Source organism: Podarcis cretensis (assembly GCF_951804945.1).
Source record: "Podarcis cretensis genome assembly, chromosome: 3".
NCBI classification, from domain to species: Eukaryota; Metazoa; Chordata; class Lepidosauria; order Squamata; family Lacertidae; genus Podarcis; species Podarcis cretensis.
The window spans coordinates 56594278-56666366 of NC_137172.1; the positions used below are offsets into that span (position 1 = coordinate 56594278).

Here is a 72089-nt window from a genome sequence, read left to right on the forward strand (position 1 = left end):
TTGTTTTCGAGAGCAGTGACGGCTTGGTGGTGAACTTGCAAAATATTTCAGAGTGCGTCTGGGTTGTTGTTGATATAATACGTGCAAGACGTTTGTGTGCCGCAGATGTTAGTGACTGGAGTGGATCCATTTGGTAAACCATAGATAGGTTGTGTGGCATCTTGCAGCTTCAGGATACCAACAGACAGGAAAACGGCATAAATTCAGACTTCCTGAACCATCATTATTCCTAATGAAAATTACCATTTGGAAACACTTGCTGTTCACTTGGCAGGACACCAAACCAGCAGCCTGCTGCAAAATTTACACCAGTTGTAATTAAACCCCATGTGACTTCAGCCTTAGAAAACAATTTGGTTTCATGAAATAACCTGCACGCATAAGCAATTACACTGTTTGTCCCACTAGCATTATTTGACTCATAGGTTTCCAGTGCTACAGCTTTGATTTAGAATGTGATCACATTTTGGTCATTCACATATGTCTGTTAATTGGTTGCGCACGAATAATCCCACAGATCAATCCTCCACAAAGGGTTGTTGTGATATACTGGTGTGGGTGCAAACATATGGATAGGCAAAAGGGCCTTCCCTGGCAGTTCCCTCACTGCGAGAAGTGAAGCTACAGGGAACCAGGCAGAGGGCCTTCTCGGTAGTGGCGCCCGCCCTGTGGAACGCCCTCCCATCAGATGTCAAGGAAATAAACAACTATCTGACTTTTAGAAGACATCTGAAGGCAGCCCTGTTTAGGGAAGTTTTTAATGTTTGATGTTTTATCATGGTTTTAATATTCTGTTGGGAGTCGCCCAGTGTGGCTGGAGAAACCCAGCCAGATGGGCGGGGTATAAATAATAATAATAATAATACCAGATGCCTGGTCTGATAAGTGGGGAGAGTGCTGTTGCTTGCGGGCTTACAATAGAAACCTGGTTGACAACTGTGAGAACAAGAAGCTGGACTACATGAGCCTTTAATGTGACCCAACATGGCTCACCTTACGTTCTTATATGCAAGTGTGCTCCTCAGCAATCACCCAACGAGAATCCTCTGATCTGTGCAAAAGCATAGATCCACAGATCCTTCCTTTTGATAAGAAGGGAAAGTTCCATGGACATAGGGATAGGTAATCTTTGATGAACCAGTGACTTGATCTAGCTATTATCTTGGGCATAGATTCCCACACTATGGTCCACAAGGTTCATTCAGGTGGTCCATGGTGTGTCTGTGGGTACGTAATGGAAGATGGGAGATAGCACATTCATTCATGAAATATTTACATTGATCGTTAATTGTATTTTATTATTTCTTTTATTTCTTCTGTTGCTTTTTGTGTTACAATAGCATAAAATATATAAGAATTTTTTTAAAAAATCAATAGAAATACAATTAAAGATCACACAGCGACCTGATCACTTTTTGGGTTGTGGCAGAATGCCAAACAGTACAACTACGGCAAATAACCTTACTATGGAACAATGCATGCAAATGATTTGGTGTATGGCTTTAATGGAAAAATTCACTCTGAGACTAAAATCGCATAAAAAATACAAGCAGACTCTGACAAATTTACTCAATATGTAAGTAACTGGGACCATCCAAGGGCTCCACCTGCCACGACTGTTATGGATTGACCTTCTGAGATAACACATGATTAAAAAAACAAACAAACCCAGTGCAACACAGAAAATATATAAAAAATACAAACAAATAAACAAACTGCTTAACTTTGTTTACCCAACACTTTCTAGGGGGAGGGGAGAGAAGAGTTAATGGACTCTTTTTGTTGTCAAAAATGTAATGTATAAGTACTTTGGAAACCAGTGTGTGCAACAAATGTTTGTATATTGGAAAATCATAAATTAAACTTTTATAAAACCAGACAGTGTCTTGCATAGCGCAGTGCAATTGCTACAATAGCAAGAAAAATCATTAAGTGGTCTGCCAAGACCCACCCCTCAGAATTTTCCAAGTAGTCCATGGGGGTGGGAGTTTGGAAACCACTAATCTAGGGGCTACAAATATTTATTGATTAACTAGCGATTAGGGAAGTTTTCAATCTTTGATGTTTTATCGTGTTTTTAATACCGCTAAGAGTGGCTGGGGAAACCCAGCCAGTTGGGTGGGGTATTAATAATAATAATAATAATAATAATAATGGGGGATCTCACACCTGGAAAATGCTTAACTTGTGCAAATATCTACCATCCTGTTAGGTGATATAGGTTATTGCTTCTTCATTGATATTCCATCTGCTGGAATGGTTCTTTAGCACTATTTCAGAACCACCCAGCTTCTTTTTCTTCCTCCTGTTTCAGTCAGTCACATGGGCAATTCCTCTCTCTCATTTACTCTATAGTGATCAAGATGATGTCACCATGACACTACATCTGTCATACCATGACTCATCAGACGCTAGAAATCACAGCCAATCAGACGTTGCTATCTCATGGAGGGCAAGTTAAATAAATATCTGAACACTTTTGCAAGGAGTGTGTCAAATCACCTAAAAGAAAATGATTTAAACTGTGTGTGTGTGTGTGTGAGAGAGAGAGAGAGAGAGAGAGAGAATTAGTGTCAGCTCAGTCCTGGCTGTAATAAATACCTGCTTTCCCTCAGAAGGTTCTGAAGAAAAATGGCTGAAGCTAATGGTTTAGTTCTTTATCCCTCTGAATCCTGCATGCATCAGGACTTCTTTTCTATGATACAAGAATATACCCAGGCATATCACATGTTTGTCGCTATCAATCAGTGGGCATAGAAAGTCTTGATGGGAGTTGACATACCTATGTTACTGTAATCACTCACACATTGGTGAGAGGAGCAATTTGCAACAGGCTAAAGAATATGTCTGATTATGTAGGGCTTTTTTTAGTTGCAAAGTGGGGAGCTGAGACTGGAAGTCAGGCTGCATAATGAGTAAGGATGCTGGGGGAATTCCCTGTATGTGAACTGACCAGGTCTGCACCTCCCAAATTAATGTGTGGGTCTGAGTGTAGTCATCCTTTGGATTTTGAATTTCTCCGTATTTTCATAATGCATTTTAAAAATACAAGTTTTACAATAAGGTATTTAGAATGGCTTATTCTGAGAAAGAATTGATTTAGAAAGGTATGTTTTGTTTAAAAATTTGTTCAAAATAGTATTTAATTGTGTTTAAATACAAATTGTTTGAATACTTTTTAAAAAATAATAATAATCTCAGATTAAACCAGATACAGGAGCAATGGCTATATAAATGAACATATGCAAAATTGATATGGACCAAACTAGACTAGTCCATCCATTCAAATGGACTGTCAAAATGGTTAGGGGCTGGAAAGAGAGAAATATGCATGGGCTGAAATGATCAAAATAGGTATAGCTAGTAATCTAATAGGCTTCATTGGGGCACACAAAAAAAGAATTTAATAGGGAGTAAATGGCTAAGCTTTAAAAATTACTTAGCTACATTAATTTCCTTTCAGTGGAATATCATTGTTTTCACAATGGACTACAAAGGACCCATTGGTCTCTCTGAATGATACATCCAATACAGTATTATTATTATTTTAAATCCTAAATGTACAGCTTGATGTTATTCATTACAAGAGTGCCAGTTAATTTTCTTAGCTTTTAAAAAAGTTCTTTTCAAAGCGGTAGGAACAATATGCTTTTTAGAAACTACTGTTCAAAATAGAAATCTAAGCTATTTCAGCAAGTTTATATATAAAAGAGCACCCACCCACATACAATGTGTATTCACTTAAATGGCTTCTTAATAGGAGTCAAGTGTGTTTATCAAATGAACGGGCATTTCAGTCTTTCTCCCGCACATTCTGTTCGTTATACTACAGTGATTTTGAAGTAAGCATTCCGTTTTATTATCTTCCAAAGCAACTACTCTATCCCAAACTTAAAAATGGAAAGTGTAATGCTGGTGGTCAACAAAAGAGGGGTAAAGACTCTCTCAAGACAAATCTTTAAAAAATGTAGTATAAACACTGGCAACCGGGAAACACTGGCCTGCGAGCGCTCCAATTGGAGAACAGCCTTTACCAAAGGGTGTCATGGGCTTTGAAGACACTCGAACTCAGGATGAAAGGGAGAAATGTGCTAAGAGGAAGGCACATTTGGCCAACCCTCACCTTGATCAACTCACGCCTGGAAACCGATGTCCCCACTGTGGAAGGACGTGTGGATCCAGAATTGGTCTCCACAGTCACTTACGGCCTCACTGTTAAGATTGTGTTCATGGAAGACAATGCTATGAGTGATCTCCAAAGAAGAAGAAGAATCTGAAGTAGGCATTCAGTTTTATTATAGTGAGGGTGGCGGATACTGTCAGGAACATTGGCATTATCTGTATCTATCTATCATCTATCTATCTATCTATCTATCTATCTAATCTATCTATATCTATCTATCTATCATCTATCTATCTATTTAATAGCCCACATTTCAGGGCAAAACCCTCCCAAGGTGACTTACAAAGAAGAATGAAACTTCTTATACATAGCAGGATAAGAACAGGATAAGAATCTGCCTGACATGAGACCACATGAGACCACCCGGATTGCAGTTCAGACACTAGCTGGCAGCAGATATAAAGGGTTTCTGACAGGGTCTCTCCTAGTCTCTACCTGGAGATGCTGTGGATTGGATTTGGGACCTTCTGAATGCAAAGCAGATTCTTGTCCACTCTGCTACACCCCTTCTATATAATTTAGCTTCAGGGATCCTATGCTTCCAAATCAATTTCTAAAATGAATTTGTCTGCATTGCTTCCAGCCCAAGCCCCTAGCAATCTTATTTTTAACCACACACCTTTGATCTGTTCTGCCATGCTAAACCACCAAAGTTGTTCCCAGGAACGGATTTAGGTTTGATGAGGCCCCAAGCTACTGAAGGTAATGGGGCCCTTTATATGTCCACCTGTCCTTTGTCAACAACAAATTGTCACTGTTTTTTGTGTTGAATATATACTATATGGTAATGTATGGACCTAATAGGTATCTAAAGCGATTTGCACACAACAAATTATGTATTTTATCAAAGTAATTGATACAGAAATGAGCAATCCAATGATATTTTCAGGAGCAGGCTAGCAAGCGGGGCCCATTACTTACATCATAGGAGCCCACACAACACAAAACACTGTTGCTGAATGTTAGCTTTATTTTATTTGTTTTTTATCTTATATTTTGGAAATGTACATCGGTTTTTTCCCTTTAATTTTTTTGGGGCCCCCCAAGAGAGTGGGGCCCTAAGCTATAGCTTGTTTAGCTTATACGTAAATCCGGCACTGGTTGTTCCCAGTCCTTTCAGCAGGGGTCAGATACATTTTCAGCCCCAGGGCCACATCCTCTCATAAACAACCTTTTGGGGCCTGCATGCTGACGTTGGGCATGGCTAGAGGCAAATGTGGGCATAGCCAGAGACAGAAGTGGGCAGAGCAATGGCTAAAGCTCTTACAGCTGCCTGCACTCCAGCTATGCAAATGTCAGGTACGTTGGTGTTTAGAGTTAGCATTCTCACAGAAGACGAATCCCATTTTGGAGGAACACACTTTTCCCTGAATATAATCACATGGAGACTCTGAGTTTAGGAAAATAAGAAAGCCATCATTTTGCAGGAAGTAGGTGTTTGACAGAAAAGATCCTTGTTCTAATTAACTAAGGAGGAGAGGCAAAGATGCTCTTTAATCTAAGAAGGAGATGCTCTGTAATCCCAGCAGTAGACACACACAAAGACATTGCCTCTCCTTAGGTAAGAATGAGGAAGAAGGAAGTACGAAATGAGGTCAGCAACTCTATTGGTCAACACAAGAAGGGAAGGCTAGAGTTTCCTTTCTATCAACCCTTCCCATGCAGGTATGTCACACTTACACAGCAAGCTGAGTTACATCTCAACACTGCCAACAAGAAATTTCTACTCTCTCACACACCTCCATTCAGGCAAAGGAGGACACATTCTACCTGGACAAAATCTCTCAGGGGAGGTACAGGATAGAGATGGCTAGGAGGGGGGCTTGGGGAGGGGGGGTGTAGCCTCGAGGCAATCTGGGGGGCTAGACAGAGAGACCTTGAAAGTGGCATTTGGTCTCCAGGCCGTACCCCTGCCTTATGCCTTTGAGGTGTCTACAGCCACCAAGCCGTGCCATCTCTTCATCACATATGCGAGGTGCACTGTCGGAGACAAATTCAAGCCGGTTGAAAGCACTTGAGAAAGGAGTGGAGCAGGGGCAGTGAGGGGGTGTGGCTTCAGGAATCCCCAGAGCCCCTGAGCCTGAGGTTACTCACCCCTATCTTACATCATGGGAGATGAGTGCTCCGAAGGAGGGTCACAGCAAGGTTATACTCTGCTACGTAAACGGCTGTCTCCTGTCATGAGATGCTCTCTCCAAGGCACTGTTATGGGCAGAGGTGGATCCACTCTAAAGGCTCAGCACATGTATTAATGACAGAATCCATGTCTCACAGTCAGAACATCAACCGATATTTCTTTATCTCTCCCCCCACCCCCAATTCAATGCTTGGGAAAGAATTATTGAAATGAGACTGGGAGCAGATGAATACCCTGAACGTGCTTCAGCCCATTACTTTCTGTTAGACCATTTGCCTTTAACTCTCACTTGAGCGACTGTTCGGCAAAGTTAATAGCCGCGAGCTCTTCAGGGAAGGTTTATAAAACCATGTCCAAGAAAATAAATAGAATGAATGAGCAATCTCTGGAGAAAGCCTTGACATTTAAGGAGAGAGGAAAAAAATGTAAATGTGTTCCAAAAGTATCTGCTATGAAAGAACATGGGGGAGGTGGGGTGTGATAGTGTATTTTTATTTTATTTTATTTATGTTTTTGCAGCAATTAAAAGAGAGGATCAGTTACCCTCCAGGGAACCACACCCAAACCAAGATGCGTACAATATACAGGAACCAAAACACGTCTGATCCAAAGTTGCTCTGCTCACAAGTTTCTTATCACACCCTGCCTGCATTTCAATGCACTTCTGCCGCTGTAGAATCAATGGGCTTTGATATGTGGAAAGCTGGAGAACAGCTTTGAACTCCACTGAACCCAATTATATCTGGCCATTTAAAAGTGCCACCGCTTGGTGATGGTAGGATTCTGCTCTTTGAACTAAGAAACAGAGTTCAAGGCCTACTTTGAGTGCAGCAGCAAATTCATACTCCATCGGGGTATTGCTTTCTCAACTGAACTGGAGTCAGGAAAGGGAATGAGAATGGGGAATTGCATGTATTAACATAAAGGTGTTGGGGCAACCAAAGTGAGGGAAATGGAAAACTCTTTCAGAGTTATTTCTAAAGAAACTTTCGGCTGCTTAAACCCTGAAACCTTAGAAAGCTGTGCCTCTCTGAGTGCTTGAAATATTGGAATTAGGCGGTCATCCTGTGACAGGCCTCCTAGGGCCAAATTGAACATCCTGGGTGGTTCAAGTGGCAGGCTCAAATCTGATGTATCGTGAACACAATACCCACAGTATTACCCACAGTAATCACATGTCCCCCCAGCATGCCGTGGTAAAGATATGGGGGGCTGTTTACAAGCAATGAGTGGGCAAGTGAGTCAGCCTCTGGAAGACTCATTTGGGACAGATGACAAGCGCAGGCCGTTTGTACGGGAGGAGGGCAGTAGATATCTTCACGTTTTAGAATCAGCCAATTTGTAGTTACAGTACTTAAAGTATCCATTCTGCTTTTCTTTACAAAATAGATTTAAAGCAGCTTACTGAGACATTTTAAAAACACAAAATACAAGGAGAGTAAATACGAAGTAGCAAACAAGAGGATGTTCTGCAACAATGTTGAACATTTCATTTACATTGATTTGACTTTGGAGTTGTTTAAAGTGAAGAACCTAAGCATTCTTGGAGAAGAAATGCCAAATATCTAGGATGGTAAGTTTCTTGGGAAAATTCAAATAGGTGCAGAGGTCTGGTTCTTTGGGCTGATTGGCTTCTCTGCTCTCTAGACCAAGCTTATTTAAAAGGTTTCTTATCTCTATTTGGTAGAGATCAAAGAGAGAGCTGGAAGTGACTTGAGAGAGGTTATCACTTTCCATGGTGTACACCAGAGTAGACAATGTGGTGACCTCTAATTAGGGATGGACTAAAGTGTCCATGTTGGCTTCCCTCAATTTCCAGTCTTAAGTTTAGTATTCTACATTTCCACATCAGTTTGCAATTTTTTATTTTTTTCAAAAATATTAAAATTCACCAGCATTTTGTATATATTTTCATAAAGCAATTTTCCCTAATATGATGAATTGTTGTATGCTATTTTCACTAATATATGCAATGTACCCAATTATATGCATTTTTGTCGCCATTACTGGGCTGGAGAACTGCAAGATTTGGAGAAGTGCAAATTTCAAAGGCTGGCTGTGTTTTGGGTTGCCTATTGTTTCAGGAAGGCTCACCTTCACATGTGAACTGAATTTCTCCATCACTGCCTACAACTCTTACCTTTCCTGATCATTAACCATGCCTGCAAGTTGGAACCGAACAACTTCTAGAAGGCACCACACTGGCTCCCCCTGCTGTATATACACATTTCATTTATCTGTCTGTTGCCTCTGGTCAAACAGGTTTTTCAGATAATACAGAAACCTGAAAAACCTGCTTATCTGAGGTTTCAGCAAAATGAGCACACAGTCTGAACTTCCCTACAATCCTTCTCTCAAACTGCCTTCAAGTCTCAGGGGTAAAGTGACTGCCTGCCTCCAGCTACTGGTTGGGTAAACATGACTGGGGAATGTTTACTTCCCCAGCTGCATTTCCTGCTTTTGCAGCCCTGGACCATTTCACAACCAATTTCAGGTGTGACATTTGAGTTCCACTTTTCATTCTCCTCCCTGGCCAGCCATTCCTGACACTTTCCTCCTGCACATTAAATTGGTATAAGAATGCATTATTTAAAGCCTTTCCTATCTCTGCGCTGTGGAGATAAAAGCACAGGCTTTCCTTAGGAAAAACAAAACAAAACAAAAGCCTTGCAACGACATTCAATTGCTCTAATAAAGAAAAAATATATAATGCCTGTCTTTGGGCTGCTTATCCTCAGAGACAGTTTGCACGAGAACAAGTGAGAATGACTTGAGGTAATATTCCCCTAGCCCTCGCTGCTGCTTCGGAGGATGGTAAAAGCCACTGAGGCATATTATGTCCACACTTTGCTGTGTGAATTCGCCAGAAGGGTTGTGAAATGTTTCCAGAGCAACCAAGTGTCTTGCATAAAACTCTCCTTCTCAGTGTGGATAAAGGAGCTAAAAGTATTAGTGAGCATTTCAAAGATTTATGCGCCTTTCCTGCTTTCTGCTGTTGTGTGCTTGAAGGAATCATTCATGCTTGACAGCAGGCCAGAAGTTAGTGGAGGAGGGAGGAACCCATCATTTTATAAGTTGTGTTGTGCATCTTTTTGGCTGATTGTCTCTGTCCCAAACCTCCATAATAATAATAATAATAATAATAATAAGAAGAAGAAGAAGAAGAAGAAGAAGAAGTTATTATAACTTTTTAAAAAATAAGACCCTGTAATATCCTGCAGTAGCAACCTCAGGTGGGATTATGAGACACGTTTCAAGAAAGGAGGTCTTATGGTGGTGTGAAGTTGCAATTTGGTGCGTCATTATAAATGCCAAGGGGGGAATTTTCACAATTTACAGCAGCACCTCCCTTTCACCAATTAAGGAAGCATTGTACTTAATGGGGGGTTGGCTCTCATATTTCTGAATGGCTAGGGTCACTGATGTGATCATACATAGCCCTCAGTGACATCTAAGGGACTACATGTCATCATGACATAATCACTTCTTCTTCGGCAATCACTCGTAGTCAAGTAAGATTGTCTTCCATAAACATGGTTGTAACAATGAGTCCAGAAGTGACTGTGGAGGCCAATTCTGGATCCACACATCCTTCCACAGTGGGGACATTAGTTTCCGGGCAGGAGTTGATCACAGTGTGGATTTGCCAAACTTGCCTTCATCTTAGCACGTTTCTCCCTTGCGTCCTGAGTTCAAGTGTCTTCAAAGCCCATGACACCTTTGGTAAAGGCTGTTCTCCAACTGGAGCGCTTGCAGGCCAGTGTTTCCCAATTGTCGGTGTTTATACTACATTTTTAAAAAATTGCCTTGAGGCAGTCTATAAACCTCTTTTGTTGACCACCAGCATTACACTTTCCATTTTTAAGTTCGGAATAGAGTAGCTGCTTTGGAAGACGATAATCAGTCATCTGCACAACATGAGCAGTTCAACGCAGTTGATGTTGAAGAATCACACTGGTGATCTTTGCTTTTTCCAGTACACTGGTATTAGTTCACCTGTCTTCCCAAGTGATGTGGAAAAATTTTCGGGGACAAGAAAAGATGCTGTAACCAAGAAGGAAAACATGGCACTAAAGCCATGAACAGGCATGAAAAGGGTGAATATTCTCAGCATTAATAGAAACTTGGAAATACTGCAGATCCCCTAGGTTCTGTTTTTGCGCACGCACGCACACACACACATACACCCCAACAGAAAACAGGGAAACATTTGGCAGAGTCCTCTAAGGGCTACTTCACACAGTACAGTTTTCCTTATCACAAGCAATCTGATGTATCACTGCAGTTTCTAGTGGGCAAAATAGCAAGTGCAGAAAAAATGTACTACTGTGATCATGGACATTTCTATGGGTTGTATTCAGGTTATCTTGTCCATGTGAGCACCATCATATGCCATAATATAGAGAAGAGGAGAAAAGTAGAAATAATATAGTGTGTACTTGCTCAGAATTATTATCCAGTGGCAAAAATGCAGTGATATTCAAGACACTGAACTTAATAAAAACATTTGCTATAGCAATAAAAGGTCAAATCAGAACAAGGTTGCACTCAGTTTCTGCACCACATGAAGTTATTTAATGAGTATTTTTTTAATTTAAGAAAAGACTTAAAGGTGGACGGCTGAGTGACTGACAGGTTCTAATAATATCATCTCTACAGTCTTGTTAGGGGTATAAGAGATTAGCAAGCACCTAGTTAGAACTGTCACTCAAAAAAATAAAAAAAGGAAATCAAATGTTGAACATGAAAATCAGAATTCTAGGGGATGACATTCACTGATCATTTACTATTGTTTTCCCATTGACCATAGTCAGTTGAAAGTTGTCACTTAACCACAATAGCCACTTGAAAGGATCCTGCGTAGGCGTTCAGGCTTATGGAATGGTTCCAGCAATATGATCAGTTGAGTCTTAAGGCAGGCAGTACTTTTCTGGATTTAGGCATGGTAGCAGCCAGATTAGAAATATTTGGCTCCCAGCTCACTACATAGTTGAGCAATCACACAGGGCCTTTTAAAGCCACAACTGCTCTTCAGGAAGCTGTTGTCTGTTTTTGTGCCTCAAAATCGGTTTGGATGACTTAGGTAACTGGTGCCATCAAAATTTCGGCTTCTCTGGAGAATTCGTGTGGATCATTGTAGGGAATGGTTGCAGATCAAGGACCAAAAGGAAAGATAAATAAATGCCATTTCCTTGTGCATCCAAACTAAAACATAAATCTACTTGTAATACCACAAGCCCATTTTGTATCAAAAAAGAGATATTTCATGAATTAACTCCAATCTCTTTCCTTGAATTTCCTCAAATTTTTACAGTTTGATGATGTTGTTGTTGATGTTATGCCTTTCCCTTTCCCTTCACTGGTGAAAGAGTAGCTTCAGATTAAGTTGAAGCTGCATGTTCCCTTTGTTTTCCTGTTTTGTTCACTGTTCCACCTTGATTATTTTTAGACTCACTGACTGTGAAGTTTTGCAAAGCGTTCAGATAACCAGATGACCATAAGCATGTGCCACTGCTAAGTCTAGCTTTACAATGATAATTTCCCTCTCCACATGCCTTCCATTTTCAAAAGTACCAAACAAAAGCAATTTCTCTGCCCCCACCTCTCTCACACAGTCGGTTCCACTAGCTTCTCACTAACAGCTAAGATGCTACAGGTATTTTAAACCCCACCTCCCCCTAATGAAAACCTGGCCACTGCCTTCCTGAGTTGTGAAGAAGGAATAATTACATTTGCACTGTCTGCTGCAGCAGGGTTCTTACTTTAGCTAGTACCCTACTTTATTGCATACTTAATGTACCGAATCTATCCCTGAGCATATAATTAGAACAGCTAGGGGTATTCTGGTAACATTGCCCATATAATTTGTGCCTTGCTTAGCTGTAATTGAGTAAACATCAGATATTATTGAAGGGGCCTTTTATACACAGATTTTCAGGCTGGATAAACATGAGAACATGAAATCAAGACTCTCAACTGCATGTCATGCAAAGGATATTCTGAGTCATTTTCTCCTTAATGAGAAAAATGAATCAAGTCCAGCCAGTCCCATTTTCAAGCAATTTTACAGTCTGGGCTATTTGTAATCCAGTTTTCTGGAAAAAGGACCAATTTTAGGTAATAATTTACAAATCATCAGACCTAATTCTTTTTAAAATGATATGCTATATTACCTGAGGTCTGGTTGGCCTTCAGATAGCAGAGTGGCAAGAGATGTGAACTTATCTGCCACCTCCAAAATCTTGGTATAGAGAAATCGCCATTCTCAGGAAGGTGCTCCGTCGCCCAGACAGCAGCTTAGGAAGAGAAAATGACACTATAATGTAAACTTCATTTGAATACTGGGAGAGGACAATAAGAGCCATCGGAGTTAGATCAGGGATCAGTTCTGGTCACCTGACCTCAAAAAGGATATTGTAGAACTGAGAAAGTTTCAAGGGGATGCAGTAGCTCCCTTATGAGGAAACATTGCAGAGTTTGGGACTTTTTAGTTTAGGAAAAAGGTAAGAAGTGATATGATGGGAATTTATGAAATTGCACATGGCATAGAGAAAGTGGAGAGTTTTTCCTCCTTCATAACACTAGAACTTGTGGACTTCCGATGAACCTGAATGTTGGTAGATTCAGGACAGATACATGAAAGCACGTTCTCTCTGCTTGCAGACTTTTCACAGACATCTGGTTGACCACTGTAAGAACAGGATTTTTGAACTAGATTAGCCATTGGCCATTGGCCAAGCTTTCTGTTTAAGAAAAGCTTAAACCTCATTGGTGACTAATAATAATAATAATAATTTACACCCCGCCCATCTGGCTGGGTTTCCCCAGTCACTCTGGGCAGCTCCCAACAGAATATTAAAACCATGATAAAACATCAAACATTAAAAAACTTCCCTAAACAGGACAGCCTTCAGATGTCTTCTAAAAGTCAGATAGTTGTTTATTTCCTTGACATGTGATGGGATGTCGCCACTACCGAGAAGGCCCTCTGCCTGGTTCCCTGTAACCTCACTTCTCCCAGTGAGAGAACCGCCAGAAGGCCCTTGGAGCTAGAACATAGCGAACGATGGGGGTGAGGATGCTCATTCAGGTATACTGGTTCAAGGCCATTTAGGGTTTTAAAGGTCAGCACCTACACTTTGAATTGTGCTCGGAAACATACTGGGAGCCAAAGATACTGGGTAGGTCTTTCAGGACCGGTGTTATATGGTGTCTGTGGCCACTTCCAGTCACCAGTCTAGCTGTCACATTCTAGATGCTGCTTCAAGATGTTGTGGGAAACTTTCCCATCAGTCAATTGTCAGGGACATTGGGAGCTGTGGTCCAGTAATATTTGGAGGAGCATATGCTTAATCTATCTTCTCATAAATATCAATCTTTGGGTACAAGACATTGTGTTGCTGGAAACTTTCCACAGCATTGGAGTTTTTTTCTCTTATGCTAAGAGGGTGAGGAAATAATGAGGGTGATGAACCCTTATCATTCCGAATGGTTAAACCTGCACAAGTATTTGTCAACAAGTTTGCGAACAGGCAGATCCTTATGTGTAAGAATGCTTCCTTTGCTGTCCAAAGGAAAATTCACAAAACATTTTTTCACCTGCAGAAAGTCCTTATGATGGTGACATTTCCTTGGAATTGTAACGTGATTACATGAGAGGAGCATGTGACATGGTGGTTAAGAGACCAAAGTGTAGAAGTCCCTGGCACAAATCACAGCTTAGACTGCATAACATCAGGCCATTCTCTCACTTATCCTCAGCCCCACCTCTCTTAAATGGGAATATAAAATTATATTAGCACTATGTATCAGACTGTGTTTCATCTTGCCCTTTGGAAAATGGCATATGGGGGAGTCATGATCACAACAAGTGTTGGAAGCATTCACAAAACCCATTCATCACAATAAATTTCACAATAAAGTCAGCTTGCTTTTCGCCACAAAGAAACCCATTAAGTGTGTACGTACTTTGATTAACAACACAATGGCATTAAGATTTGCAAATGAGCCTCTTTCTGAAAACTACATAACGCAAAACTGAATCAGCTCCTGCATATGCTAAAACTGAACCAAGCTCCAAACAAACAAAAAAACCTATAATCTTTAATCACTTTCAATATACATTGGCAATGTAACAGAAGCCAACTATAAACAAGTATTATTATAAACAAGTAATCAAAGGCACAGTCCTATATCAATTTACCTGGTAGTAAACCCCATTGGATTCAACAACAACAACAACAGCAAATTTTTATTTATACCCCGCCCTCCCCGGCCAAGACCAGGCTCAGGGTGGCTAACATCGAATATAAATACAGTAAAAACATTAAAAACAAAAACAAACAACAAACAAAGAGTTGATTAAAATATAAGTTAGAATACAGTTTAAAATGCAGCTTAAAATACAGCCACGTTTTAGTGGTAGCCTATAAATCAAAGCCATAAGGGGAGAAAACATTCACTGGGGCCAACTATCCATGCTGGTCTACAGGCTAGCAAAAAGAGCCGAGGGAAAATTTATATACAAAATCCTATATAAGGGGTTCCATCAAAAAATAAATAAATGAGAAATAAATGGGGGAGGCGGAATAGCTCCATCTTGCACGCCCTGTGGAAAGATGTCAAATCCTGCAGGGCTCTAGTCTCTTGTGACAGAGCATTCCACCAGGCCGGGGTCAGAGCTGAAAAGGCCCATCTAACCTCCTTGGGGCTTGGGGCTTCCAAAGTGTTGTTATTTATGGACCTTAAGGTCCTCCGCGGGGCATACCAGGAGAGGTGGTCCCGTAGGTACGGGGGTCCTAATAAAAAGTTACTTCTCGGGAGATACGTGTATGATTGCATTATAAGTCTGTGGCAAACACTAGGCAATATGTCTCACTGAACGCACTGGTACTTCTAAGTATATATGCTTAGGATTGTACTGTAAATCCAAATTTGTCTGTTTTTGAACCTGAGACTTGAAGTAACATTTCTTGGAAATGCGAGAAATACAAAGAAGTACAAAGCTTCTTTGAATACATAGAAGTACAAAGCTCCTGTGCCTTTCATAGTTGCATGGAAGCAGGAACTTCAAGTGGTGCAGTTCTCCACCCACTCTGAATCCCTGCAGCCCTTTCTCATGCTGCTAAAATCTGATCAGTCTGGCTTATAGAAGCAAAGTACTCAGATGAAAATTAGATTTTATTTTACAGGAACAGCATATAGGTGAAAAAAAGAGTACGAATTTAGTATAGAATTTTAAACTGCAAGCTTTGATAAATTTGCTAATACTCTAAGTGCTAAACCACCAGTTTTCGCAAATCGCCCACACATGTATGCATGCTGAGGATGTGCGTACATATTTTAATGAAGACATATACCAGCTCCATTAAATAAATTGTATAGGAGAGGCAGCAATCTACTGTCTCAAACCATTGTACTGGAATCTGGCAGTGGGTGGGTGAAGAGGACTAGCTGTGGGGCAGGGGAGTTGCAGTGGGGGGAGCATTGTGCACCCTTCCCCTCTTTTTTCAGCTTCCAATTGCCCTTTTCTGTCATTGTTTTTCAGCAGAACCAGGGGTCTTTTTCTCATATGTGATTGACTGTAACATGTAGCTTGTCCCCAAGTGCATTTACAGTCTGTGTTTGACATCCAAGCCCCCAACAGTAGTTATCAGTTGAGCAGGAGGAAGAAACTGAATCGACTGTTCTCCTGGATTAACTCCATCATGGTGTCATGAACAACATAAATCCGAGTGAACCAAAGATTCCATCTGAAAGAACAGAAATAGTTTTGTGAAATGCTAGTGCTTAAAAAAAAATTAAAAAAAGCCAGAAGACCCTTTGTAGGGGCTGGAGGGGGAGCACTTTTCTTCCTACTTTTTTTATTTGTAGTCTTAAAGCTGTACATGCAAAGCACCCCCCCCCCCAAGAATCATGGGAACTGTAGTTTAGGGGTGCTGTGAATTATAGCTTTGTGGTTATTGTGCTTGTACTGCTGTTCTTTGTAAGTATATCTATATCAGCCTACAAGTTCCATCAGCACCAGACAGCACATGTGGTCCAAAACATCTGGCGGTTACCAGGTTAACTACTGCTAGTATATACAACGGATTAACATTGCTACCTGTATTTTTGAACTCTCCTTGGGGTCATGGCTACAGGGGCCACCACAATGAGCCCCTGTACCTCCCGGCTCACCAGTGCAGTCTCCCTTACACACAGTTTCAGAAAAGTGGCGTTGGAGGGGGGTCATCTGCTTCTCACCCTTCTCCTCTTCCCTCTCAATGCACTGGAAAGGAAAGCGATGTTAGGATCAATAGAAGAATAAATTGCCGCACGGTCTTTATTGTGAAGGCAAGATTTCTACAGAAAATCCTTGTAATCAGAAAAAGAGGGAAGATGAGATTAAACTGATTAAACTGAGAAAGTCAAAAAAGGACAACTTGAAAGATTAGCTCTAGGACGGCTGAAAAGCATAACCCTCCATGCATGTTAAGTAGAATAGTCACTCTCTCTTATCAGCCCTTCATCTGGTGACCTTCTGTTGCATTAGCTCACAGCTACCTGATCCAAGGCAAACAGCGAAAATTGAAAAGCCCGCATTCCGGTGATTACAACAGGTATCGCTACCATGGCAGTGGGTATTTGTTATTGTTAGGGAGTCTTGCCTGCCGCTGCTTGCTGTGAAAACAAGAGGACCTGGAAATAATGACAAATCAGGATTGTGCCCAAAAAGGAAAGAGGAGGTGAAGCACAATCACAGGGAAGCCCCTTTTCATTTGTTTCTGTGTCTAAAGTTAGAGCAAAGGAAAAGGGCATGGAGGAACAACAATCAGGAATCTCCAAGGATATCTTGACAGTTCGGCTTCAATAGCATGCACATATACATACACTACACAGAAGGACCTGCGTAAAAAGAAAGAAATAAAGAAATAAAACAACCTCAAAATATGTTTGTTTGGCTGGAATTATGATCTTTATGCATCACACAGCGCCGGTTGTTGCAGAGATGGTTCAGAACAAAACAAGTCTAAAGCCTTATCATATTATGCGTGCATTTTTCTCTTCTTTTCCTGGGGAGTTAGATTTACTATTGCACTAAAAAAAACTGGGCACTTTTATAGACTACAGCCAATATGCAGTGAAATCAAAGATCATGCAACTAATGCATACATCACCACACTGAGCAATTTTAATTTGAGAGTATAATTATTTCCCAAAGAATGGAGTAAATGGATGGACCCTGTTCCAAACATCCTCTTTAGCAGAGGTATGCTATGTGTCTACAAAGGAGAGGGACTTTTCTGTGGTGGCTCCCCAAAATTGGAATGCACTTTCTCTGGAGGTCCACTTGGCACCTGCATTATGAGATTTTGGGCACCCGCTGAAGATCTTCCTTTTTTCCTATGGCAATTTACACTTTATGTAAATGATATTTATAATTCTGTTTTTGCTTTGGTATTTTTACGCTTATATTTTGTCCTGTATTTCGTTATGCTTATTTGCTGCTTTTATTTCTATGTTGGGTGAATTAATCTTATTCACACATTTGTGCACCTCCCCTGGAATATTTTGACGAAGGGTAGTTAAGGAATAGGGACGCGGGTGGCTCTGTGGATTAAATCACAGAGCCTAGGACTTGCCGATCAGAAGGTCGGCAGTTCGAATCCCTGTGACGGGGTGAGCTCCCGTTGCACGGTCCCTGCTCCTGCCAACCTAGCAGTTCGAAAGCACATCAAAGTACAAGTAGATAAATAGGTACCGCTCTGGCGGGAAGGTAAACGGTGTTTCCGTGCGCTGCTCTGGTTCACCAGAAGCGGCTTAGTCATGCTGGCCACATGACCCGGAAGCTGTACGCTGGCTCCCTTGGCCAATAAAGCGAGATGAGCGCCGCAAGCCCAGAGTCGTCCGCGACTGGACCTAATGGTCAGGGGTCCCTTTACCTTTGTTAAGGAATACTTTAAGCAAAGAAAACAACTGACAGCTGTTGTCTATAATTCCACGTGCTGCCTGGTTATTAGAGAACTCTTATATGAACTTAAGTGATAGAGATAACCTGGCCAAGGTTATCCTGATAATACGATTTTGTGTGGATTGTATGTCAGACTGCCTTTGAAGACTACCCAGAAACTTTAATTGGTGCGAAATACAGCAGTTAGCTTATTGATGGAAATTGTTTGTTGGAACACTTCTTGTCAGTCATGACACTCTACTTAGCTGCCTGTCTGTCTCCAAGCACAATTAGAAGGGTTGATTCTTGCCTTTAAAGCCTTAAATGGCTTGGGATCAGGGTGCCAGGAGGACAGCCTTCTCTCACATGAACCTGCCTGAGAAGTACAAATTTCAGAGGATAGCTGCATTTGGGTTTGTCTATTGGCTTGGGAATTGTGAATTGGGTAGGCTTCAAACTGAACAACTTTAGCTCCCATTCCAAGGAATGAAGACATTCTTGCAAGTGGAGACCTGTACGCATAACCCAGGGCTCCTGTTTCTCCAAGGAATGATATAATTTGGATGAGTGTGCTTAGAGCAAAAATACAAAAGAACAGATAGCATGAGAAACTTGGTAAGCTTGGCTTACTCATCTACCTCACAGAGGTGTTGCAAAAATAAAAATCACCTGGCCCAGGTAAACTGTCCTGACCTGACCTGACTTAGATAAAAGACTGAATTTGATAGACAGGCAAATAAACATACAGATAGATTTGTCTGACTGATTTTCCTGAAATAAAAAATTTGCAGTTCCAGATCCCTAATGGCAAATTTCTCTTAAAGGATACCATTCGTGCCTATAGAAGGTGGCTCAATGTGTGAGTGTAGATGTTTGACTATATCATCTATCTGTCATCTATCATCTATCTATCTACTATCATCTATCTATCTATCTATCTATCTATCATCTATCTATCTATCTATCTATCTATCTATCTATCTATCATCTCTCTCTCTCTCTCTCTCTCTCTCTCTCTATCTATCTATCATCTATCTATCTATCTATCTATCTATCTTTCTATCTATCTATCTATCATCTATCTATCTATCATCTATCTATCTATCTATCTATCTATCATCTATCTATCTATCATCTATCTATCTATCTATCTATCATCTATCTATCTATCTATCTATCTATCTATCTATCTATCATCTCTCTCTCTCTCTCTCTCTATCTATCTATCTATCATCTATCTATCTATCTATCTATCTATCTTTCTATCTATCTATCTATCATCTATCTATCTATCATCTATCTATCTATCTATCTATCTATCTATCTATCATCTATCTATCTATCTATCTATCATCTATCTATCTATCTATCTATCTATCTATCTATCATCTATCTATCTATCTATCATCTATCTATATCTATATCTATCTATCTATCATCTATCTATCTATCTATCTATCATCTATCTATCTCTCTCTCTCTCTCTCTCTCTCTATCTATCTATCTATCTATCTATCTATCATCTATCTATCTATCTATCATCTATCTATCTATCTATCTATCATCTATCTATCTATCTATCTATCTATCTATCTATCTATCATCTATCTATCTATCTATCATCTATCTATATCTATATCTATCTATCTTTCTATCTATCTATCTATCTATCTATCTATCATCTATCTATCTATCATCTATCTATCTATCTATCTATCTATCTAATCTCTATCTATCTAGCTATCTATCTCCATCTATATCTATCTATCATCTATATCTATCTGATATAAACATTCAACATGGCATTTAAAAATACGGTTGTGTTTCCTCTGAATCACAATACAATTTATTTCTTACACTCATTGTGTAAGAAAACTAAGCTCCCACATACATTCATTTTAATATTATAAAAACAAAACTGCTAACTAAGTGATCCAGTCATTGCTTTTTAAAACACAGATGTGGCAAGCCAGGGGCAGCCTAAGTGATACAGTTCAGATGTTGCAGAACTCCAACTCCCATCACTCAGATAAAGGGCAATATAGAAATTTAATTAACAATGATAAAACCCTTTGTTCAAAACAAAAACAATATGCAAGAGCCACAAAAAGCCTAGTTGTTCATGCTTATGTTTTACACACACACACTTTTTTTTGGTCTTTTTGGGTGCCTGTAAACAAATTAAACAGTTTCAGGGTTTCTGAAAACAGAAAGAAAAACAATCTTCCTTATTTACAGAGCTGTAAGTTTGTGAAGAAACTGACATGCTCTCAAAATGCTGGGTCTAGAAAATGTTCATCTGTCCCATGTCTTCGCTGAGTTCAGTCTCTAAGAAATAACAACAATAAAATATTTGACCCCTACCAGAGGGTGTGACAGTGGTGCAAACTGAGAGGGGGAAGTGACTCTCCTGCTCACCAAGATTTAACCGTTTGTCTTTATCTCAAGTCTTGACCCAGACCTTGAAAAGTCAATTTTAAAGACAAGCTGCAATAAATTATTGGCCTCCAAAGCTACATTTTTGATGCACCATCTCTTCCCTCAGCACACTTTGGCTCAGTTGAGTATGATCCCTTGCCCTCTTCCCCATCTTCAGTACCTTCCTTGGGCTCCCAAACCAAAGCTTCAATGCTTAACAGTGTTTTGAAGAAACCCCAAGTTCATTTACTGATGTATAAATTGACCCTTGGTGAGTCATAGACATAAAATAGGTTGTCAATTGCTCTGGAACTATACATTCAGGACAGATTTCACTGGCTTTAAACTTGGTGGACTGGATAGAGATGGATTGTGGCCTCACACATTTGAAGGGAAATTTTAAATAAAAGAGCACAAATACATGTCTAAAGTCTTCATGGTTTTTCTTGCAGTTTTCCCTTCCGGGTGCCACCATCTTCTTTTCCTACGACAACCATAAATGCTTGCCCCCTCATATTCAAGAGTCACACAGCAGAAACAAGATGAAAAGGAACTGAAAACATCTATAAATGATATCAACAAAAGATTAAAAGCAAACAGAAGCAGACAAAGGGTATAATCTGATCACCCAGACAGGAACAACACAGGGATGGGGTGAGGAAAATAAGCCACCCAGAGTCGCTGGGGAAACCCAGCCAGATGTGTGGGGTATAAATAAATTATTATTATTATCATTATTATTATTAAGAGAAACGTCACATTTCAAGGGCCTCTGCTGGCTACTACTGGGGAAAATCATAGGTCACATCATTATAGTATCAAAATATAGCCTTGAAACAGCCATGTCCCAGATATGTCAATGATGGCCCCATTCAAAGAAAATGGTTACTTGACACAGAATTTCTCTGCTTTTGTCCCAGCTGAGGCTGAGGCTGCATAGAGTTGTTTGGCCAAAGAAAAGAAATGACTTTCAGGAAAAGAAACTGTAATGCTTTTCAACTCATTTAAATATAATATTCCTGACCTGTCTTGAGCTACACTGCACGGAATAAAAGCAAAAGGAATTTAGCCTGAGGAGGTGAGCCGAGAATGCCATTAGGAACAATGGCTTGTGCTTATCTTTTCTATGAAATGTGATATTTTACATCTTGAATGATTTTAGAATATCTCTTGCTTCCACCATGATATGAGATGTAAAGACACCTAGTCAGACAACTGAGTCTCAGATACCTTGGCTTGATGGGAAATTTCTAAGATTGCCATCTTCCATAGCCCAACTTTCAAACTTCCCTGGGGGTTCCTGTTCCTTCCTACCATGCTTGGGCGTTGAGCACCATTTCCATGTCAAATATTTTAAGCACCCATATAATTTGGTGAGACGAGCACAGTTTCAATTTGAGACGGGTAATTTTGAGCGGAATAAAACTGCTATTGACTAAAAAAGGTTAAGCACCTCCCTTCTCCCCACAACATTTCCCTTCAAAATCACAGCTTCCTCAGGCTGTTTTTCACTTTGAGGGGAGGGGGAAGCAGGTAAACCTTACAAGCAACTACATAAAACACTCTATTTTGGCCTCTTGGCTATGTATGGAGAAATCCATTCTATCTGTGAAACAATTTGCAGCCCGTTTTGCAGAAGAAATTGCCTTTTGGAATGAACCCCTTGAATATTTTAAAGACTGACACCATGAGCTGATTAAGTCAAGGTCTTTAGTAAAATCATGCTCAGAGGAATAGCAGAGCATCTGATATTGTAAAAAGTTAGGGGATAAAGCTACCCAGAAGGATCTGGAATAAAGGATCAAACAGGTAACCAGATGAGGGGAATCTAGAGGAAGATTAGGAAAGACAATTACTTGAAGTCATGTCTCCTTTAGGAATGTCATTATAGGAATTAATGTCATGAGTGGAAAAGAATTCTAGCAAGAAGGCTATTTCTTTATTTTGTAGCCTCCATGTAAAACAAAACCTTGAGAGGGCATTGTTAAAAACCTGCCAATGTACTGTTTTCATTGAGGGCATGGCTTTAGTTGGGGATGGGACAGTGTTGTGTGTCTAGTTGAGGCAGAAATATTTCTAGATGGGGACGAGGTTTGCTTCTTTCAGTAGATTTGGGGGGGGGGCTCTTCCAGAATAAAGGTTGTGCTTAAAAGGTTACTTCTACCTCAAGTTTGGCTAATGTGAAGGAACCCCAGGTACTGGGTTGTATCCAACATTAGCCAAACTTGGAGTGGAGTTAATGGACAGGACTAACTTAGGTCCATTACTTTCAAAGGGTTGATTCTGAATAAAACCTAGTTAGCTAAAAAAAAACCCAGAAATGCATAACCATGATGAGTAATCAGGATAAAGGTCTTGCTTAAAAGGTTACTTAGCTTCTACTCTAGTATTTGCTCTCACCAAGACAGAATAATGCTATTTGGGGATGTGAAATCATCTACAATTTTGACACCCTGTTTCTAATGCACTTTTAAATATACACATGCAAGAGGCAGATGAAATCCTGTAAGCTGGGAGGAGTGAATCAAGTCAGAAATAGAGGCCATATTACAAAATCGGAGCCTTTTCATTCCATTTAGAGTGAGTATTATATGTTCCCTGTCTTTAAAACACCTCATTTTGGGAAGGCAAAAGGGGTCAGCTTTTCAAATAAATGCGAGCCAGTCAAGATGATCTGCAGTAGCTGCTCTTTCAGGTCAAGCCAAAATGCTGTGAAAATGAGAAATAAATCAAAATGAACTGATTTGGAACCAATTATCATTTCATGTCATATTGACATCAGCTGTGGCACATTATTAAAAACCCACATGGAAGCTGAAGGCATATAGGCTTGGTACAGTGCCATGAAATTGAAAACCCTCTCTGAAGTGTTCTGGCCTCTTCACCTTCAAATATAGCCAAATGGCCCATGTATTCAATAATGTCTATCAGGCAATTAACAAAGACTACGTTGAGGAGCAGATGTGGAATGCTTAGTTAATGCTGGTTTACTTTTAAACACACACACACATACACTGTAGACTCATAATTATGACACTTGTATTGTAGTATAACTTTGGGGAGGGGAGGGAAGAGATTCTCTTAGACTGACCATGGCCCTCCTCACCCGTCTCTTATGGGCATGCTTTAATGCAAATTTCTGACGGCATATCTTGCTCTTGAAATGCTTCTTATGCAACTGCACAATTCACTTACAGAATCTGGTGTCACAAAATGCGGTGACACTTGATGGATACTAGATTGGAGCCAAACTGCAAGTTATGCTAAGTAAGTGATTTAAAAAATGCAATTGGGACCAGGCTACCACTCCTCATTCTTAACAAAAAGCAGTCATGGGGTGGAGCAGGGGATGGCTACTCCAGTCTGGACCTATGGCACATTGAACCTTTCAACATATACTCTCTTCTCACTGAAAACCTGCTCTCCAGGAGCTGCTATTTGCTGTGATTACTACTTTCAAGGACAAACGTAGCTTTGGGGTTTTGGGGGCAGCACAAGGAGAAAGGGCTGAGCCTCTCCCTGATACCTTTCCCTTGATCTGATCACCCATTTCCCTCCCTCTTGTTTTTTGTTAATTGGGCCCATTTTTGTGTGTGTGTGTTTTAATATTGTGCTTATCAGAAGAATAAACAGCTGATAAACTATTTTGAGCAAAACGGTTATGTCCATGTGGAGATGGCAGTATTGAGTCAGTGGCTCATGTGCTTGCACTCTTTATAAAGATTTATAAAGATTTGAGGAGTGAGGTTATTTTTTAAAAAAAATAATATTTATTGAAGTTTCCAAGAAAAAAGAGAAAAGATAAAAAAGGACAAAAAAATAAAGAAGTTACATAATCCAAAAAAAGAGACAAAAACAGATACACAATACAGAAAAAAAACAAAAAATGAACAAATGAACAAATTAAAAACAAAATCCCTCTTTCTCTGTCCTATAATTCATTTACTTATTTCCATGACTTCCTCACACCTCCCTCCTTTGTATTCCAATTCAGATAGTTAATTCAGCAAATTTTCCCCTCCTTATTTTATCTTCGTTCTTTATCTTAAAACATATTTTATCAATCTATTTCTCATCTAATTATCAAGCCGTTTTTTGCATATTCCTTTTTGACCTTATTCTTAGAAATCACTTCGTTTCATTCCTACTTCATTTTAATATCCATTAATTTTACAGTTTCTGCAAATAGACCTTAAATTTCTTCCCATATAATTTCAAAATTGAAACCATATTTATACTTAACTTCCTCAAACCTGTCTACTAACACCAATTATATCCTTTCCAACAAATTCCCAGTTATTTCATTAATATCAAGCTAGTTCCAAAAATAAAAAGAAATTCTCCTCAAGTTTTTTATCCAACGTCCCTTCTTCCTGGTTTTGGGTTATGTCAGTCCTTTCAGTCTCACGTCCAGTCCATCAATCTGGTGTTCTGATATCCGAGGCTCTTAAGTCATTTCCATGCCCCCTCTGCAGATTTTCTTGTTCCTGTTTGATCTTACATCCTTCCCTGTCCCTTGCTGGTGTCTTTCGTAATTTCTTCCCTTTCTCCTTGGGAGGTGGGCTTCCGGGGAACTCCAACTGGTAATAGTCTCCATTTTCTTTCATCAGACTAGCCCATTCCCCAGAGTCCCACTCCCCCAGGTTAATTTTATAATCCAAAAAATTGTTGTTCCAGAAGTAGTTGTCAACCCGTTCTGGAGTCCCGCCGGAGCTAAAAGCTTCCTTAACTCCAAACACTTCCAGAGGCACATCATATTCAATCTTGCGATACTGCAACTTTTGGTCATGCAGGACTTTAAGTTTCTCCATCTGTGTCTTTCGAGGTGCAATCCCAACCTCTTCCGTCTTCATCTGCCCTTGAACTTGCCCTGTCAAGCCAGTTTCCTGAATTAGTTGTTGTGGAGCTTCATCCTTATTTTCTGTTGGCTCATATTTACTGGCTACAACAGACATAGAGTCTAGCTTTTCGTTCATTAAGTCCACTTTTTCATGCAGCTGTTGTAGCACAGCATTTATTCTGCCAAGGTCAGACAACAAGGTTTCTTCCCACATTGCTGTTCAAGGTCAGGCAGCTGGTCCCACGGTCTAATTCCCAGAGTTGTAGAGTTTCACTATAAACTGCAGCAACAAATTGGCAAGCTCCCTCTAGGGGACAGAGTTTCAGTTCACATCCATCTTTAAAATGTATCCAACAAAGGAAAGTTTACTTTCAGTTTTCAAATACTTTCAAATACTTTGTTTCCTTAACATGCAAAATGCAGAAAACGGCATTAAAGTTAATTTATTTCCCTTTTTTTTTCCTATGTGTCAAAAATAAACCACTTTCAATCGATGGGCATCTCCAAAGCTTTCTGTCATGACACCCCGTCCCCAGGTTTGGGACGACGGAGGCTTATGTTCCTTTACTCTCTCCCCGCAGGCTTAGAAGATCAAATCCCCCCCCCCTTTTCCCCTGCTGTCAAGGGGGATTTTGTTGTTTATAAATGCAGGAAATTTCAGTCTTTAAGTCAATTTTCCAGGCTGGTTAGCTTATAAAATCTTTGCTTCAGTCTGTTTACAAAGCGGAAGGCGGACTTCCTGTTTAGAACTTCCCGCTTCGCGCCCAATTCATAAATTTTGTAGTTTCTTGAACAAATCTTCCGTTTTTACTCACGGGTACTTGTTTTAGAGTCCAATTGTCATCAGGAAAAAGTCAACGCTCTCCGGCAATGGCTGCGTGGCTTCCCTCCGTGAAAGTAGCAGTCGGTTCGATGCACCACGCTGCTCACCCCACTTCGCTCCGGAGCCCCAAAAAGGGGTTCCCCGCGAGTAGGGGAGGCGCTCCTGGCGCTCTGCCGAACCCCACATTCCCAGGCTTCTTCCACCTGGAATTTCTAGCGGGTCCCCGCCTTCGCCGCGGCGGGAGGATTCAGTTTCCACGGAGCCCGTTCCTCCGATCGGAGGAACTCCACCATTCACCGATGGCGCTAACCCGGAAGTCTCTTGAGGAGTGAGGTTATTACCCCTCTACAACTAGTGTGGTGTAGTGGTTAAGAGCAGTAGACTCGTAATCTGGGGAACCGGGTTCGCGTCTCCGCTCCTCCACATGCAGCTGCTGGGTGACCTTGGACCAGTCACACTTCTCTGAAGTCTCTCAGCCCCACTCACCTCACAGAGTGTTTGTTGTGGGGAGCAAGGGAAAGGAAAATGTTAGCCGCTTTGAGACTCCTTTGGGTAGTGATAAAGCGGGATATCAAATCCAAACTCTTCTTCTTCTTTTTCTACCAGGTCACTCAACCATTGCTACTGTGCCCTTTCTTCTGACAGATCAAGATGATCAGGTGACAGCAAAAAGTGCATTTTTTTTAGCAGGGGCAATTAGAATAAGATCTGTTATTTGATTATTGAGGAAAACTTCCAGAATGTATTTTGTATAGTTAAGTTTTTACATATATCTTTAGTACATTTTATTTTATTGCTATGCATAGTGACAGATGCAAATAAAGATTCTTCTGATTCTGAGTGTGCTTGGATCATTCATTCATTCATTCATTCATTATTTTTAAGGGTGAGGCCAACTCATGGAGAATGGGTCCATCAGCATCTCTATCACAGGCAATATGTTCAAAGGCAACATATCTTTAAATCCCAGGTGATGGAGAAAACAATGCAGGAGGGCTTTTGCCTGGGGACATCTGTTCAGCCACTGGGGGGAAAGGATGCTGTTCGAGATTGAATAGCTCCTCTTATGTTCTTTTGTCTTAAGAGGGGGAAGCAGGTCACTACTACTCAAATATGCATCACAGGAATGAAGATTCTTCAAAATCCAATGTGTACTTGAGTTCCTTTTGTTAGCAGTGTCCATTGTGGAACCAAATGAAAGAATGTGAAAGACATCTTTGCAGAAAGGTTACTCTTGCTTCCCACCTAACATCCTTTCAAAGCCCTAACAGAAATGGGCATACATTCTTGACAATACAATCGCACTAGCCAAAAGGCACTAATCTCTTCTTGCCTCTGTTGTGGCCACAAAATTCACATGGCAAGGTAGGGTTGGATATATGCTGCATGTCAGCCATGAGGACCAGGGAATAAAATGCCAAATGCAGCCTTCTATATTTTAATTTAGAGGCAGTTTCTAGCTCCCAGCTGCATGGAAAGCAAATTGCATGGACATTGTTCACTTCAGTATTTAAATCAACTTTTATTTTTTAAAAACCTGAAATGAGCATTGGATGAATTTTCATCATGAAAAAAAAAGCAGAGGAAAAGGAAGAAGCTTTGTTTTTATGTGTTTTTAAACTGGTGTTAAATATCACGAGCTGTTCCATAATATTGTCATACGTTCACATAACATGAGAGATTGTAGTTAAAATTGTATCAGTCACCACATGAGGTTGTTCTTTTTTTTAAGAAAGCGAAATTGGGCAGGGTGCAAGAATATCTATTCAAGTAACGCCTTGCTCTATGAAAATTGCTAAATTGCTTTGCTTTGAAACATGATTTTAGCCCTACAATATTCAGTTATCCTTCTTCCTGTGGAATTTAACTATATGCAAATGAGGAGTTTATTCTGGAGTCAATAACATAGCTTCTTGAAAGATGATACATGATGGAGAATTACCTGTCAGAGGGAAAAAATCCATTCTGGAAATGATGTGATTCATGTATGGTATGTACCTAATACATTATTACAGCACAATAAGTAACACAGAGACCACAATGCATTTTTAATTAGGTAAATCACACTTATTATAAACTAGTATTAACAGTGATTAGAGTGTAGGGATTCATTATTCTTTCATCTACACTTGCTGTTTTACAGAACAGGAGTGGGACTAGCCAGCCACTCATGCTCAGGGTACCCAATGAGCATGCTCAGTCCTCATCAAGCTGTTTGGGTTTCCCCCCCTCAGGGCCCACACAAAATTTTGATTTGGACATCTGTAACCAGGGAGTTTCTCCAATGTTGCTGAGGCTTACCTCTTGTGTGTGGACATTGCCATTTCTATCTTTCTTTATTTACAGCATATTTACCTCACTCTTCAGCTGAAAAAGATCCCAGAGTGGCTTACAAATAAATAAAAATGCCCTAGGCATACAATCTAAAAAGATGTGACACAGAATAAAAAGGGTGCAGAAGGAGGAAGGGAAAAGCAAATTCACCCATCCTCAAAGCTCCAAGCTTTTATATGGACCTAGACTATTTTTATGGAGCATCACAGGCACAGTGGTGAGAAACCACATTAGCATTCAGATGTGAACAAGAAGCAAAGAGGTAGCAAGAGAGAGCTACACAAGACGCACCAGCAAGAACAGTTGGTGACAAAAGCAGTGCAACCCTCCATCCTTGCCTTTTGCCAGCATCTGACTGGTCACCATCTGATTGGGCTTAGGCCCACTGACAGCCTGATCGTAAGCATGTTTACTTAAGTCCTGCTCCATTCAGCAAATTCTACACCCATATGCCTGCCCAAGTCAGTAATTAAAGAATGGCAGCTTGTTGGGCTAAGCTTCATTTGAATCCCAGGATCTCCTTCTAGAATGATGGGACAGCCAAGGTTTAAAGATGAAAATAAAGGAACATGCACACGGAATGCCTGCCGATGCAAATTTGAATTAAGTCTTTTGAGGAGAATACCTATGGTTAAAACAAGTGTGGGAATGAAGGAGCAATAGCTCAGTGATCTACCCAAGCGGCAGCCGTGGCACCCCATGAGTGTTGAGCTCAGTGGAGAGCAAGATGGGGGATTGGTCAGGAGCAGGTATCTTTCTAAAGCCCATGCAGAGGGTGCCCTAGCAACCAGATGTCACCCAAATCCACTCCTCAGTCCACCCACATGAACATTGGGAGATTTTCTGTGTGATGGGGAGGGCACACTATTTTTTATTTACTGCTTTCTTTCTTTTTTCTTTTGTAATTTTGTGCCCCTGAGAATTTTGTGCCCAGGGCAACAGCCCCTGTGGCCCCGCCCACACTATGCCACTGGGAGGGGCAGAGCTGAGTCTGAGAAGATCATAATGGAGAAAGGCCACAGCCAAGTTCTTAACCACCATTTTTGTATGCAAATGCACCAGATTAGAAACCCAGCCTCTCAGATAGGGCTGGGAAATATTCCTGGTCTGAAATGATTCAATTTGCTGCCCCTCAGTGTCGGCAGTACTGTACTAGATGGACTGTTGTTGTAACTCAGTGTACAGCAGCTTCCTATGTTCCTGGTAGCCTGGTATCCATAAAATTAGGACACTGACTATTTAGCTTTGTAGTATGTTCACTGGATACGGTGAGGATGAAGATAGATGGAAACCCTCATGAAGGGTTTCCACTTCCATCATTTAGCCTGAGGTCCAGCTCCCAGGGCCTTCTGATGGTTCCCTCATCGTGAGAAGTGAAGCTACAGGGAACCAGGCAGAGGGCCTTCTCGGTAGTGGCACCTTCCCTGTGGAATGCCCTCCCATCAGATGTCAAGGAAATAAACAACTATCTGACTTTTAGAAGACATCTGAAGGCAGCCTTGTTTAGGGAAGTTTTTAACATTTGACAATTTATCGCTTTGTTGTTATTATTAACATTCTGTTGGGAGCCGCTCAGAGTAGCTGGGGAACCCAGCCAGATGGGCAGGGTATGAATGAATGAATGAAAAACATCATCATGACAATGGTAGGTCAGGCACACATGCAAGAACAGCTTAGGAGGTGAGCTCCTACTCTAGGTAATAAAACTTCAGCAGGCTCATGAAAACAGTTGTGCTTGTTTTCCCCTAAGTGGCCTTGATCATGTGTAGAGATCATTAATAAGATGATTGTGCAAATATCACCTCCCAATCAAACAGAGGGCCTTCTGCAGATACAGTGGTACCTCGGGTTACAGATGCTTCAGGTTACAGACTCTGCTAACCCAGAAATAGCACCTCGGGTTAAGAACTTTGCTTCAGGATAAGAACAGAAATTATGTGGTGGCGGCGGCAGCAGGCTCCATTAGCTAAAGTGGTACCTCAGGTTAAGAACAGTTTCAGGTTAAGAACAGACGTCCAGAACGAATTAAGTTCTTAATCCGAGTTACCACTGCACCATGTTATCATGAGATTGATTCTGTATGTGATAGGAATCAGGCCTTTAGTATGGTGGCACTACCCCTGGGAATTCCTTCCTGTTGTATATTAAGACAGGCACCATCTTTCCAGCATCCACTAAAGACCTTCCTCTTTCACCAAGCCTTTTATGTGCATGTCTTTATCCCAGTCTACATCTGTACTGCAACTATTTTTTGTATGTGGAATTGTTTTTAAAATGTTTGCATCATCTTTATCTATGAAATTGTTTTTAATCATTTTATATTTAGACTTGTTTTTGCTTTTACACTTTTCTTGTTTTATGGTTGCACCTGTTTTATTTCTTTTACTGCTGTACATTCTATTGTTGTTATTGAGTTTATTTAATTGCAAAAATCTGGCCCAGGTAAAGGGTATGGTAAAGGGCAAGGTAAGAAATCAAATCAAGTCAATAAATGACATGTACATGTTAATAGTGGTAGATGAACACTTCATGTTATTTTTTGAACATCTACCTTGCTTCCAGAGAATTCTAAAAATGGCACTTGTTTCTTAATCACATGTGGCAGATATTGCCAGAATAACTGTATAAAAGGAAATCCTCTGAGCAGCTTGCTTCAGATTACTAATATTTTTTTTGCTTGTTCCCTTGCTTCATCTGAGCAAAAGAGGGGGAAATTGCCTTTGTCTATGTATTTGAAGTTAAAAGTAAATTTCATTCGGATCCCTTAACAGCGTTTTGTGTGCACTTCCCAAACATTTGAACTCCACTAGCACAAATATTGGCAATAAGAGGATTTAAAACTCAGCCGGTTAAATATTTGCCCAGTGTCAGTTCTGAATTATTTTGCTTTAAATAATTACAATTTAATATTTTGCTGGATTGGTATTCCTTGCCAGTGAGCATAAACAACACCAGGTAAAAGCCACAAATTCATACCCTTTGGCTGTAATTTCCATGCAAGGAACATGGAATTGTAGTTTACCTTACTTTCCAAATAAGCCTGGGAAACAATGAACTACATGTCCCCCAGCAGGAAGGACGCTCCAGAGCATCTTCATATCCAGAAAATGAGAGCCTGGCAAGGTCTCCACCCCCATCGTTCAGCCCGGACACTGAGGTCCAGCGCCAAGGCCCTTCTGGCGGTTTCCTCACTGCGATAAGTGAGGTTACAGGGAACCAGGTAGAGGGCTTTCTTGGTAGTGGCGCCCGCCCTGTGGAATGACCTCCCACCAGATGTCAAGGCAATAAACAACTATTTTACTTTTAAAAGACAACTGAAGGCGGCCCTGTTCAGGGAAGTTTTTAATGTCTGACGCTGTATTGTTTTTAATATTCGGTTGGAAGCCGCCCAGAGTGGCTGGGGAAACCCAGCCAGATGGGTGGGGTATAAATAATAAATTATTATTATATTATTATTTTTGTCTCTAGCATGTTCTCCCTGCCAGTTGTTACCCATTCCCCTTCTCACAGGCACTTCCTTCCTTTGGAAGTGGACACTATCAGAAAAAGAAGGGTGATTGTCTCCACCCATTAATGATTTTTGGCGGGGAGGGGAATGCAGAGTGTTCTCCCAGTCATTCCATCTGTGCAAGCATTCCAGTTTGCCAGGCAGAATGATTCCTCACTCTTCTCCCCCTGCTCATTGTTTTTTGGGTTCTCCTGATCTCCCCACAGTGCACCCTGCAGAGAGGTACAAGGGTGGGGTGAGAGGAAAGCTCCATTACCCAAGCAGAAGTGTAACAAATTCTTTTGCTTCCTCGAGAAAGAGCTGGGGGAAGGGCTTACTATAGGACTTAAATATCCCCACTTTACATTTGATGCCTGACCAAGAAACGTGACATGGCTCAGGAGATCAGACCTTTCGTTAGTGGGGAAAGTAAACCTTCAGCAACTTGCCTCCTGGGTTTATAAGAGCCAGTCTTGTGGAAAAGTGTCATCACGAGTCTTTGTGGGGGAAAACTTCATGAAAACCATCCAGGTATGGCTGATATGGAACAAAAAACAACAACAACAAAATACCTTAACTAAAAATGGGTTTGATGGCCATATATATACAGGGATACAGAAAAATCAATTCATATCTGCCATTCTTGTCAGTTTGAACAAGCTAGGCTATGTCTTGTACCAGAAAATCTCTAGCTACTGCCTTTGCAGCCTATGGAAGCTACCCTCGTATCGATTTTGCTGGCTATTTTTATGAGGTAAAACTTTTTGATATTTGTAGAAGCAATCAAATGGCTGGCCATTATCTGTGTGCCCTCAGTTAAAAGTGACAGTTACCTTTGATTTGGAAGCTCGTGAATTACCACTCCTATTTGATACAATCTTTACAAGCTGAGGATTGAAGAACTTTTTGTAGGCTAATAACATTGGTCTTGCATGTTATACTTGCCTTCGGACACTGGGCTGCAATGAGAAAGTTAAACATGGTGTGGGAGCTTGTCAGCTATCATAAAATAGTTTTTAAGGAGATAAATCTCCTTATATTGGAAAAGGGAACTTTCTTTCTAGTGTTTTCATGGAGAGCACTAGAATTCTAATAATTTGGATTGCTGCTCAAATTATGGAGAGCTTTTATGAAATTAAGGACCCCATTGCTTTGGATTTTAAAAATAAAATAAATAAATCAGGTTAGTGCTTTGGGAGTGCAGGGCAAAACTTCCCCCCTGCTCACAGGCTGTAATCCCTCTAAAATCAGCCCTTGTAACCCTTAGTATTAAATAAACAAAAGCTCCCCAAGTTATCACCAATGATCCAATTAGCATCACATATAGTTAGGCCCTGTAGACTTCTAGGAAAGGAACTACCGGTAAAAGGAACATCACATAACACACAGAGGTAGGAGTAGAAGCTGGCCTCTTTCTGTCTCCTATAATTACACAAGAATATAAGAGCCCACTGAATCAGACCAAATATCTTATCTAATCCAGCATCCAGTTTCCCAGACAATAAATCAACAGTCCATGTTGTTGTTTAGTCGTTTAGTCGTGTCCGACTCTTCGTGACCCCATGGACCAGAGCATGCCAGGCACTTCTGTCTTCCACTGCCTCCCACAGTTTGGTCAAACTCATGTTTGTAGCTTCGAAGACACTATCCAACCATCTCGTCCTCTGTCGTCCCCTTCTCCTTGTGCCCTCCATCTTTCCCAACATCAGGGTCTTTTCCAGGGAGTCTTCTCTTCTCATGAGGTGGCCAAAGTATTGGAGCCTCAGCTTCACGATCTGTCCTTCCAGTAAGCACTCAGGGCTGATTTCCTTCAGAATGGATAGGTTTTAACTTCTTGCAATCCATGGGACTCTCAAGAGTCTCCTCCAGCACCATAATTCAAAAGCATCAATTCTTCGGCGATCAGCCTTCTCTATGGTCCAGCTTTCACTTCCATACATCACTACTGGGAAAACCATAGCTTTTACTATACAGACCTTTGTTGGCAAGGTGATGTCTCTACTTTTTAAGATGCTGTCTAGGTTGGTCATTGCTTTCCTCCCAAGAAGCAGGCGTCTCTTAATTTCGTGGCTGCTGTCACCATCTGCAGTGATCATGGAGCCCAAGAAAGTAAAATCTCTCACTGCCTCCATTTCTTCCCCTTCTATTTGCCAGGAGATGATGGGACCAGTGGCCATGATCTTCGTTTTTTTGATGTTGCACTTCAGACCATATTTTGCGCTCTCCTCTTTCACCCTCAATAAAAGGTTCTTTAATTCCTCCTCACTTTCTGCCATCAAGGTTGTGTCATCTGCATATCTGAGGTTGTTGATATTTCTTCCGGCAATCTTAATTCCGGCTAAGGATTCATCCAGCCCAGCCTTTCGCATGATGAATTCTGCATATAAGTTAAATAACCAGGGAGACAATATACAGCCTTGTCGTACTCCTTTCCCAATTTTGAACCAATCAGTTGTTCCATATCTAGTTCTAACTGTAGCTTCTTGTCCCACATAGAGATTTCTCAGGAGACAGATGAGGTGATCAGGCACTCCCATTTCTTTAAGAACTTGCCATAGTTTGCTGTGGTCGACACAGTCAAAGGCTTTTGCATAGCCAATGAAGCAGAAGTAGATGTCTTTCTGGAACTCTCTACCTTTCTCCATAATCCAGTGCATGTTTGCAATTTGGTCTCTGGTTCCTCTGCCTCTTCTAAATCCAGCTTGCACTTCTGGGAGTTCTCAGTCCACATACTGCTTGAGCCTTCCTTGTAGAATTTTAAGCATAACCTTGCTAGCGTGTGAAATGAGTGCAATTGTGCGGTAGTTGGAGCATTCTTTAGCACTGCCCTTCTTTGTTATTGGGATGTAGACTGATCTTCTCCGATCCTCTGGCCACTGCTGAGTTTTCCAAACTTGCTGGCATATTGATTGTAGCACCTTAACAGCATCATCTTTTAAAATTTTAAATAGTTCAGCTGGAATACCATCACTTCCACTGGCCTTGTTATTTGCAGTGCTTTCTAAGGCCCATTTGACTTCACTCTCTAGGATGTCTGGCTCAAGGTCAGCAACCCCACTACCTGGGGTGTACGAGACATCCATATCTTTCTGGTATAATTCCTCTGTGTATTCTTGCCACCTCTTCTTGATGTCTTCTGCTTCTGTTAGGTCCTTACCACTTTTGTCCTTTATTATGGCAATCTTTGAACGAAATGTTCCTTTCATATCTCCAATTTTCTTAAACAGATCTCTGGTTTTCCCCATTCTGTTGTTTTCCTCTATTTCTTTGCATTGCTCATTTAAGAAGGCCTTCTTATCTCTCCTTGCTATTTTTTGGAAATCTGCATTCAATTTCCTGTATCTTTCTCTATGTCCCTCGCATTTTGCTTGCCTTCTCTCCCCTGCTATTTGTAAGGCCTCATTGGACAGCCACTTTGCTTTCTTGCATTTCCTTTTCATTGGGATGGTTTTCGTTGCTGCCTCCTGTATAATGTTGCGAGCCTCCATCCATAGTTCTTCAGGCACTCTGTCCAGCAAATCTAAATCCTTAAACCTGTTCCTCACTTCCACTGTGTATTCATAAGGGATTTGACTTAGATTGTATCTTACCGGCCCAGTGGTTTTTCCTACTTTCTTCAGTTTAAGCTTGAATTTTGCTATAAGAAGCTGATGATCTGAGCCACAGTCAGCTCCAGGTCTTGTTTTTGCTGACTGTATTGAGCTTCTCCATCTTTGGCTGCAGAGAATATAATCAATCTGATTTCGATGCTGCCCATCTGGTGATGTCCATGTGTAGAGTCGTCTCTTGTGTTGTTGGAAAAGCGTGTTTGTGATGACCAGCTTGTTCTCTTGACAGAACTCTATTAGCCTTTGCCCTGCTTCGTTTTGAACTCCAAGGCCAAACTTGCCAGTTGTTCCTTTTATCTCTTGATTCCCTACTTTAGCATTCCAATCCCCTATATTGAGAAGAACATCCTTCTTTGGTGTCACTTCTATAAGGTGTTGTATGTCTTCATAGAATTGGTCAATTTCAGTTTCTTCAGCACCAGTATTGGTGCATAAACTTGGATTACTGTTATGTTAAAAGGTCTGCCTTGGATTCGTATCGAGATCATTCTATCATTTTTGAGATTGCATCCCAGTACTGCTTTCGCCACTCTTTTGTTGACTATGAGGGCCACTCCATTTCTTTTGCGGGTTTCTTGCCCACAGTAGTAGATATGATGGTCATCCGAACTGAATTCGCCCATTCCCATCCATTTTAGTTCACTGATGCCCAGGATGTCAATATTTATTCTTGCCATCTCATTTTTGACCACATTCAACTTACCCAGGTTCATGGTTCTTACATTCCAGGTTCCTATGCAATATTTTTCTTTACAGCATTGGACTTTCCTTTCGCTTCTAGGCATATCCGCAACTGAACGTCCTTTCGGCTTTAGCCCAGCCGCTTCATCAGCTCTGGATCTACTTGTACTTGTCCTCCGCTCTTCCCCAGTAGCATGTTGGACGCCTTCCGACCTGAGGGGCTCATCTTCCAGCGTCATAACTTTTATATGCCTGTTGTCTTTGTCCATGGAGTTTTCTTGGCAGGGATACTGGAGTGGCTTGCCGGTTCCTCCTCCAGGTGGATCACGTTTGGTCAAAACTCTCCACTATGACCTGCTCATCTTGGGTGCCCTGCTCAGCATAGTTCATAGCTTCTCTGAGTTCTTCAAGCCCCTTCGCCACGGCAAGGCAGTGATCCATGAAGGGGCAACAGTCCATATCTGGTGTTATTCCTCAGAAGAAATGTTAAGGAGGCAGCAACTTCCACCCCCAACTTTGTTGCAATCAGCACTGTTTCCACTACAATTTGGCCTCAGCTAACACGTGTGATGGTCGTCTCGCTATCTGCTATGGTCAAAACAAATTTATTTAATTAAGTCATTCATTTCAATGCATTTCAGTGGAAGGGAAAACTCAAAAACAATGCAGAAATTATTTATATAATCTTTGCAGACTAAACACACACACACTCTCTCTCTCTCACACACACACTGACAGCAAATGTCACTCATATGTGCTTGCTTGATTTCCATTCCTGACTTCAGATGCGCATGCAGGTAGCTGCTATTTCTACAGTTTCCGTTTCCGAGAAAAGTCTCCAACATTCTTGCTCCCCAAAGCATATTGACACACTGCTTTGCATTCAGAGTTCGGCTTGGCTTGGGCTCCTTTGAGGTGCAGGCGTCCCAGCCCAGCAAGAAATGCCTCTATCTCGTCAAAGTAGCCTGAGCAGAGCAGAACCTTTTGCTCTGAATGCAAACGCAATGTTCCCAACTCTCTGGTGATTATGCACATTTTGCAGAGCCATGAGCTTTTGATTCTCTTTGGAGGTTCCCCAGTAATAATGTCCTCAAGGGCCGTTCCTGGTCACTACAAATTCCTGGTTAAGTGATGGGCCATTTCAAATGGAGGTGAGAGAGAGGGAGAATCAAATTTCCACCACAAGTGGCTTGTGGATAAGCCCAGCCCAGTGTAGCCCTGGTTTACAAAAGGGACTAATAACAAGGGGACTAAGTTTCCTGCTTAACCGCCCCCCTCCCCCAGCACATCGCAACCCTATTACACCAACTAACGCCATGCACTAACACTTGGGTTCGGAACTGGAGTTTTCACTCCTCTTCACAATATACCATTTAATTGCAGTAATGTTTTGTTGCACTCCTTTAGATTAAAATGCTATTTCTAACTGTCAGTTAATAGGTTTTAATGAAAGCAATTTATTAGACATTATGTACTCTGTTTAACTCTAACAGGGTAACTAAACATTAAAGTAACCAAGGATGGGGTGGGAGGAAATCTATATTGCTCTAATTTGTATTGTATGTTCCTCTTACTGAGTATAATTGCTATCGACTGCCTAGAGCAGCACTCACCAAATCACAAATAATCAGAAAAAAATATAATTAAGTAAAATAAGCACATTCTGGAATAAACATAGGGCAGGAAGGCAGGAATTAAGTCTACTTCAAATTCAAGCTGCAGGTGGATTTCTCTCACACATCTGCGCTTGCCTATTGTTCTAATGGAAAAAATAAAATTATGACCATCAGCTTTAGAACCATCATTTATTTCTCTGGATTGTTGCAGATGCTGCTTAATGGTTTTATTGTAGGTAGCTGTTAGAGGAAGGGAATACTTAATGGGTATGGGAGATCTGGGTTCGAGAGCAGCATGAGACACAGGTCCTAGTTTCACATGTGTGTCCACTGTTTTCTCATAACTTGACAGCAGCACTTGATGACTTGCCAGTGAATGTGTAAACCAATGAGTAAACCAACAAGTGCATTGTGTTGTTATGTTTGGTGTTTTGGGGTGAATCATGGACAATGACTTTGTGGGTCAGGAGGAGAGGGGTTGGCAGATTTTGGCACATCAGAGCAAGAGTCAAGAGGATTAGGGTGTAGTAGGGTCAATGGGGAGGGGGAAGTGAAACTCCTCCTCAAAATGCCTGCTTGATAACACTAGGCAAGGAGTTCCAATGTGTACGTGCTGCCACACTAAACAATGAAGTTATCAGAAAAGTGGAACAGGTGTTAAACGGTACCTGCAGTACAGCTAATTCAACCAATTGGAAACATGAAGAGTTGTTATGGCTTGGTCTCTCCCACAAACACGGGGCTCCTCTACTCACCGTCTTCCCCAGAAGTTGGAGTTGCCCGGACTGAGCTCCTCCCCCTTCCCCAGCACAGAAGCCCCCACCATCTCTTCTGGTATCTTTTGCACGTTCGCCACTTTTGAAATCCTATGAGATTTGGGAGAGAATGTTTCCTGTATTCCAACGTCTGGCTCACTATTGGAGCTCTTTGTTCTGAGCTCAGATTACAGCTGCTCTCCCCTCTTCTCTGCCTTCCGCTGCTAACTGTTCTCTCCCTATGCCTGCTTCTTCTCCTCCTGTCAGCATCTGAGCTTCGCTGACAAGAGTAAGGCAATCTCATATGTACCCACCTCCCATGTTGTTATGCACAGTTAGCAGCACAAGTTGCAACCAACCCTAGTCAGAGATGTTGGAAACATCAGCCAAATATTGTTTTCACAAATGGAAAAGACTCAAGTGTCTTGTATGCTGATGTCACTCATTAGCAGTATTTGTACCAGAAGACCTTGCAATTCAAAAGCTGTTTCCCAGACAGGGACAGGAAGTAATAAACAGATCCAGCTTGCCCCCTTACTGTCAATGGATAGCTCAGTTGGTTAGAGCGTGGTGCTGATAACACCATGGTTGCAGGTTCGATCCCCATAAGGGACAGCTGCATATTGGGATTGGACTTAGATGATCCTCAGGGTCCCTTCCAATTCTACAATTTCATGATACCATGCTGTTATCTTTGACAAAATTGGCAGAATTTTCATACAACCTAAATATAACTATAATTGAAATGACCTATCTGTGAAATACCTTTTGAGTATTCCAAGCCATTTTAAGACAGTAGCATCCTCTGAGAGGACAGCATAACTCTGTATCTACTTCAAACGTTCATGTAAGATCAAGTATACACAGTTTCGGGCCTGTACTTCACAATGACTGAATGATTTTATAGAAAGAAAGAAGGACTTAACAAGTTGCCCGTTGGAATTTCAACTCCACGTACTGCTGTTAGAGCTTGTCAGTGAGGAACATGTTTTGTGCAGTGACAAATAATTGATCTAATGCATCTTGATTACAGCACACATGCTGATCACTTTACACTGGAAAGATCACAGAACTTTTCATATAGAGTAATGAATGTACAAACAGTGGGACAAGCCAGAGTCAAATTCGGACAGTAAAAAGAAAAAAAAAAATTCTTACAAGATTGGAAAAGCCCTATTGTGCACACTCTTGCGGACCTTCTGGAGCAGATTCTCCCCCCCCTCCCCCCCTCTCTCTCTCTCTCTCTGTGTGTGTCCTATTGTGAAAGCACGATATTCTTATTAATTTCAATATGCAATTTGAACTTAATTGAGTGTAGACATTGATATAGAAAGAGCAGTAGGGTGGGAAGGAATAGGAGAGGATGGTTCCTGGGTTTTTCTTCTTTTTTGTAAAATGTCAAAAATAGTTTACTTAAAATAAGAGATACTGTATAACAATTTTTTTTTGTTCATACTGGTAAATCTCATTCTACACGCGCGCGCACACACACGCACACACACGCACACACACACACACACGAAGACTGGATAGGAAACATGCTAAAGTGAAACTCAGACAGGAAGGGGACTTGCAGAAAAAGGCTGTGTAATTATCACCACCAAGTGATTATTTTAGGCAAATGTGTATTTGATAGTTATTTGAAGTTTCCCTTGCAACAGGGTCTCTAACACAAAGAGAACCTCCCCGGTACCTTGCCTATTCTACTGAGTCAATGAAAACTTCATTACAACTTCTGTGTCTATCTATCAAATTCTGTGTTACAATCCTCCCAGAGCTCAACAAAAGCATGCTAATCTCATCATCCGCCTGTGAGAAGAAATTCAAAGGCAGAGTCTGGAGACTTTGTGCCTAAGAAATGTCCAAAACACTTTTATAAAATGTTACTGACAATTTAAGACTGTACATGATCTCAGGCTCCAGCATCTGACTGTGGCTGTTCCTGCCACCTCCTTTCATCCACTTTAATAGAATTCTCACCTGCTAAATAACAGATGTGGCTGTTAGATGAGAAAGATGTAGGCAAAGGTGATAAAGCCAATCTTTTTCACATATTCAGAGCTTAATGGTGTTTGAATTATTATATCTTTTTAGCCGTATAGTTTAGGCTAAATCTGTGTCTTTTGTGGGTAAACCAACATGTTTTAATTTGGTTAAGGCTGCAGTTCCAAGCGACAGCTCACACACATTCCCCTCATATAGGTGATAACCAGAAGTCACTTTATGTACCCTTCTGCACTACAGACAGAATCTTTTGTGAACCTACACAGAATGATGGAGTTGCAGAATTGGAAGGGACCGCAGGATTGTCTAGTCCAACTCCCTGATATGTACAAAGCCTACTCAAGCAGGCCCTGATCATGCAACCCATTGTCCACGAGAAAGGAATGAATGGATCCCATTATGTGCAGAGCTCACTTGCACAGCATTAACATTGCCCCCAATACTGCCATCCAAGAAGGGAACTGGAAGATGATCTTCTAAGTGGGAAATAATATACCTGCCAACCAGTAATGTTACACAGCTTAGTTTCTATTGACTTTAAACCAATCATCTAGAATTAATCTTCAGCTTTGCTTATGCGACTACCATGCCTTTTCTTTCTTTCCGCTCTATGCTTCCCATATTATTAGGCATGTTCAGATGTTCACCAGAACACAAGGGTGCTCCTAGTGTAAATAGAGGCAGAGGGATATATACTCTGGCCTCAGTGTCCCTGTATGTGTCATGCCACCTTCAGTCCCAGACCATCCCTGTGGTTGGTGAGGAAGATCTGCAGTGGGCTTCTACTTGCATTCACCTGAACACAAGTTGAACTCCTCACTCAACTGGGGGCTTTGTTTTATTAGGGTCACCTGAGTTCTGCTCACATTCAAACTAATGCAAGAAGAAGCTCCCTGCTCACCTTCATTGCTCAACATGGAGATGGGCAGGAACTGAGCATGCAGGGCAATATGCACTGGGAAATTAGGGGATGGGCACAGAGTTTATATTTTCAGGCAAACCCCTGAACAGACTTGTTCGTTGGTATAATCTGAAATCTTCTTTACTGAGCATAAACTGGTAGATTACTTTAAAAAGAGCTTTCTGAATCATCACTGTAAGACTGTAATATATTATTGCTTATGAGGTTTCTGTCATGTTGTTTACCAACAAGATCTAGTTCCCAAGTGGTTCTGTTTGTTTCACACCAAGCTAAGGGACAGAGTTCTGTAGAACTACATGTTATCCAGACAATCATTCAAGAAATTCCAGAGGAGGAGGACCGGAGGGAGGGATTTCTAAGCGGAAGAAGAGGAGAGCTGTACCATTCCTGATATGAAAAACTTGGTCCTACTTTTAAGGCAGAACTAGATGCTATGAAAAATGTAGATGTGCCACCACTCTGTGTCTCTTTCTCTCTTCCTGCAATGTTAGATCTAATAAAACACACAATGTGATGTCATCAGGCAAGGGATGGAAGAGTCTGTCAATTTCAGCTCTCCCCGTTTCTCATTTTTCCAACATTAAATTCAGTTCCCCACTAGCAACTTGCAATTTATTTTAATCCTCATGAAAACTCATCAGCATTTTAGGGCAATTTTCTCCTAACAAACATATTTTTGTATTCAGCTTTGACTAATGCACTTTTTTTTTTTTTTTGCAAGCAGTTTCCCCCAATACAATGCACTTTGTACGTTATTTTCATTTCTACATTTTTATATGCACTTTCCCTTAATATGTGCATTTTTGTGATCGTTGGTTGGAGATCTGCATCGTAAAATTCGGATAAGCACAAATTTAGAAGAGTAGCTGTGTTTTGGAAAGCACAAATTTGTTAGATTTGGCCTTAAATGCACACTGAATCTATTTTCTCTTCCATTCCTGCACCAGGCTGTGATGATTACATTGTCTTGTAATGTGAGGCTGTAGCAAGGAAACACACTGTGCAATGATACCACATTTTGATACTGTATTTCAAGTGCAAACCAGGATCTGAAAGCTTCAGTGATTGGCCTGCTGCTAATTTAAATGTGTGACTACTACTAAGGCACTACAGTCCCAAATTCAGCTTGGGATAGCAAGACCCAAGCTATTTGGTCTAGACCAAGGCAGCAAATGCATACCTAAATGTAAGATGCTCTTCCAGTTCTATGGCACCAGGCATACCCTGTGCGAAACACAGCCCCACTTTCACATAATAACAGAAGGTATTTCTCTCATGGCTGCTGTTATGGAATATCTTGCAATGTTGATGTTTCCCAGTCGATGCCGTTATATAGGGGAAGAGCCCCTTGTTGTAGCGGCAGCTGATGGTTCTTGCAAAAGAGGGCAAGTGTGTGCAGAGCAGCAGCTCTGCCTGTTAAACTTAATTAAAAGTGCTTGTGTGGGCCCGCATTGTGCAAAACCGAACAGGCATTTGGCTGCAAAACAATCAGGGCTCCAGAAGGATTTCAACATGATACTTGTTTTTATCATAGTGCCAGAATTTTAATTGAAATGAAAGCCAAAGGGGGGGGGGATCTGGTGTGAAATGTTCCCTTTATGTTCAATAAGTGTAGCTTTAAATCATTTAGAGAGAAGAGTAGGGGCAAATTCTTGGCCTGGGTAGGACTCCTTTGGCCACAAGAGGTACAGGAAATATGTTAGTAACCATCTGAAAAACAACAACCCTAACATACACACTTTGTGATGGTAGGATGGCTGTGTTGCTCAGGCCCAGTGTAAACAACCTCCACACCACCATTAAGTTAAGTATGATAGTGTAAGTGTGTGCTAACCTAATGTAGGTTTCCCATACTATTGAAGCTGCAGTTCATTTTACAGGTTGGGCAGTTCCTGACAAATTATGGCATGCCATTAAGATTATGATATATTTGTAACACCTCACCTTTTGCTGGGCTAACTATAGCTTTCCCTTGCAAGCAGGCAGCCATAGATGGGTGGTGATGGGGGACAGGGGACGGTCTGGGTTGCACTTTATTGCAAACGTATCAAATTCACACTTTCTAATACTATCTGTGAACTGAAACACAGCTATCCTTTGAAATTCACAGTGCATCCTCTGAATTGTGTAATTCAGTTCTCTAACAAAATAATGTGTATAAAAATGCATATATTAGGGGGAAGTGTGCATAGAAGGCGTATATATTAGTGAAAATAACATACACAAATGTACTATATTTGGGGAAATTGCTGGAAAAAATATGGCTATTGGGAAAATGTTCACACAAATATTGATGATTTTTTGTGATTATCTCTTTTTTAAAGTCACAAACTGATGCAGAAATGTAGAAAACTGAACATGGAAAAGATATGAACTCTGATACACTCATCCGTATACATAGTCACAGGAAGTTGGGTTCTTGCTCAAAGTGCAGGTCCTAAGTTGATGTTACCTTGATGACATTTTGCTGTTCCCAAGCTTGAGCTATATTTTGAAACTTTTTTTGTGATGTCTTAGTATCCTGAGCATACAGTGTTTAATCCCTTGGATCCTAGTCAAATTGCAAGCTTAGAACCCTCCGATAAACAACAGCCATTGGAGACCTGTGAGGCCTTGTGGAATTCTATTCCTGGTATGTCAGCATCTGACAAATGCCTTTCCTTGTCCTAGTCTTATCAAGAGTTTTGCCCTGAATCTACTTCACCTTGAGCCCTGGTGTTGAGTAATCTTTAAATTCTGGTTGAGAAAGAGCTTGTTATTGTTTCCTTATATACTAATTATATTAACTATTTTGGGGGGGAGGGGGACTGGTCTGTAATCGTGAAATTAGACCTTGCCACTCTGTTTTTGCCAGTGCATTCTCTTAGCACATTGTATTCCAAACTGTTCAACAATGTTCATTCAGTGAGTCTATGATTCCTCCAAATTAATTTGGTAAGCAGTGTGAGATAATTCATGCATCGTTAATTAAGTGTGAGGACTGATAAAACACAGTTCCACCTTCATGCAGCAGCCCTGAAAAGCCACCTGAGTTGTGTAGCGCAACTGTTTAAACATTAGAGTAGCCATGGAGAACACCACTATTGGTTGTAGATCAGGAGAACCTTTGCCCCTCCAGATGTTGCTGGATTACAACTCCCATTGTCTTTGACCACTGACCATGCTGATTGGAGTTGGAGTCCAGCAACACCTAAAGGAGCACAAGGTTCTCCATTCTTCTTGCAGAAGGTGCTGCATGCAGTTCATTATCCATTTAAATGAGCAGTCAGTTGCTAGGAGTTAAGAGTCACTTTGACCCAATAGGCTGTGTTCATAGTTCAGATGAAACTGGTTGTAGAGTGTTCTGTTCCAGATTGCACAGGGCAAGCTGGAGCAAGAGTTGCAGAACTATGAAAAGCTCCAAGTGAGCAACTTGCGCCAATGGGTTGAAAACAGATCCTTTATAAGCCTCTACCCTGATTCAACCTTCCAGGCTCTACCCCCTTGTAGAGACCATAGATCCTTGAAGAGTCAATTTTCTGGCCTGAAGATGGGCACTCCCCGTATGATTCATGGTCCTCTACCTGGTGTGCTCCCGGTGCCACTGGACCAGTAAAGGCACAAAGTTCCTCCAGTTCAGGGGGAAATGCCTTTGAGGGTCCTGGTTCTTGCTCTACAGGCCCTGGTCATATGGGATATTGATCTGTCATCTCCTGTCAGCTGTTGGCCCAGTGAACTCCAGGTTTCCAACAGCACACTAGGAAACTGCTCCACTAGGAAACTGCTCCAGTTCCTTAGCTAGTGCCTTTGCAACCTCCAGTTCTGTGTCTGGATTGCTGCTGAACGCAGGGGTAACCACGACACTGAGTTTGTTAGTCAATGTGTTTAGCTATAAATGTGAACAAGTCCTTAGATGCTAAAAGGGCTCAGTGGTGTTGGCATGATAACCTCAGTAAGAAAGATCACCACTGCAGATTTTTTTAAATAATGGAATTCCTAGTGAAGTGAGTGCATGAATATTGGTCACACTTCTTTTGGTTTTGTTAAGTTGTTTTTATTTTTTGCAATAGGGTGCTGGCTTCTTGAATTTAATTCTCTGAAGCATAGTAGTTATTTTAGAAATATTACCATATTACTTTTAAGATTCTTGAAGAATGCTTTGCTATACTGATTGGTTAATGCTTTATTGCCATTCCTAAATGGACTTACCTTCTGTAAGCAATATTTTTGTTTATTAAAAAAAATAAAGTACCACAGCACTTTTTGAAATCCACTTAGGAATGGATTTTTGTCAAGCAATATTGCCTGTCTCAAACTGGGGACTAAACTAATTCAGAGAGAAAAGAAATGTGCATAATGCACTTAGGGAGACTTGGTTCATACTGGTTATTTGACATGCATGAGTTTCGGCATATGTTAAATTACTTAGTACCCTTTAAGCATAAAAATAAGCAGTCAGAATTACAAAGTATGGATACGAGGGATTTGGAAAATGGAAGCTATTTAGTTCCCAACAAAAATTTAAGTTATGTTTGATACTAAGACACGCAGCACAAATCCAGATCCAACGATCCTACTAATCTTTCTCATTTGGCTTTATTTATCAATTAACTTTCCTAAAAAGTATAGCTATAAACGAAACTCAAAAATGTTTTCCAAAAAAGTTCATCAAAATACGTAACAAAACAAAAACGGCTCAGATTGCATTAAATAAATCTATTATTAAAATCTACATTACGCTAACGAGTTTTATAGATTTAAAAAAGGATATGGTAGTGACTGAATTAAAAAAAAACACTGCAAGATATTTGCCATGAAATGCTTAATACCCAGTCGTGGAAATTAACCATTCCCACGGCAGAGCAAATGTCTTCTAATCAGATTTCTGCCTCATTTGTTGCCAACAATATCTGACTGCAAACGAAGAACCAAACGCATTTGGAAGTATCTGATAAGGTGCCTGTTCCTGTGTGATCATGCTGGCGTATTAATACTTGGGAAGGCTCCATGTTTTGCAACTATCACAAGATTCTTGATTTGCACGGGGACGGGCCCTCCACAGTGGTGTGGTGTTTAGGCTCTGGAATAATCTTCATAAGGGATTACTGATTCAGTGCCATGCTGTACTGTAAATAGGATTCTTTTTCTCTACTTGCCAATCAACCTATGGCCTGATTATCACGTGACTTTTGCAGAGAGTTCTGCCAAGATGCTAAGACACATGGTATCTCATTTATGCTAAAAGCCATGTTTGTGAATGTCTCAATTGTGGCTGGGGAAATTCAACCACATTCAATGGTTGCAGCAACAAGGTTGATTTCGCTTTCACCCATTATAGTCACTTCCGATGCACAGTTCCTCTTTTGACCCAGACCCCATATAATTTGGATAAAAATGACAAACATACTGCAAAATTATCAGAACTGGACTAAAGTACACGGACTACTGGTAACTATGAAGGACATTCTTTTTGCTGACAATGCTAAATTAAAGTAGATAGGATCAACCCCAAAATACAGACTGTCCTAAAAACATGAAAAGAAGTAAGATGACAGGTACCAGTTATTTATCTTAGTAGGACTAAACTCAACCTGCAATTGCTGGTGATTTACACATGACCTTTATTACTTGATGTTCAGAACAAGTCTCCAAAATTGTTTTCGCTTTACCTTATTAGAGCAATAAAATCATGCACATTTAACAACTTTTTGCATTAGTTCATCTCTGTCTAATTAATATTAGTTGCAATAGCTGGCTCACTTCAGGATAGGTTCCAGTGGACTTAAGCATTTATTTTTTAAAAGAATATTTAAATGAGACCCATCTTAAATTAATTGTATAATTAATCTTGTCAAATTAGGTAACATTTCATAAAGGGCCTTATTAAGGAAACCCTGCATATTTTAAATTCCTGTGCTATTAGGTATTAATAAATGTTCCCCTTCTATATTGTTCTGCTTTAGAATACAAAGAAGGCAATTGTAGTGTAAAAGCTTCTTTCTATAGAGTATTAATAATTAGTTGCACATTTATCCATATACTAGCTTTATTTTTCTTCATTGCATTTTTAAAATGAGATGTATGGGCTGTTTGAAAGAAAGAAAGAAAGAAAGAAAGAAAGAAAGAAAGAAAGGCAAAACAAAAAAATAGAAAAAGATAATAGTGTTGGTTTGAAATACTAAGTGGTGGTTTGACTGGAATGTCAAAAAGGAAAAAGGCTTCTGAGAAATCTGGTGTTAACAGGCACATGGAATGGTAAGGTTCTTCCTTTCAGATCAAGTGTTCTCCTTCTACCCAGGAATAAGTGTCACGTTGATTTCTTCAATGTGAGTGAAGGACTGCGATCCACCCACCCTGAAGCTCCAGTGAGTTACAAAACACATCAACTTTATCGCAGAAGAGACAGTTTCCTCCGGAGACCCCCTGGAGGGTGGCCATGAAGATGATATTCAGGAGTCAGGAATCAGTGGCAGCTGCTGTGATGGAGAAGAGGCAGCCAGGCGGGCTGACAAAAGAGGAATGGATAATGAAAAGGGCCATCAATTTTTTACGGGTATGGAAATTATGTTCAAGGTCATCATAAAGTCCAAACTCATCTAGATATGCCAGGGATATTTTCACGCACATCTGAAATTTCTTTATGTATCTGTTATTCTATAATGATATAGAACTTACAGGTACAACTGCTGTACATACATGTACAAATATATGTTCACAAATATATGTGTGCATATGTGTTTGTATGTATGTATATATATATGTGTGTGTGTATATATACAGTGGTACCTCGGGTTACATACGCTTCAGGTTTGAGACGCTTCAGGTTACAGACTCTGCTAACCCAGAAATAGTACCTCGGGTTAAGAACTTTGCTTCAGGATGAGAACAGAAATCGTGCTCCAGCGGCACGGCAGCAGCAGGAGGCCCCATTAGCTAAAGTGGTGCTTCAGGTTAAGAACAGTTTCAGGTTAAGAACGGACCTCCGGAACGAATTAAGTACTTAACCCAAGGTACCACTGTATCTCATGTTTCTTTTTAAAAAATAAATAAATTTTTATTAAGATTTTAAAGGTTACAGAAAAAAAAGAATAATAAGGAATAAAAAGAGAACAATCAAAAATGAAAAAAGAGGAAACAATACACATACAAAAAAGACATCATCAAAAAACCGAAAAAAGATAAGAGAGGAAAAATAAAATAAAATAAACAAGTCAAACCTTTAACTCACTTACTTACATTCACTTATTTCCTTGACTTCCTCACGCCTCCCATTTTTGTATTCTAATTCAATTAGATATTCCAGCAAATCCTTCCAACTTTATTTTAATCCCAATAATTTATCTTAACATACTATAATTCCCCTCTTTATATTCTAATTCATATAAATATTTCAACAAATCCTTCATCTTATTTTTATCCTTATTTCTTATCTTATTATATTATAATTTTCCATTCTTTCTTTCACCAAATAACCATCCACTTTTACTTTATCCAATCTTAACTCTCATCCAAACCTATATATCTGTACTTATTCTTAAGACGTTTCCCCTAAGGTCAAAAAAGATTCCATTCCACGATTTTCCCATCTCTCATTAAAATAAACAAGAAACAAATTATATTATATGCACTTTAAATTCCCTACTTTCTTCCACCAGATCCCCTCCCCGGTTTCGGCCCCCAGCAAAAATCCATCAATCTCGGAAAACCATCAACCCGGAGATCTTAAATCCGAGGCTCTTAAGTCTCTTTCATGTCCCCTTTGCCGGTCTTTTTGATAATCTTTGGTGTTGAAAACCAGATCTCGGGGAAGCTCCAACCCAACGGTAATCATATTCCTTCCTGCCAAACTTCCATGGTTAAAAATAAGGCCTATAGGATATTCCAAATCTTGTTTCACGCTCCTTTCAAATCCAAAGGCCCCCGAAACTCCAACCTCCACCTGGCTCAGATTTGTAATCCAAAGGTCATCTGATCTCCACATAAGATGATCTCTCCATCTTTCATTTTCCAGACCAGGCCAGGATTCCATCTCCAAAAATTTGCTTCGCCTTGTTGCCATCATGTAGGGCCTCAAATTGTAGTCCACCATTTGCCTCTGTAGGGTTATGGCTCCCCCTTTCTTCACTTTCACAACATGATTCTCCTTCTCAAATTTTCCAGTTTGTTCAGTTGAAAGAGGTTCCTGTGCCGAGTTCTTATCGGGTTCTTTACTAATACCCACTTTTGTTCCCAAAATTACAACGTTAGTAGTCATAACATTTATCTGGTCTTGCAGCTTTCCCAAGAAATAAAATGTCCTGTTCAGTTCACACTCAATTTTCTTCCTCATGTTTCATAGATATAGAGGGGGAATCAATGAAGTTTTACTCAAAGTAGACCCATTGAAATTAATGAGCCTTACTAAGTCATGTTCATTAATTTCATTGGGTCTGCTCTGAGTAAAAATTAAATAGCATCCATAGATATGGTTGTGACAGATACATATACATATACATATACATATAGGTACAAACATGTATTCATCCTATATCTTGGAGTATCATAATAGGAGGGTTTTTTTAAATAAAAAAATACATTATAATGGCATGGGGGGCACAGTAGCAAGTGTCCTAACTTTGTTGTCATTTCTGTTGTCCTTCACAAGTTGGAGGTGACCTTGCCCTTGATTTTAGAAACCTTATTTTTTTTAAGCATTCTGAAATGCATGTGCAGCTTCAGTGAGTAATGGAGGCTCCATGCTTCAGACCTTCACCCTCCACCTGTGTAAAGGGTGACAGGAATGATGACAAAGGAGGCAGAGCTAGCTTGTTCTTGCACTGTCACCCCTTTGTTGTTAGCCTATATGTTGACAGAACGACTAAGGGTATTTATCTATCAATTGTATGAATTATTGACACAAACACACATCCCCCATTGAAGTGAATAGGACAGGAAATCTTGCACTTGCATCCATAACCAAGAATTTGCCATCTGCCAGTGGCAGGTGTTGGGGTCTCAAATTTCAGCAAAGCCAAAATTCAGTGCCCCCTCCATTCTAAATCATAGCTGCAGTGCCCCTGAGGCTCCACGCCCAGTGCTCCTGAACCACTAGGCCCTATGCAAATCAAACAGTAGTGAACAGCATGGTGGGGCGGCAGCACTCCCCTGATCTCCCAACAGCTGAGTTGTTGCTGCTGAATAGGAAAGAAAGTGGGAGTGGAAGGGAGCAGGGAGGTTGGCAGAGTGCATACACACTGGCAGAGCCAATCTGGTGCTCGGGCTGGTACGACAGTGCGAGAATGTTGTGGGTAGCAGGAGAGGAAATATTGATTAACTATTAACCTACCTAACTCACACTAGTGAATTTATTCATACAGCAGAGTACATTCCCCTTTTACATAGGAGGAAGCTAGTTTCAGATTCATTATAATTTCTTAAGTTCTATTATTCCTGGTAAGACCACTTGATTACCTCCTAAAAGAATAAAGACACAACGGTCTTGTTCATGGGTAGGCAAACTAAGGCCTGGGGGCCAGATCCAGCCCAATCGCCTTCTAAATCCGGCCCGCGGATTGTCTGGGAATCAGCATGATTAGAATGTGTCCTTTTATTTAAAATGCACCTCTGGGTTATTTGTGGGGCATAGGAATTCATTCATATTCCCCCCCCCCAAATATAGTCTGGCCCCCCACAAGGTCTGAGGGACATTGGACGGACCTCCTTCTGAAAAAGTTTGCCTACCCCAGGTCTTGTAACAATAAGAGGTTTACTCATGATCAGAGCACTGTGTGGTCCCTGAAGGCAGGCTTTAGGCTTGAAGTTACAAATAAGTAGGAGTGGATTTACCCCATATGGGCATATGCCTGTACCGCTGGATGAGAGCCAGAAGTGGAGTCCAGGAGGCAAAAGGCATCAAAAAAGAGAGGAAGCATCAAGAGAGGGAGGTAGCTGCGATGACTGGACCTTTTGTCTGCAAGGGTCAAGCCCACCTACCTGGTCACATGCAAAAGGAAGGATGCTCCAGACTAGGTGTAACAGGAAGTTCAACTGGCTGGATCAACATTCCCCTGCATATTCACTCTAGGCAAACAGGAAATGTTGTACTTGACTGCTCCAGAGGATTACATCCCACAGATTGCGCCAAACCAAGCTCCCTGCTGTCTCACTCTTTCCTTCCCAGTAAGCAGACAGGACTCAGCTGATAGGAGGATGAAATATACTCAGAGTCGCAAAGTGATTTCATGCTCTTTATTCAGCTCATAGTGGTGAGGAGGAATGAAAGTCCCCTCAAGGTATCTGCTTTATATACATTATTTACACAATGGGCTGCACATGATTGGCTAATTCCGGAATTCTACTGTAAGCCAATCAGGTTGTGGATTCACTTCTATCTGGAGCATGATTGGGTAGTTCCTGCCAACCAATCATACTGCTGCATTGTTCTAGGACCAATCAGACTGCTGCATTCTGAATCCTATTGTTCTAGGACCAATCAGGCTGCTGCCTTTTGGATCCTATTGTTCTAGGGCCAATCAGACTGCTGCAGTTTGGATCCTATTCAACCCAGTACATAACACCCCTCCCCTCTAAGTTCCAGTCCTGCCCGGGAGGTCGCATTCATAGTCCTCGAGGTACGCCGGCGGCCTACGTGTGCGTTGCGGCCTGGGGTGTTCCCTGGTCCGGGGTTCAGGTTCTGGCTCGTGTTCCAAGGATACTGGCTGTGATGGGGCTGTTTGGTCTGGCGCAACTGGCTCACTCAGTCGTGGTTCTGGTTCCAGTGTCCTTTCGGCCTCGCAGGTCCTCTCTGTATTTACTGATTCTGCCTCTCCTGCTGGCCCCTCGTGCTCTATGGGCCTCACTGCCCCTCTGTTCCCTTGGGACTCCTCTGCCCTTTCCTCCTCCTGGTTTTCTCCTGGGAATCGTCGCCGTATCTGGTCGCAGTGGCGGCGCCAGCATTGCCCCCCATCGGTTAGCACCTCATACGACACGGGGCCAGTGACCCTGGTGACTGTGGCGGGTACCCATGCTGGGCCTGCCCCAAAATTCTTTGCGTACACTGGGTCCTGAGCCTCGAAGGTCCGGGGGTTCTTGCCTTCCCCCACCACTGCCTCATCCTGAGCTCTATCGGGGTGAAGGCGGTCCAATCTGATTGCAAGGCGCCAACCCATTAGTAGTTCAGCGGGGCTCCGGCCAGTCGTTGAGCTGGGGGTGCTGTGCTGTGCTAGAAGGAATGTGGCAAGGCGGTACTCCCAATCCCCTTGTGTCATACGGCGAAGGGTGTCCTTGGTGGTCCGCACCATGCGTTCTGCTTGGCCATTGGTGGCAGGGTGGAATGGCGCCGAACGGATGTGGCGGATGGCGTTCTGCATTGTGAAGGTTTGGAATTCTCCTGACGTAAATGCAGTCCCGTTGTCTGAGACGAGAGTGTCAGGGAGCCCGTGGGTTGCAAACAGCCTGCGTAGTACCCGGATGGCTGCGGACGTAGAAGTGGACGGTACCAGTGCGACTTCCAGCCATTTGGTGTAGGAGTCCACCACTATGAAGAATGTTTTCCCCTGAAAGGGGCCAGCGAAGTCCACATGCAGGCGTGACCATGGTGCTCGGGCGGACTCCCAGGACTGGACTGGGGCCCTTGGGGGATCTGGGCGGGATTCTTGGCAGGCCTGGCAGTGTTTGACCCAGGCCTCTATCTCTCCGTCGATCCCTGGCCACCACACATAACTCCTGGCAAGGGCCTTCATTCTTACTACTCCTGGGTGTGTCTCGTGTAGGGCTGTGAGGACCCTTTTGCGGAGGGGCTGGGGAACAACGACCCTGCTTCCCCATAACAGGCACCCCTTGTGGGCTGACAGTTCATGTTTGCGGGTTGTGTAGCCGGCGAATTCTGGCCCGGGGCTGCTGCTGGGCCATCCCCTCCACACCCAGTCCAGGACCCGGGAGATGACCCTATCTTTCTTGGAATGGTGTGCAACTTCTTGTGCCTGAATGGGGCGGTCAGGAAGCAGCTCCAGGCTCATAACCTCTTGTGCAGGTGCTGGGTCGGGGCCTGTTTCCGGTAGTGGTAGCCTGCTGAGGGCGTCCGCATGGCCCATCGCCTTCCCCGGACGGTGAATCAGTGCATACTGGTAGCTGGCAAGGAAAATTGACCACCTGAGGACGCGAGGAGACAGCACTTGGGGGGTCTGCTTTTCAGGGGCAAACAAGCCAAGCAACGGCTTGTGGTCAATCACCACGGTGAAGGGCCGCCCGTACAAGAAATCATGGAATTTTTTTACTCCCTTCACGATTGCCAGACCCTCCTTGTCGATTTGCGAGTAGTTCCGCTCGGTTGCGTTGAGTGTCTGGGAAAAGTATGCCACTGGTACCTCTCTTCCATCCGGGAGTTGGTGTCCCAGGACAGCGCCAATTCCATAGGGCGAGGCGTCGCATGCTAGCACCACCGGCAGCCTCTCGTCGAAGTGTGCCAAGACCGAGTTTGAGACAAGCAAGTCCTTGACTGCCTGGAATGCGGCCTCCTGGCGCTGGCCCCACACCCAAGGGGCCCGCTTGTCCAGGAGTCTGTGTAGGGGCTCCGCTACCGCCGCCTTGTGGGGAAGGAAGGAATGGTAAAAGTTCACTAGTCCCAAGAAGGCCTGAAGTTCAGTCTTGTTCTTGGGCGCTGGGGCATCACAAATGGCCCGTACCTTGTCCCCAGTCGGGTGGACCCCTTCTGCGTCCACCATAAATCCCAGAAAGTCCACCTGAGGCACTCCTAGAAGACATTTTTCCCGCTTCACCTTGAGACCCGCCATCTGGAAACGGTGCAGAACGGTGCGGAGGCGGTCCTCAAACTCCTCTGGTGTGGGCCCGGCAATCAACACATCATCGAAGAAGGGGGTGACGCCAGGAATCCCTTTAAGTAGAGAGTCCATTAGATTCTGGAATATGCCTGGTGCCACGCTGATACCGAATTGCAGCCGCTTTACCCTGAATGCTCCTCTGTGCGTCACAATCGTCTGTGCCTCTGCTGTGGCCTCATCTACTGGCAGCTGTTGATATGCTTGGGCCAAGTCCAGCTTGCCAAAAATTTTCGACCCAGCCAGGGTGGCAAGAACATGGCTGACCACTGGCACTGGGTATGCATGGGCCGTAAGGGCCTTGTTTATGGTACATTTGTAGTCTGCGCAGATGCGGACCGAACCATTAGGCTTGACGGGTGTGACAATTGGGGTTTCCCAGGGGGCATTAGGCACCGGCTCCAGCACTCCTTGCTCCACAAGCCGGTCCAATTCCTCGTCTATACGGGGTTTCAGGGCGAACGGGACCCGGCGGGCCTTGAGCCTGACCGGTCGTACTGCGGGGTCAAGCTGTAGGGCAATGGGGAGCCCCGTATACTGTCCCAATTTCCCATCAAAAACCCCCGGAAATTCCTTGCATATGGCGTCCACGTCCACTTGTAAGCTAGTGTGGTTCACCCCGGTGACGGCTAGCCCCAGTGGTCCAAACCATGCCAATCCCAGTAAGCTAATGTAGGGGCCCTTGACCACCAGCAATTCCAGTTGCCGTGTCCGCCCTCGGTATTGCACCCTGAAGGTCCCCACCCCCACTGTGGGGACCTTACGTTTCTGGAAGTCCCGGAGGGTGAATGGGGCCGGCCTGAGTTTGGGACCCCCAGTAGGACACAGTTTCCTTAAGGTCATTGCCGAGATTATGGATAGAGTTGAACCCGTGTCAAGCTCCATGCGGCATGGGGCCCCCTCTATCTGTACGTCAACATAAATTTTCTCTACGTTGGGGTGGGGCAACTGGTATACCTGGAAGTCCGTGAGCTCAGTCGAGTTGCCTTGGTGCGTTGGGCCCCGGGACCTGGGGCTCTTGGATTGGTCATCTGATGCCTGGCGTTGGGTGGGCCGAGCCCGACACACCCGGGCGATGTGTCCCGATTTTCTGCACTGCCTGCACTCTGCGTTGCGGAAACGGCAGGTCCTCCTCTCGTGACTTTCTCCACAGCTTGCGCAGTTCCCTCCTTCTCGTCGAGGCAGCTGTGGTATGTGGGCTGCTTGAGTGCGCTGCTGTACTCGGTGCACCTCCTCCCTGTTGGATCCTGAGTCGTCGGTGAGGTCTTCATGGTGGACCCTCGGTTGGGATGGCTGGCTCGGCCGTGCCTCTTGCGTCGACCTCTCGGCAGCTTCCGTTGCCAGGGCCTCCTCCAGAGCGACCTGGAACGTTAGGTCCTTCTTAGCGTAGAGGCGTCGTTGCAGCTTCTCATCCCTCAGGCCACCGACGAGGCGGTCACGAAGCATGTTCTCCAGCTCTGAGAAGTTGCAGAACCGGGCGGCTTGGCGGAGAGAGGTCACAAACCTAGTTATGGTTTCCCCAGGGGCTTGCCGCTTTGCGTAGAAGGCATTTCGACGAGCCACCACTGAGGGCTGCGGCGAAAAGTGCCCCTTCAGCTGTTCCATTATTGTTTTGTATGGAACAGTAGCGACGTCTTCAGGCGCAAGGAGAGCCCGGGCGATTTCAAACGTCTCCTCTCCGCAGACGCTGAAGAATATTGCCCTCTTCTTGGCGTCTTCTTCATCAGTGACCCCTTTGGCTTCTAGGAGGAAGGTGAAACGGGAGGCGTATGCTTCCCAGTCTCCAGATGCTGGGTTGAACGGTGAAAAGCTGCTGTTGGTTGCCATTCTGAGTTCCTTGTGTCCCGGAGCTGAAGCCTGGATACACGGTGCGAGGCAGTGATGCGGCAGGTGGCGGTGCTGCGGTGCTGTGTGTGGCAGTCAGCTCAGCGGGATCCCACCTTCGTCGCCAGTGAAATATACTCAGAGTCGCAAAGTGATTTCATGCTCTTTATTCAGCTCATAGTGGTGAGGAGGAATGAAAGTCCCCTCAAGGTATCTGCTTTATATACATTATTTACACAATGGGCTGCACATGATTGGCTAATTCCGGAATTCTACTGTAAGCCAATCAGGTTGTGGATTCACTTCTATCTGGAGCATGATTGGGTAGTTCCTGCCAACCAATCATACTGCTGCATTGTTCTAGGACCAATCAGACTGCTGCATTCTGAATCCTATTGTTCTAGGACCAATCAGGCTGCTGCCTTTTGGATCCTATTGTTCTAGGGCCAATCAGACTGCTGCAGTTTGGATCCTATTCAACCCAGTACATAACAGAGGACAAGTAAACTGCCCTGCCCCACCATGAGGTCTGCTACTAACACCAAGAGATGCAACCAGCAAGGTAAACAGGGCAGAGATGAGCACCTTGATATGCTGGTGTGGAATCCCGCTTCTGTGCACAGATCATGTTGCTGGATTGGGGCACACACTTGGGAATCCAATGTAGCTACTAACAACAGCAGAGTAAAAATGAGCTTGGGCTGATTTTCCATTCATTCTACACCCAACCTCTGGCTTTAAGAAGGAATCCCTGGAAAACAGCAGAGAGCTTCTATCCCAGGCATATTAAAGCTTTGAAGGGAAACTGCTTGGAAGACACTCCTGCAACAGGGTTCTTTGAACCATAGCTCTCCATGCATTAACTGTGTTAGAGCAGAGAACGCCAATGTGTAATGCACAATTGTCAGTGATATTTCCCCCCATAATGTGATCAGCCACGAACTTGATGGAGCTGCGTGTTGATTTTTAGCAGAACTGTCATTCTGATTAGCCTTTCTTCCCTGTGTATAATAATATTTGTACTACCCCCGTGCAACTCCATCTTCTTCCCCCACCCTCTCTCCATAATCTATACTATTAGACGTTCTGCATTATATTACTTTGAGATTTGATTTCACTTGTGTCAGGCATACTGCTCAACCTGTCGCTGGCCTCCTGCTGCTCCGACTGACACTCACAGACTCCTCTGGTGTTGTGCTGTGGGGAAAAAAAAAGAGGAGTGAAAGGAGGGGTCCTAGGGATTTATTCCTGCCACAGCGTTTATTAAAATCAATCTTACTCACCTGCAGGGTTTCTTTTTATTATTTTAAGCTCCCCCCCCCTGCCATTCCATATTATCATCAGTTGTTAATAAAACTGGCCACTCACAGTAAGGGGGAAATTATTTTTATCAGGTGTGTATTAGCAGAGCATGCTGGGCCCAATTGGCTCTTTTTACAGTTAGCTATTTGTCTCTGGTGACAAACCTCCCTGTTATTAATATTTTCCATCTTCAGCGCAGGCAGAAATGGAGTTTGGTCCAAGCGGATAATGCAGAACTTCTAATCAAGACTGGCAAAGTTCCTGAAAGTTTGAAGTCCAACTTCAGCTCTAGATCAGATTTGTAGTTTTGACAGAGCCTGTCACACAGAGTGGAACACTCATTCTATTTGTCTCTCAAACTACAGGTTCTAGAGATCTATGAACATTCTGTTCTAATATTACTTCTGACTGGATCCACACAACACAACACAACACAACACAACACAACACAACACAACACAACACAATACTTACCCTATAACACAAAACTATACAGTACAATACATACATTACGTATGAAATAATTTCTATACCTATATACCTACCCCACATAAACACACCTGCAGTGACTTGACTTCCAACTATTCTCATTGTGCTAATTTATATTTAATTAACCTATACACATTTTATTTTGAATAATCTCTTCATCCAATAGTTTTCTACTCTAGTTTCGTTATATTCTCTCTGTTTGCTAGATTCATTCAATATCTGTCAGGAGATCTGCCTTCTCCACGTAATCTTTAAGATATTCTTTGAAGATTCCTTATTAATTTTTTGTACCATATTTTCTCTAACTCTCCCTGTTATTTTGGCGATATGTAAGTATTCGATCATTTTTGTTAACCAGATTGTTTTTGTGGGGACACCGTTACTTTTCCAGTTCTTGGCAATTAAGATCCTTGCTGCCATGGTCGCATAGATAAATAATGGTCTGACTGTTTTCTTGAGGTCCCGTGGGTCTTCCAGGCCTGGGTAAAGTACCCCCTAACCTCCCTCATTCCCACATACCTTCCAACATTTCTCCGATGAAAATAGGGACATCCTATTCAACAACAACAATAATAGTAATAATAATAATAATGATAATAATAATAATAATTATAGCTCACCCATCTGACTGGGTTGCCTCAGCCGCTCTAGGCAGCTTCCAACATATATAAAAAAAACATAATAAAACATTTAAAAACTTCCCTGTACAGTGCTGGCTTCCATTGTCCTCTAAAGGTTTATAGTAACTTATCCCTTTGGCTCGGGGGTCACTCCATAACTCCATACCCTCCAATGAAAATAGGAACGTGCTACCATACCCTTCAACATTTCTCTGGTGAAAATATGGATGTCGTAAGAAAAAATGGGACACTCTGGGATCCAATCAGAAACCAGGACTGCTTTTGTAAATCCAGGACTGTCCCTTGAAAATAGCGACACTTGGAGGGTCTGCTCCCATACTTGGGTCTCATGAATGAGGCTCATAAGACACTTTACAGTTGGCTATAATCTTTCCTGTAAGTAACAAGCAGAGTAATGATCAGGGGCATAAATCCCAAAAATGGTGAGAGCCAGTCCTGAAAGTGAAAACTACTTTTCCGTATTTTTTGCCCCATAGGACGCACCGGCCCATAGGACGCACCTAGGTTTTTTGGGGGGGAAATAAAGAATTTTTTTTTATTTCCCCCCCCCCCAGGTGCGGGGAGCTTCCCCCAACCCCAGGCCCCAGAACAGGCTGCTATCCGCTAGCCGTGGGAGAGCCGCGCGACTCCGCGCGGCTCTCCCACGGCTAGCGGAGCGCTGCGCGAAGCCCGAAGCTTGGGGTGTGCTGAGCTCAGCGCGCCCCAAGCTTCTGGGTGCAGGCAAGCTCTCCGCTAGCTGTGGGAGAGCTGCGTCTCCCACGGCTAGCGGATAGCTTCCTGAAGCCTAGAGAGCGAGAGGGGTCGGTGTGCACCGACCCCCTCGCTCTCCAGGCTTCAGCGAAAGCCTGCATTCGCCCCATAGGACACACACACATTTCCCCTTCATTTTTGGAGGGGGAAAAGTGCATCCTATAGGGCAAAAAATACAGTACCTTGAAGAATGAAGAATGAAAGCATCCTGAACCCATACATAAATGGTAAAAGAATACCACAATCCCCTTGTTCTCCATACTGTTTACACTGGCAATATGATATCCTCTTGATTCAGACCAATATGTATTCCAGTTATGAAAATTTGATACATTGAATTATTGTGTCCAAGAACCGACCAGAGGAGAGGCAACCTTCAAACTGCCATGTGGCAAGGAGGATTTTACCACACACCAGGAACAAATATGGTGGTACACATGGTGAAATGGCCATTCTATAGCAGCTGACCCTCCCCTGGTGCCTTCAGATGTTTTGGTTACAACTCCCATCAACCACAGCCAGCACAAGTCATCCAAAATATCTAGAGCAGGCATAGGCAAACTCTGCCCTCCAGATGTTTTGGGACTACAACTCCCATGATCCCTAGCTAACAGGACCAGTGGTCAGGGGTGATGGGAATTGTAGTCCAAAAACATCTGGAGGGCCAAGTTTGCCTATGCCTGATCTAGAGGGCAGCAGGGGGAGTAATGGCAAGGGGTTAAATGAAAACATTGAGGTAGGGACTGGTGTTGCACAGGCCTGTGATGTTCAGTCTTGGTCTTAACATTGCATTTTGGCAATAATGTCCTAGAATGAAATAAAAGCATATACTGTACTGAAATAAGAGACTCTGCCTTTCATCTCTTACTAGTTGAATACTTTGAGGTATCACAGCTAGCAAAAGGGCACCTGGGACAGAGAACAGAGGCAACAAGTACTACTTCTATAAAGTTTCTCAAAAATGGAGCAACTTTCTTCTACATATTTTATTCAGCATGTCGGAGCTTAAAGAATCCCCTAGAATGGAAGTTTGAATGCTTAATTTAAGTGTCACAATATCTCCTGCATATAACGTTATGTGAAATAAAAGTATCTGTCCAGCTTCTTTCTTCCTGATTCCCTTCGTTTACACCCTGTCCAAGTCTGTAGGGTTTCCTCAGAGAGCAAGTTTATTCCCTGTAGAGCAGAAGTCAATTTTAAGCTTGCTTTTCTTTCTGCTTTCCTTTCCTGTATTCTTAAAGTCTGACAAGGGCCTTTCTCTAGAGAGGCATCTTCACCAGCCCTCTTTGTATTTGCTGTCACTTGTTGGCATTTTCCTCCATGTTAAGGAGTCAGGAATGTAGCCATTGCTGCCAACATCTTATAGATCCACTTACCAGAAAATAAAATAGAATAAATCTAATATGCTTGGCTAATAATGATGGACATGGTGAACACTAAGCATCATTTCTGACTTTGGATTCCAGTCAAATTTGCTGAAGAGAAAATAAATGACCTCTTGGATGAATACTGATGTTCTTCATGGGTTGGAATGTGATGTAGCCTATACAGCACATGTTCAGAGGAAAGGAGATGATGGGTGTCAAAATGATGCTAATTTTGGATACTTGTAAGTATCTTGGGCGCTGTATGTCACTCACTGATTATAGCAGGTTGAAATGAACTTTCTGGATTCCTTATGTTCATCTTCGATTAAAAGACTTGGCAGCATTTTGTCAGCTAATCAGCATTCCGTCTGGTACTTGTATCTTGGTGTGTGTGTTTTTAAGGAAGACAAGGGTTCAATAAATCAGTGAGTAACAATGCAATTATATACATGTGTACTAATAAGTAAGCCCAATTGAGTACAATGGTACCCCAGACAATACAATGGTACCCCAGACAGTAGCAGCCAGCAGGGCTGCATGGATTGGGCTGCACTAATCTCCTGCCTCCCAAATGAGGTGCAGCACTGCCACTTACCAAGAGGAGAAGCGGAGGGACCAGGCAGCAAGAGCTTGGCATGGGGCACACAATGGAGCCCAGTCACTGATCCATTCATTAAGTCTGTTTTTCACAAGGTGCTTTTGCCTTGGAAGTTCTCAAGAAATGCAAAAAGGACTACTTTGGGCCTCATTAACACAGGCTGTGTGCACACTACCAGCGTAAAATTCACCTAACTCATTCTTTTTCTCAAATCAAATGGAAGCTGGTTTCGGTTATAATGCATCAACACATAAGAAACAACAGGATAGGTATGGATTGTGGCTCTCATCATGTATGGGAGCCAGTGGTGGGAGCACATTGGCTGCCGAGTAAATGGGAAGGTGTACACAGCGGCAGTCTATTAGCAATGTGCTCTGGCAGGGCCATCTTTAGCATATGCGCCGCCGGGGTGCAAAGATCCACCCAGCGCCCCAATTTTGGGGGGGTACAGGTCAAAGTTGTCGAGCTTTTTAAGGGGAGCAAGTCTAAGTTGTTGCGCTTTTAAGGACAGGAACAGTGAAACTGCTAACATGAAAATATAAAAAGCGGCAGCAATAACTCCGTCTTCCGTTTTTGCGATCATGCGAAAATGAAATACATCACTTGGGGGCGTCCCCAGATACATTGATTCTGCTGCTCTTCTACAAAAGAGAATGGAAATGACCCGTTCGCAGTCGACCGGTTGGACATCCCTGAGGTAGATAGTTAAGAGCTTAGGCCCTCCAGAATTCAGCACACAGGTGCCCCACACCCCTTGCACCCCCTGTGCTCTGGTCTTCACTGAAAGGGGGCAGTTGTCATGAGTCCCGCAATCCCAACTGGTTCAGGATGGCTGGACAGCTTGAGGAGGAGCAGCCAGAAGCGCTGACCTCCATCATTTCACCAAGAACTTGGTGCTACTTCCACCATTGGCAACAGATGTGGGCCTTCAGTCTTGTAGGGGGCGAGCATGCCATATCTCGCCTTCAAAAGCTGTCAGGAAAAGCTTGCATGTTTAAAGAGACACTATCACAGCTTTTGTCCAGTCTTGGGTCCCTGGTGTCATTCTCAAACTCTTACTTGTGCCTCTGGTGATCTATACCAGTCGTCTGACCCGAATTGTTGTTAAGCCTTGAATAAAGCTTGCTTTCTTACAGGCACTTGCAAGAGCCTCTGTCCTTTCATTTGTGACAGGAGTTTGGACAACAGGCTTGGGTTGCTTAGAAAATATGAAAGGATGTGTAATTTAATTGAGGTGGGGTATGTTTCCAGCTGAGACCCATTTAGTTACAATGGGACATTACTGGCTGAATTTGGAGCATCGCTTGCATTAAGTATAATTGGAACCTTTGCTTAACTGGGCCAGGGTAAAACCTTCTGCTTGTGGTTAGCATGTATCTCAAGCTTACACCAGCACAGACTTCCACAATATGGGCTTTCTCTGGTGCCTCTGGTAATATTCTCATTGTTCAAAGCAAAGCCAAATTACAGACATGGTTCTGGGGCACATGTAGATTTCCAGCCGAACCAAACTTCTCTGTAACACAGTGTTTATTTTTGACATGGCATTTAGGCAAGAATCAATTGCAATTTAACTCTACTTTCTTTCATTGTATCACCCCTTTTCTCTTGAGTACATACTGTGTTTTGTGACCAAACCCCTCTTTGTACCAGGTTAAATTCTTGTTGGTTTAAACATGGACTGCTTTAAGTGACTTTTGTTATAGCAAATCTCATTTCAAATTAAATGTAAGTTGCTATGCAGTGCTTTTTCCATGGTGCTCTGCTTAGCTCCAGATCATTTATATTTTGTCAATCAGTCCAACAGTGCTATTTATTTATCTATCACATAATAACCGTGCTGAAGAGAATAATTTATCTGGCATAGCATGGTAATTTGTACTATAATTTCACCCCTGCTGCCGCAGACTTGCATTCCGTTACAGTGATGGTTGAGAAAATTATGATTCTGAGGTCATTTTTTTTCTGGCTCTGTTTTCTGTCTTTCATAATTTTATTTTGTCTCATCTCCAGCTGAGGGTTCATCCAAAAATATTAAGGCTGCAATGGGGAGGGGGGGAGAGGCCTGTTGTTGAAGCCTCCAGTTTTAAGTTAATGCCTTAAATATGAGACAATAAAATAAGTGTGTGCTTGTGTTTAAACATTGTTGTACATGGCACTCAAATCTGAATGTTTTCCTCTGGTACAAAACTGCAAGGTCTGAACTCACTATCTGTTCCTGGTGTGATAGTGTGTTAAATTCTGCTCATAGAAGAATATGGTGTTTAACTGAGCCAGATATCCCTTTCTACTTAGGATGATTGCCTGGGAGTGTAGAAAGTGAGAACACCCATTTCCAGAACTTGTTTCTGCTGAACGGATCACTGAGGATCAGCTTACCACACATTTATACCAGAGGTGTGATAAAATCCTCATTCCTTCTTCATAAAAATAATAAATACGAATAATAATACTTGGAAAGGCATGTCTTCTCATTCTGACTTGGCACCATTGCAAGGTGAATGAAGGCGCCGCCCCCCCCATCGCTATACAGTGGTACCTCGGGTTAAGTACTTAATTCGTTCCAGAGGTCCGTTCTTAACCTGAAACTGTTCTTAACCTGAAGCACCACTTTATCTAATGGGGCCTCCCGCTGCCGCTGCACCGCCGGAGCATGATTTCTGTTCTTATCCTGAAGCAAAGTTCTTAACCCGAGGTAATATTTCTGGGTTAGTGGAGTCTGTAACCTGAAGCGTATGTAACCCGAGGTACCACTCTACTGGGCTAGGAGGAGAAATGCCTCAGAGTGTTTTGCTCTGCTCTTACAACATTCATTTATCCATGAGCATGAGTGTTGTGGAGTAACTCATTTACATTAAATAGTATTGAAGACACACACGCCCCTAGAAATTAGAATGATTTCAGGATTAATTTCAAGTGACCTTAACTTTTACTAGGTTTTTTTAGTTTTAAAGAAAAAAGAATTAGATTAGTAAATTACATTGCTCCATTAACTGGCTGTAGAGTTCCATTCTGAACAGAGGGAAGATGCAAAGAGCTTTTGTCTATGAGTGAGTGTGGCAGTTCCTGATGTAGGAGCTTTTCCTCCCATTGTTAGGGAACTGGTAAGGGGCATGCCCACAGCATTTTATTGCCTGTCTCTTTTACTGCTGTTTCAGATGTAGCAGTTAATTTGTATTTTGCCATGTTCCCCAGCAGCCATTTTGTGACCGGAACCCATGGCACTTTCTCCAAATGTGTTTCAAATGCGCCCACTGGGGAAAGAGACTTTGTGCTGGCTACCAAGCAATTGCTTTTTCCACCTTCCTTGCCCCCCCTCCAGTCCTAACAGCCTTCAGAATACAGTGGTACCTTGGGTTAAGAACTTAATTCGTTCTGGAGGTCTGTTCTTAACCTGAAACTGTTCTTAACCTGAGGTACCACTTTAGCTAATGGGGCCTCCCGCTGCTGCACAATTTCTGTTCTCATCCTGAAGCAAAGTTCTTAACCTGAGGTACTATTTCTGGGTTAGCGGAGTCTAACCTGAAGTGTCTGTAACCTGAGGTACCACTGTAGTGTTGCTGCTACAGACATTATGTGTATGCGTCTTTTAATGAACCGAATAGAATGGAAGATTATCAGTCATCGGGAGAGTGTGTGTATGAATTAAACAATGATTATTTTTTGGTTGCTATTTTATATTACCTTTGTTGTAATTGTGCTGTTTAGCTTTTTTAAAAGTTGTTTTGTTAATAGTGTTTTATAGTTTGTAATTGTTTTTACAGATTATTTGTTAATTACTCTTTATGATTTGTGTTGCAGTTGTGATATTCATTAGTTGAATGAAAAGTGGCCTAGAAATATAAAAAATCAAATCCAAAAATCAAAAGGCTGAAATATTCAATAGGCATTCCAGTTGCCCTGGAATAAAAATGTCTTTCCTCACTTCATGTTCATTTGCATATGATAATTCATTTTCACATTGGCTAGTACTGCAATAATATGCTAAGGTGCCATTAGACTCCTTGCATAATTTTATTTTTGTTTCTTTCAAAGGGGATCACAGACTAGAATGGACACTGAACTTGAAGAAAAGGAGCAATAGGGAGAGAAAAACAGAAAAAATCATTTGAGTAACTAATCTAGTCCATCATCGTTACCCACTTTTACTCAGTAGTTATAATCTAAGGGATTCTCCTCCTTCCTAGCAATCTAAACTTCCTATTTAATTTATTAAATTTATATCCTTCCCTTCCTCCCAGAGCAGCCAAGGGAGTATATCCACTTTCTACTCCCAACCAGCCTCATTTGCCTAAACCCCTCCCCCTTCCTCTTAGACATTTTTTTAAAAAAAACAAGTTATTAAGCCCAACCCTGCCTAAGCTCCCCGCCTCCACTCAATTCCCTGATTTCTCACCTTCGCTAAGCTTCATTAAGTGAGTCTTGTGGCCTTGTAATTACTCTTCTCAGTTCAAACTCTGCAGTCTAAATTAATCCCTGGCTGCATTATTTAACAGTAATCATTTATACATGGAGCAACTGAATGAAGTAATTTTTTAAAAAAGTAAAGTTTAGTCTTCTGCTACGCAATCAGTTCTTGAGTTCACCATTGTGTGCAAAGAACTGAGGGAGACAGGACGCTTGGTCTCTTGCTTTGTTCAGGACTGAAAGAAAGACAGCTCTCTGTGCATTGCCTCATTCCATTGCATGGGGCGGGGGGGGGGGGGCACTGCTCAAGAGGAGCTTGTTGGTGAAGGGGATAAGGTGACGTAGTGGGCATGGGGAATTGGTGGGAATTGGGTGCCCTGTCTTGCAAAAGTGGAAGAGATTTCTACTGACGCAAAGCTCCCATTGCTGTGACTGAACTTGGAATACTGTGTGCAGTTCTGGTCGCCACACCTTAAAAAGGATATTGTAGAGCAGGCACGTCCAGCAGGTAGATCTTGATCTACCAGTAGATCACTGGACGTCTGTGGTAGATCACTGGTAGATAACTGGCTCCCCCCTGAGAAGCTCAACAAGTTTGGCTCCCTTAAAAAAAGCTCAACATTTTTGCCCTGCACCCCTAAAAAGAGGGTAGATAAATGCCTGTCTTTAATTATTCTGTGAGTAGATCGCAGTCTCTTGGGAGTTGGCCACTCCTGCTGTAGAGTTTTAAGTGATTCTGAAAAGGGAAATCAAAATGATCAAGGGGTCCTATGAGGAAAGGGCACGACATCTGGGGACTTTCTAGTTAAAAAAAAAAAAGACATGGAAACATAGGATGCTGACTTATACCAAGCCAGATCACTCGTCTATGTAGATCCACCTTGTCTACATTGATTTGCTGTGGATCTTCAGGATTTCGTTCAGGAGTCTCTCCCAGGGACTGAACCTGGTATTTTCTGTGTGCAGAGTGAATGCTCTACCACTATGCTGGTGTAAAAATTACGCATGGTGTGGAAAAAGTGGACAGAGATAAGATTTTCCTCCCTCTCTCCTAATACTAGAACCTGGGGCCATTCAATGAAGCTGAGTGTTGGAAGATTGAGGACAGGCTTGTTCTCACAGTTCATAGTTATGAAAGATAATGGGATGGCTTTAAAAGGGAATTGGACAGACGTATGGACATGAAGGTTGGTTATATATTATCTCCAGTATCAGAGGCAGTCTGCCTTTAAATGCCAGTTGCTTATGGTTGGCATAAGCAGAGGAGCCAGGTTGTTCCCAAGATTGAGGGGGCCTGGGGCATGTTGCACGTGTGTGATGTCACAAGGATGCATAATGTTGCGTTGTCGGGAGGAGGCTGAGGAGCCGGGTGCTGAAGCTGTGATGTGCGGTGCAGATGATGTCTCAGATGTGCAATGGAGCCCCTCAGTGTTGAAGGGGGAAATTCCCTTTCCAACCAATATTAAGGGGACAAGAGGGTCCCGCTTGCAGGTTTCCCAAAGGCAATTGGGTGCTGGACTAAATGGGCCTTTGGTCTGCTCTACAAGGGCTCTTCATCTGTTCTTATGATACAACCCAAGGAGATGAACTGTGTGAGAGCAGCCAGGAGTATAATGTGTGGCTGTTCACAGAGTGCATTTGGTCTCTGCAGTATATAAACACCTTCCTTTACGTCTCATCCATCACTATGGGCATTTCTCTTGTAAAACATGCAACAAAATGTAATATCATTTAGCATACTCTAGTACCAGTAAGGCATTCTTTTTTAAAAAGTAGCTCAAAAAATGAACATATTTTCACCTAGAATAAATAGAATTAAACTCCATTCCTGTACATTGCTTGCTTAAGCCACTCAATTATAACAGTGAACTGAATTGCGAACAGTTTGATGCTGGTTGCTGGAATGGTTTAAACTACCGTACTTTTCCGTCTATAAGACACGCCCATGTATAAGACGCCCCCTATTTTGAGGGACTGAAATTTAAGAAAATGGGGGGAGATGGCACAACATTGTTGAGCTTTTTTTACGGAGGATTGCACAGAGTTGTTGGGGAGTTTACCGAGGGTTGTTGAGCTTTTCTTAGGGGGAAATGCCGAAAATCACTCAATCACACGCATCACAAAATCCGAGCACCATCTGTCCCCTTGCTGGCATAAGCTCCCAATTGCCAGCCCAATTGCCACAGCGTTGGCCAATCAACACCACCCATTAATGCAGCAATCAATAAGACGCACAACAGACAGACGCAACAGCAACCAATCAAACGTCCACCCTATGCACTATCCATATATGAGACGACCCAAAATTTTTAGCATGATTTCTAAGGGTAAAAAACATAGTCTTATACACGGAAAAGTATGGTATCTCAAAGCTCATGTAAACCTAGAAGGCTTATTATTTCAGAAGGAGTTTAATTAAATATAACACTAATTTGATTAAGGGAAGGAGAAGAAAGTGAGGATCTATTTGGGGTTTAATTGGGTTCACTCCTTTTGTGCTGCGGTTCAAAATAGAATCAGAGGCATTTTCGAATAATTGGTAGGTTTGAGAACTTACATTTTTTAATGAATATTTGGAATTGAAAGGGCGTGTGTGATTTTATTTTGTTTAATCCACACAACTGTAATAATACCCCTACATAATCTCCCAAACCAACCTTCCCCAACCTGGTGTCTTCCAGATGTTTTGAATTCCATCCTCCATCAGACCCAACCATCATGGCTATGAGTTTCAGGGATTGTGACCCCGTTCTACACATACTACATCCTTTTTCCAGGTTTGTATCAACTGAATGGATATTCTTTCCATGAACATGAAGCAATCCCACTAATGAAATGATTTCTTGGAATTGTGTATCTGGGAAGCATCTTAAGCATACAAAGGGTCACATAGGAAAAAGACAATGTGTTGTACCCAATACTGCACAAGCAAAGTTCCATTCATGCAATGGGACTTCTCTTTCTTCTCCATAACCCTGCAGCCCCAGCATGCCCCCAAAATCTATTCCATAGGGTCCTCCAAGCCAATAATCACATGCACACATATACATATATGATACTCAGAAAATAAGAAAAGCTTTGCTACACCAGACAAATGACCAATCTAGTCCAGCATTCTTTCTTCACTGTGGCTAACCAGATGCCTATAAGAAACCCGTAGGCAAGATATGAGAGCAATAGCCCTCTCCTCAATCGTGAATGCCAGCAACTGAGATTCAGAAGCATACTGAATTCAGTAAAGCTGCTTGGTAATCATCTTCTTAAAATGAGCCTAATCAGTTTCATACAGAGGAAATTCTGTAACTCTAAATATGAAAATCTAAGGGCTCTGTACTGTCTTGGATATTTCTGTTGATATGAGTGGAAGAGGTTCAAGCTTGCTAAGGTTGTGTGCATCCTCAAAAGTAATTTCAAGTGAAGCAGAATGTGTACAAGACGCCCCCAAAGTGGATGCTTTTGTAAATTAAATAGATAATGTCTCATACAGAAACCCCTAGGGATGGGCAAAGTTATCTCCCACTGGAAAACCCCCCACTTAAATCCATATTTATAAACACCTTTTTCCCTGTAAGAGGAATTATTAAATCACTATCTCCAGGGCTGCTTTGGCTGTGGCAGATAAACTTAAGTCTATGCATTGTTATGTCTGAGTGTTTCGAAGCACAGTTAAAGAGAGGGCAAAAGTTCAGTGCAGGATATGACTGAGTGGACAGATGGAAAGAAATGTGATCAGAGGATGTACACCGCTTCACATGGAAGGAAGTGCTCTGCTCATTAGCACTGGAGAGACACCTTGCCAACAGCAAAGTAACCGCCCCTTGGGAGCGAAAGAGAGGAGGAGGTAAAAGCTCTGCTAAGAAAGTGTTCCTGTAATTGACTAAAAGGAAAGGATGATTCAGGGATCACACGGAACTCAAGATGATGTAAGGTACTGGAAGTGACCAAAATCATGGCTGCACTGGAATATCTGCAGAATTCACTAGCTTCAAGTCTCTTTTTTAAAGGCACCCACATGCTATTCGATAGTGCACCTTAGCAGTGGCGTAGCGTGGGTTATCAGCACCCGGGGCAAGGCAAGTAATTTGCGCCCCCTAACCCATGAATTTGCGCACCCTAACCCGTGGATTTGCGCCCCCTAACCGTGGATTTCCCTAACCCCCAGATGTTGCGCCCGGTGTGGCCGGCCCCCCCTGCACCCCCCACGCTACGCCACTGCACCTTAGATCTTAAGAATTTGGCTCCACCTTCAAACCTAATCTCACTCTCTCGTCAATCAAGACCCATTTATTTGTTTGGTAAGTGAGCTCCTAGAATCCTCACATACAGTGTGAGGCTCTGTAGTTTTGAGGGAAATATTATTGAAGACTTTACTGGCAGGAGAGAAGTTCTCCTTCCTTAGAACCCAGGCATCCCACTTCTGCACCAGATTGAAAGCAGTGTGTATGGGGCTAGCACGAATGATTCCAAATTGAGGGGGGAACTACATTTTTCCACTATGGATGAATTAGTGTGTATGCAGACCAAATGTATTTTGGAAACCACCTATGTGTAAGTAAACGGGGAGACAGAAGTTGATTTGAATGTATAAATTGACAGAAAAATAGGCAAATGTAAGCATGTCAAATGAGAGCCTGGGTGAACAGATGCTTTCAGTTGAGGATCCTATTAATAGATTTTGAACCAGTCTTAGTACTGATAAGGAAATATTTCCTCTAACTAGAAACTGCACGACACATGGCACTGTTGCTGTTTCCTTCTTCTTTCCTTCTCTTATATAATTTCTAGCGTGTAATTATAGCGTGTAATGATAATGCATGTTGGACTGCCTCCCTCACTGATAGTTAATGGTTTGGGCCTTCCCTGTGGTAGCACCTCATTAATGGAGTGCTACTTCTATTGAGGTTTGAGGAATACCAATGTTCAGCTGAAGATGAAATTATTTGCTCAGCCCTTTATGGCCAGTGCAGTAAAATCACCAGCTGTGCACTGATACGTTGTCTGGTCTGAATAATTTTTAAGGTCGTTGGGATTTTTATCTGAACTTTTGATTTTGAAATCACTGAGGTCCAGCACCGAGGGCTTTCTGGCAGTTCCCCCACTGCAAGAAGCCAAGTTACAGGGAACCAGGCAGAGGGCCTTCTCGGTAGTGGCGCCCTCCCTGTGGAACACCCTCCCACCAGATGTCAAAGAGAACAACAACTACCAGACTTTTAGAAGACATCTGAAGGCAGCCCTGTTTAGGGAAGTTTTTAATGTTTGATGTATTACAGCATTTTAATATTTTTTTGGAAGCTGTCCAGAGTGGCTGGGGAAGCCCAGCCAGATGGGCGGGGTATAAATAATAAAATTATTATTATTATTATTATTATTATTATTATTATTAATGTGAATTTATTGTTTATTATGTTTTGTATTGTAACCTACCTATAGAACATGAATTCATTGAAGGGCAAGTTAGAAACTGAAATAATAAATAAGTAAAATGAACGTGAGGTGGGGATGGGACAATGCATAGCATAATGACATCTGGATGCATATTTGTTCAGTTGTGATGATGAGGATAGAAGCAGGAAGCAGTGGCCACCCTTCTTTCTTGTAACCTCTCCTTATTCTTTCAGATTGCAATCCAAACCTTTCCCTGACACCGTACATAATTTTCCATAGTTAAAACCTGTGCTTTTTTTCTTAAAAAAATGATGTTTATGGGTAGTCTCATTTTGACTCATGAAAATCACCATTTTATAGTTCAAATCGGGAAAAATAAATACAGTAAGTGGACAAAAGTACAAAGAACATGCACTACCTCATATTACACAGCTGATATCTCACAGTAACTTCCACATTGGCATGAGGTTGTGTGCACTAACAGAAAACACCAGGAAAGGATATGAAGCTGCAATCAGAGGTGGTAACAACGAAACTGACCAATCATCATGCTAGATTTCAACTCCTACTTCAAACATTAAATGCTCGCTTCTGTCTGAGACTCAGGAAACACCGTGACAGGAAATGAGGTCGCCATCAGGGGGTAGCAACGGAACTGGCGATTCACCATGCTAGAGAAGAAACTAATTTTTTTATTTTATTTTAGTTTCTTCTCTCGTTAGATTCACAAAATGTTTAGGGGTACGCGCACCCCTGTGTCCCCCAGAAAAAAGAGCTGGTTAAAACCATGCT

General features: G+C 42.1%; 1 protein-coding gene across 1 annotated transcript; it reads right to left on the reverse strand.

Moving 5' to 3' along the window:
- Positions 1-23284: 23284 nt before the first annotated feature.
- Positions 23285-36751, reverse strand: LOC307213407 (uncharacterized protein; the record flags this gene model as incomplete). Its single annotated transcript, XM_079971275.1, has 4 exons — positions 36466-36751; positions 35527-36091; positions 25172-25689; positions 23285-23379 (listed from the first exon to the last, which is right to left on the reverse strand). The coding sequence occupies exons 1-4, from the start codon at positions 36710-36712 to the stop codon at positions 23285-23287; spliced, it is 1425 nt and encodes a 474-aa protein (XP_079827401.1). The 5' UTR covers positions 36713-36751.
- Between the last annotated feature and the right edge of the window lie 35338 nt (positions 36752-72089).